Here is a 72,089-nt window from a genome sequence, read left to right as displayed (position 1 = left end):
TTTCTATGTGTATGTGTGTGTCTATGTGTGTATTACGTATGTATATATATATATATATGTCCATAACTATATATACGCAGTATGTATCTATATATAAATATATATTTATATATGTGTGTGTGCGTACAGTGTATATATGTGTGTACGTGGGTGTGTGTGTATGTATGTATATATATATATATATATATATACACATACATATACACGCATATATACACACACACACACACACACACACACACACACACACACACACACATATATATATACATACACACACTGAACATTTTTTTCTTGTTTATTATATCGTTTACAGTGTACTATGTTTACATATTCTGTTGTGCTGCTGCAAGTAAGACTTTAATTGTTCTATCTGGGACAAGAAAACACTCTTGATGTTGTGCCATTTCATTCTGGAGAGGTGCTTGTTTAAATTAGCGATGCCTATCTCAGCTCGGGGCACTCGCAAAACTCAATCCACTCATTGGAGACACAGCGAAGTTCAGATGCTGGTTTGCGAGGAAAAAACCCCACAAAGTGCTGGAGTAACTCAGCAGGTCAGGCAGCATCTCGGGACGACGTGGGTCAGATCAGTGACATTTCGGGTCGGGGCCCTTCACCCGACCCCGGTTGTTCTTCTGTAAATGTCAGTGTCCGGCTTCTCCACTTGCAAATTCCAATTTGTAAACTTGCCAGGTTGCATAATTGATACCTGCCCTTGTGAAGTGGAGTCCTTTGATTCGATAAACAGATTTGCAAGGATTGCCTTGTAACGGGGACTAACAGAAGCCTGTGTAGTCGCTGGCATGCAGTGTTGGGAGCAAGGCGTACTTGCGAGACTGTGTCAGGAATCATTAATTAATCTTAAGGAGTCATCTAGCAATCTCAAGGAAACGTTAAGTGAGAAGGAGAGGTCATTACTCAGCTGCTAGATGTGCCCTGTGAAAAGAAGGAACAAAGGCATTTGCTGGAACAGCATTTTGCATGCAGACAGGACCGTCTGAAACGTAAGTATTGGATGCTGACCCGATGACTCTTTTGTGGAGATGAAGTAACAGCTAGAAATAGCAAAGGCTTGACGGGAAGCTGATGGTCTAAAAGCAGCATTTGGGGTGGCACAACGTACGGTGGCACATTGGCGCAGCGGTAGAGTTGCTGCCACACAGCACCAGAGACCCGGGTTCGATCCCGACTGCGGGTGCTGTCTGTACGGAGTTTGTACGTTCTCCCCGTGATTGCGTGGGTTTTCTTCGGGTGCTCCGGTTTCCTCCCACATTGCAAAGACGTGCAGGTCTGTTGGTTAATTGGCTTCTGTGAAATTGTCCGTAGTGTGTAGGATGGAAATAGTGCACAGGATAGACACAAAATGCTGGAGTAACTCAGCGGGTCAGGCAGCATCTCTGGAGAGAAGGAATGGGTGACGTTTTGGGTCGAGACGTCGAGACCCGAAACGTCACCCATTTCTTCTCTCCAGAGATGCTGCCTGACCCGCTGAGTTACTCCAGCATTTTGTGTCTACCTTCGATTTAAACCAGCATCTGAAGTCGTTTTTCCTACGTTAGTGTACGGGGGGGATCGCTGGTCGGCACGGACTTGGTGGTTCAAAGTCCCTGTTTCCGCGCTGTATATCTGAACTAAACTAAACAATAACTCTTGGGCAAAACTAAACATTGATTGCACCCAGCAATCAGTCATAGAGTGGTAGAACGTGGAAACGGAATGGAAATCGAATCGTAGCGTGTGGGAAGAGTTGGTGTGGTGCCTGGCCATGCTAGTCATACACTACTGCACCTGCGACTGTGAAACCTCTTTACAAATGTTCTTTACCACATTACCCAGTGATCTGCACGTGGACTGTTCTAGGTCCCAGCAGGAGAGCTGCAGGATAGCACGGTGGCGCAGCACCAGAGTTGCTTCCTCACTGCACCAGAGACACGGGTTCGATCATGACTACGGGTACTGTCCGTGTGGAGTTTGCACGTTCTCCCCTGTGACCGAGTGGATTTTCTCCGGGTGCTCCGGCTTCCTCCCACATTCCTGAGACGTGCAGGTTTGTAGGTTAATTGGCTTTGTAAATTACCCTGAGTGAGTTGGGTAGAACTAGTTTGCAGGGAAACGCTGGTCGATGTGGACTTGGTGGGCCGAAGTGTCTGTTTCTCTAAACTAAACTCAGAGATTTTCAAAGGTTGGGTGTGGACAGGTGGTCGGAGATGATTTCAATCATCGGAGGGATAGGTGTTTGGAAGTATCAAAGAAGAACAAATTGGGGGAATCATTATCGAGAAGACACAATGATGCGGTGTGGGTGGGAAGCAGAGTTGTGTTTTGGGTGTTGGGAATGGCCTGTGGGTATTGTGGAGATGGTGGGAGTGGAGTGTAGGATGAATAGATTGTGGTTGAAGATGTGTGAATCAGTGGGTCAGAGAATGGCATTGGGAAGGGGGGGGGGATAAATGGTCATAAGATCATGTAATAGGAGTAGAATTAGGCCATTCGGCCCATCAAGTCTACTCCACCATTCATTCATGGCTGATCTATCTCTCCCTCCTAACTCCATTTTCCTGCCTTCTCCCCATAACCTCCGACACCCGTACCCATCAAGAATCTATCTATCTCAGCCTTAAATGTATCTACTGACTTGGCCTCCACAGCCTTCTGTGGCAAAGAATTCCACAGATTCACCACCCTCTGACTAGAGAAATTCCTCCTCATCTCCTTCCTAAAATAACATCCTTTAATTCTGAGGCTATGACCTCTGGTCCTAGACTCTCCCACTAGTGGAAACATCCTCTCCACATCCACTCTAGCCAAGCCTTTCACTCTTCTGTACCTTTCAATGAGGTCCCCCCCTTAACCTTCTAAACTCCAGCGAGTACAGGCCCAGTGCCGTCAAATGCTCATCATAGGCTAACCTACTAGTTCCTGGTATCATTCTTGTAAACCACCTCTGGACCCTCTCCAGAGCCAGCACATCCTTCCTCAGATAGGGTGCCCAAAATTGCTCACAATATTCCAAATGCAGCCTGGTGAGTTCCTTTTAGACCACAGAAACATAGAAAATAGGTGCAGGAGGAGGCCATTTGGCCCTTCGAGCCAGCACCGCCATTCATTGTGATCATGCCTGATCATCCACAATCAGTAACCCAAGCCTGCCTTCTCCCCATATCCCTTGATTCTGTTAGCCCCTAACTCTCTTTTAAATTCATCCAGTGAATTGGCCTCCACTGCCTTCTGTGTCAGAGAATACCACAAATTCACAACTCTCTGGGTGAAAAACTTTTTTCTCATCTCAGTTTTAAACGGCCTCCCCTTTATTCTTAGACTGTGTGGCCCCTGGTTCTGGACTCCCCCAACATCGGGAACATTTTTCCTGCATCTAGCTTGTCCAGTCCTTTTATAATTTTATACGTTTCTATAAGATCCCGTCTCAAGAGCCAGAGCATTACCTTCCTGTTTTTGTATATAAGCCCTCTCGAAATAAATGGTGGGGTGTAGATAGCTTGTAGTTGAGAGGTTCCGTGGTCCAATGCAGTGTGTGGTTTCCACACTTGAAACTTTTTTCCTTCCAACACAAATTAATTTGACTTTGCGGGCACACCAGCCAATACAATGCAAAATAATTTATTGTACGTGAATCATTTCTAAAAGCAAAGCCAGATTATTACTCACTTATAAAGAGAATAATGACCAGTCTCTGCTCTTAGAAATGATTCACTTTCAATAAATTATTTTGTTTCTCCTCTACTTACCCTTATTTCACTCTGTCTTCTCTCTACCTGTGTGGGAAGGAACTGCAGATGTTGGTTTGCACCGAAGGTAGATACAAAGCGCTGGAGTAACTCAGCGGGTCGGGCAGCATCTCTGGAGAGAAGGAGTAGGTGACGTTTCGGCTCAAGACCCTTCTACAGAACGAGAGAGCTGCAAAGCTGTACAGGTTTGTGGGTTAACTGGCTTGGTAAAATTGTAAATTGTCCCTAGTGTGTGTAGGATAGTGTTAATGAGTGGGGATCGCTGGTCGGCGCGGACCCGGTGGGCCTGTTTCCTCACTGTATCTCTAAACTAAATTAAACTAAGCGATGGATTTTCAGCCATTGTAATGAACCAGGGGACACAGTCCAAGAATAAAGGGGAGGCCATTTGAAACTGAGGTGAGAAGAAACTTTTTCACCCAGAGAGTTGTGAATTTGTGGAATTCTCTGCCACAGAGGGCAGTGGACGCCAATTCACTAGATTAATTTAAAAGAGAGTTAGATGGAGCTCTGGGAGCTAGTGGAATCAAGGGATATGGGGAGAAGGCAGGCACAGGTCACTGATTGTAGATGATCAGCCATGATCACAATCATTGGCGGTGATGGCTCGAAGGGCCAAATGGCCTCCTCCTGCACCTATTTTCTATGTTTCTATGAGTTATTCTTTTTTTTTCTGATTCACTGACACACAATGCGCCAGTGATATTTACACATTGTCCATTGCAGCCTTCCAGTACCACTGGAATCTGCTCACAACACTGGTGGTCAGCCAACCTTGGGCAGAAGTCACAACGTTTGTTACAGGGCAGCACAACATTTGCCACAGTTTGAACACAGCAGGACAACTGATGTCAATTCAGAAATGTGACGCAGAACACAAGACAAAAAGTTGCATGATGGACAAACACAAAGTAATGGTTCAGTCTACAGTAACATTCGTCGTAAACACTCTTTTCTTTATCCAACTGTTTGTTGCACTCTTCCCAACTCCTTTGCATATTAAACTTCGTCAGTGCCCCCATCTGGAATTGTTCTCAATGCCAAATATTTAGCTCTAATTTAGTAGGTTGTCAACAACTCTGAATATAGAAACCCATTTGCTGATTTAGTTGAGGGTTGAGTCATATTTTGTACTTGAAAGCACGATAAAGAGAGAGAAGAGCAAAATATATATTTTTAGATTTTTTTAGATTTAGAGATACAGCGCGGAAACAGGCCCTTCGGCCCACCGAGTCCGCGCCGCCCAGCGACCCCCGCACATTAACACTATCCTACACCCACTAGGGACATTTTTTACATTTGCCCAGCCAATTAACCTACATACCTGTACGTCTTTGGAGTGTGGGAGGAAACCGAAGATCTCGAAGAAAACCCACACAGGTCACGGGGAGAACGTACAAACTCCGTACAGTACAGCACCCGTAGTCAGGATCGAACCTGAGTCTCCGGTGCTGCATTCGCTGTAAGGCAGCATCTCTACCGCTGCGCCACCGTGTCGCCAACGGTATTCTCAGCCCAAACAAGGAATGTAATAGAATATTGAACATAGGACAATACAGCAAAGGTACAGGCCCTTCAGCCCACAATGTCCTTGCCGAAGCATAATACTAAAATAAACTAGGGCGGCACGGTGGCGCAGCGGTAGAGCTACTGCCTTACACCACCAGAGACATGGGTTCAATCCTGACCACGGGTGTTTGTCAGTACGGAGTTTGTACGTTCTGCCCGTGACTTGTGTGGGTTTTCTACGAGATCTTCGGTTTCCTCCCATACTCCAAAGACATACAGGTTAGTAGGTTAATTGGCTTGGTATCAATGTAAAATTATCCTTAGTGTGTGTAGGATAGTGTTAATGTGCGGGGATCGCTGGTCGGTCGTTGTGAATTCGGTGCGCCAAAGGGCCTGTTTCCGCGCTGTATCTCTAAACTAAACTAAACGAAACTAATCTCCTCTGCCTGCACATGATCCATATCCCGCCATATCCATATACCTACCTAAAAGCCCCGTATAAGATATAATATTGTTTTTAGCATGAATTTCGCTAAATGTGCATGTTCTCAGGGGATGCTGCCTGACCCGCTGAGTTTTTCCAAGACTTTGTGCCTTTCTCAAACCAAACTGTGATCCAGAACCAGGGGTCACAGTTTAAGAATAAGGGGTAGGCCATTTAGGACTGAGTTGAGGAAAAACGTTTTCACCCATAGAGTTGTGAATCTGTGGAAATCAATGCCACAGAAGGCAGTGGAGGCCAATTCACTGGATGTTTTCAAGAGTGCATTAGATTTAGTTCTTAGGGCTAACGGAATCAAGGGATATGGGGAGAAAGCAGGAACGGGGTGCTGATTTTGGATGATCAGCCATGATCATATTGAATGGCAGTGTTAGCTCAAAGGGCCGAATGGCCTACTCCTGCACCTATTTTCAATGTTTCTATGTTTCTAAGCTGGTTAATTTCTCTGCTTCACGCAGTCCAATTAAAACCAGATAAGCTTACTGATCCATCAGAGAACTTCTGAAGAAGGGTCTCGACCCGAAACATCACCCATTCCTTCTCTCCAGAGATGCTGCCTGAGTCACTCCAACATTTTGTGTCTATCTTCGATTTAAACCGGCATCTGCAGCTCTTTCCTACACTATCGGAGGACGAACTCCACAAGGACACTGTGGAACAGCTTTACAGTCAGATAGGGAGAGGGTATTACAGCAGGGCAGGTACTGTACATGGAGTTGGGTCACGTACCACTATGGGAGGTAAACACCAAGAACTCTTTGCACTGAATTACTGGATTCGATCATGTAGTTTGTGTGTGTTTCGACGCATAGGAGCAATACATTCTACAATGCGTTTTCACATGTGTAAATTGTTAGGATTTTAACTTCCACATGTGTGAAATGTCGGTCCCATGAGTTATGAAATTATAAAAACACAGCCAATGAATGGTGTGGTTCTCATCGAAACATCAAAGACTTTTACTTGGGCCGAAACTCCATTCAGAGCACACAGTGGGATAAATATTGCAGTGTTGGAATTAAGCGAGTTAACAAGCTTGACAAGTTTAGGGGTTTCCAGAGACTGATGTGTGCAAATCCAAGCCTTCGTCTTCTCAAGAACTTCCAATGGTGTCAACGTCCTGCCAATAATACAAGACTTGTTTTGACAGACTTGTGAAAGGCATTTTCTAACAGTACGGCACCTTCCTCCAATATTCGTTCCTCTCCTCATTCTGACGACTTTGACCGTGTCGCTGGAGATCTTTGGAAAATGGGTGGCTGTATCGCACCTGTTCCTGACCAAAGAGCTGCAGATTGGCAAGTGGACGTTATGGGCAAGCTGGAGGTCAGGTGTTGCTTTGCAAACCCTTCCCCCTGTTGAACACTGACATGGATGAGCACAGGGACTGGACCTGGCCATTGACCTTGTGCATAAGGTCTTAGGGTCTTAGGGTTTCCAACTGTCCCGTATTAGCCGGCACATCCCTGTATTTTGGGCTAAATTGGTTTGTCCCGTACGGGACCGCCCTTGTCGCATATTAGTAGGGTTGCCAACTTCCTCACTCCCAAATAAGGGACAAAAGGATGACGTCACCGCCCCACGCCCCGCGCCCCACGTGACCTCACCCAGCCAGTGGCCACGTGCTCCCGCTCCACCAATGGCTGCCGCCATTGGTGGAGCGGGAGCACGTGGCCGCTGGCTGGGTGAGGTCACGTGGGGCGCGGGGCGGTGATGTCACCCTTTTGTCCCTTATTTGGGAGTGAGGAAGTTGGCAACCCTACTAAAAACATTCCAATAATAATCAACCAGATAAATGGAGTGGGAAATTAAAGATAATCTGTAAACACTTGATATTAAAAAAAAATCCCAGACCAAGTAATGGGGCCTGAAGGTCGACAAGCGTTCAAAGAAACTAGAAAAAAAAATCAAAGTAATCACTTTTAATTGAATCTGACATAGCAGCTCCTTCCATGGGAATCCCATCGGAATTACTACTCCTTCAATAGTTTAGGAATCGCCACAAACTTGTACTCTTGCGTTGGAGACCAGTTTCAGAGTACAGTCTGGCAAAGCATCACCTCAAATGTCAGCAAGTTCGGGAAGTCTACATGTGTGCATAATAATCCTGAACTTCCTGGCACCCATGCTGATTAAGTCATGCGAAGAACTGCCTGCAATCCTCCCCAAAATCTGGCTCCTCTCCAGGGACCGGCCCCACAGCAGAACGACGGGCGTGGACAAGTCGATGCACTGGGCTGAGGAAGATCGCGCATTGTGGAGGGAGATCGGAGAGGTCACAGGGGTTATTATTTGTGACCATCTGCAACTGTTTGGCTCACAATCTTGAATGCCCACTGATGACCAACCAGAGGACCTCCTTTGTAGGGGTTGCCAACTATATCACTCCCAAATACGGGAGAAGGTGACGTCACCGCGCCCGCGCCCCACGTGACCTCACCCAGCCAGCGGCCACATGCTCCCGTTCCACCAATGGCGGCGCCCGGGCCAGTAGGCGGGTTGCCGCTCAACCTCCGTTAGTCGGCGTACAGGCCTCCGAACCCAGACCGTCCGGAACTAAAAAGGCGGAAACCCCAGGACCTAAACTGTCGGGACCTACAGCATCAGGGCCTACAGTGTCGGGGCCTACAGTGTCGGGGCCTACAGTGTCGGGGCCTACAGTGTCGGGGCCTACAGTGTCGGAATCTGCAGCATTGGGGCCTACAGTGTCCGGGCCTACAGTGCCGGGCCTACAATGTCTGGGCTACAGTGTCCGGGCCTACAGTGTCCGGGCCTACAGTGTCCGGGCCTACAATGTCCGGGCTACAGTGTCCGGGCCTACAGTTCCGGGCCTACAGTGTCCGGGCTACAGTGTCCGGGCCTACAGCATCCGGGCCTACAGCGGCCCCCTGGGCCTAATACAGGACAAGGGCTGTCCCGTACGGGACAAACCATTTTAGCCCAAAATACGGGATGATCCGGCTAATACAGGACAGTTGGCAGCCCTACCTGCTTGGCTCAATGCGTCCTCTGACAAGATTAAGAAATCTGGTTTGACAAGTGTAATCCCTGAGGCCAGGCTCATGAATGAGAGTGAAAGCCTTACCTAAACTGTGATGGAAACTGTTGGATTGCACTGCATCAGGCCCAGAAACTTAGAAACATAGAAAATAGGTGCAGGAGTAGACCATTCGGCCCTTCGAGCCAGCACTGCCATTCAATATGATCATGGCTGATCATCCAAAATCAGTACCCCTTCCCTGCTTTCTCCCCCCATATCCTTTGACTCCGTTAGCCATTAGAGCTGTAACTCTAAGACTGACTTTTCGGGAGCTCCAGCCACAGCAGCTTCATCCGCGCCGAATCGCAAGGCTTGAATCGGCCCGTTCGTGGGACCTTTCATTGCCCGGCGCGGCTCGGCCGCGGGATCTTCCATCGCCCGGCGGGGGCTTCAATATCGGGAGCCTCGACCGCCTCGACGCAGCAGTTTGACTGCCTGACCGTGGGAGAAGAACCAAGGAAGAGATAAGACTTTTTTGACCTTCCATCACAGTGAGGAGGTTCCTGGAGGAGAGTGATTGTGATGATCCGTACGTTTATGTTAAACTTATGTAATTGTGTGTTTTGTTTGCTTTTTATTGTTGTGACTATGTGGTAAAGACATTTTGTTCACATTTTTTTTGAATGACAAATAAAATCAATTCAATTCAATTCAATAACTCTCTCTTGAAAACATCCAGTCAATTGGCCTCCACTGCCTTCTGTGGCAGAGAATTCCACAGATTCACAACTCTCTGGGTGTAAACGTTTTTCCTCATCTCAGTCCTAAATGGCCTACCCCTTATTCTTACCCTGTGACCCCTGTTTCTGGACTCTCCCAACATCAGGAACATTTTTCCTGCATCTAGCCTGTCCAATCCCTTAAAGATTTTATATGTTTCCACACGATCCCCTCTCATCCTTCTAAATTCCGGTGAATATAAGTCCAGTCGATCCATTCATTCATCATATGTCAGAGAACAGTGGACAGGGATAATCTAATATCCGTGACCTATGGGCTCCATGCCAGTCGCTCCCAGGTCTTGCCACCTGTCCTCCAAATCTCAGGCCCAGACACACCAGGTTCTGCAGTAGACTCCGTGAGTCGAACTAACAATGTCCTTGGATAACAGCGAAGGTCTCCAACTTGATCTTCCAGCAGAGGGTGGTCTGAATCTTCAGCAGGCCGGTCAGTTGTCCAAAACACTTCCACTTCCCCGGCCACTCCCTCTTCTCCCCTCTCCCATCGGGCAAAAGATGCAGAAGTGTGAAAACGCACACCTCCAGATTCAGGCATGTTTTCTTCCCAACTGTTATCAGGCAACTGAATCATCCTACCACAACCAGAGAGCAGTCCTGAACTACTATCTACCTCTTTGGTGACCCTCCGGCTATCCTTGATCGGACTATGTTGGCTTTACCTTGCACTAAACGTTATTCCCTTATCATGTATCTGCACATTGTAAATGGCTCGATTGTAATCATTTGCAGTCTTTCTGCTGACTGCATAGCTGGCAACAAAGGCTTTTTACTGTACAAGTGACAATAAACTAAAGAGACATTCCAGAGATCATGGAGGTTGGATAATCCCCTCCACAGTTCTCAAAGCCCGATGTGGTGGTGTCATAAGTGATAGGAGCAGAATTAGGCCATTCGTTTGGGAACAGCTCTGCCCAGGACAGGATGGCCCTGCAGAGAGTAGTGCGTTCGGCAGAACACACCATGGGAACTACACTCGTCCCCCTGCAGGACCTATACATCAGGAGGTGCAGATCCAGAGCAAGCAAGATCATGAGGGACCCCTGCCACCCCAGTAACGGACTGTTCCAGATGCTACGGTCAGGCAAACGCCTCCGCTGTCACGCTGTGAAAACGGAGAGGATGAGACGGAGCTTCTTCCCACAGGCCATCAGGACTGTCAACTTTGATAACCCCAGAGACTAAATTTTTGTCGACACTTTTTGTGTTATGTTTAGTAACTTATTAACTTTATTTATATGCTGTAACTGTAATTATTTTTGTGCACAACCCGCAGGCATTGCCACTTTCATTTCACTGCACATCGAGTATGTGTATGTGACAAATAAATTTGACTTGACTTGACTTGACTTGACTCATGTCTACTCCGCCATCTGTCTCACCCTCCAAACCCCATTCTCCTGCCTTCTTCCCATAACCCCTGACACCCGTACTAATCAAGAATCTATCTACCTCTGCCTTAAATATATCCACTGACTTGGCCTCCACAGCCTTCTGTGGCAAAGAATTCAACAGATTCACCACCTTCTGACTAAAGAAATCAAGAAATCCCTCCTCATCTCCTTCCTAAAGGAACGTGCTTTAATTCTGAGGCTATGACCTCTAGTCCTAGACTCCCACTAGCGGAAACTTCCTCTCCACATCCACTCTATCCAAGCCTTTCACTATTTGGTAAGTTTCAATGAGGTCCCCCCTCATTCTTTACAACTTGTATTTTTTCACATTTTCATCTCTTTTCTCTACAGCTCACACAATTTTGGTTTTGAAGTTCATCCAGAAATTTAATTAGAACTTCGATCATGGTGTCCCAGCGGCACGGTGGCGCAGCGGTAGAGTTGCTGCCTTACAGCGAATGCAGCGCCGGAGACTCAGGTTCGATCCTGAATACGGGCGCCGTCTGTACGGAGTTTGTACGTTCTCCCCGTGACCTGCGTGGGTTTTCTCCAAGATCTTCGGTTTCCTCCCACACTCCAAAGACGTACGGGTATGTAGGTTAATTGGCTGGGCAAATGTTTTTTAAAAATTGTCCCTAGTGTGTGTGTAGTAGGATAGTGTTAGTGTGCGGGGATCGCTGGGCGGCGTGGACCCGGTGGGCCGAAGGACCTGTTTCCGCGCTGTATCTCTAAATCTAAATCTAAATCTAAATCTAAAAAGTCCCACCATCAGAATCGTGGATTGGTATTAAAACCGGAACGTTGCAGATTTTAAAGTGAAGTGGAATGACTCACAGTAATAAGGGAATGGATTCTGCGTATTGCTGTAGTCATGGAGTTGTCGGGCATAGAAACAGGACATTTGGCCCACCGTGCCAATGCCAACCAACATGGATACCAATACTAATCCTATATACATGTCAAGATTTCAAGATCAATTTATTGTCACATGTACCAATTAAGGTACAGTGAAATTTGAGTTACCTTACAGCCATACTAATTAAAAAGCAACAAGACGCACAGGCACATAAAACGAAATGTAACACAAACATCCACCACAGCGGATTCCACATTCCTCACTGTGATGGAAGGTAATAAAGTTCAATCAGCTTCCTCTTTGTCTTTGTTCAGCCGCGGTCGGGGCTGTTGAACCGTCCACAGTCGCCGCTGCCGACAATCCGATGTCCAAGGCCTCGCGTCAGGATGATCGAAACTCCCGCTTCGGGACGATTGAAACTTGATATTGTTAAATAGAAAAGAAGTTCTGATGGGTTGAATGGCGTATTCCTGTTCCTGGATTTCTAACGACGTCTATGTTCTAATAACATCAAGTCAATAGATATTTTTAAGGCGGAGATAGATAGATTCCTGATTAGTACGGGTGTCAGGGGTTATGAGGAGAAGGCAGGAGAATGGGGATAAAGAGGGAAAGATAGATCAGCCATGATTGAATGGCAGAGTAGACCTGATGGGCCGAATGGCTTAATTCTGCTCCTATCACTTATGGACATATGAGCATCCATTCCTTGACTCAGTGACTCAATGGTGTCTATGCCTGGGAGGAACTTCCTACTTATGTATTACCTGTGATTGCAATTGAAGTTTGGCTTCGAGTCCACGCCAATTATGCCGTTCTTTGTTCCATGTTTTTCTTGGACGTCAAGAGTTACCTCTCCAAATGTTTCCTAGAAATCACTCACCCGGCTCCAGGAGCTCTGGGCAAGCCTACCCCATGACAGTTGAGGCTTTGTAAACACGAGCTGCAAATCCCAAAGTTCTGTCAGTGGGAACTTCTGGAAAGCCTTTCCAAATTTCCCTCCCTCTCTCAATGGGGTAATTGTTGAAAACAGTAGCACAATACATTAGTAGGGAACTCAGATAGATAGAGAAGGAACCCATGACTAATAGCTGTTGGAAACGTTTAAATCTCTGGCCTGGTGTGTCCTGTGAACTGCCAGCCTGCTCTACAAAGGGGAGAGTTTTGCCGAAGCAATAAATGTATTCTCTCCTTATGTAATATGATATTACCATCCCTCTCCACACAAACATTTGGTCGCTGCAATATTATTAAATATTGATGCATTTTAAGCGTTGATGTGTCAGTAAGCGAGATGTACCATCAGACTGATCCTGTGTGAAATCCTGAGACAGGGTGTGAATAATTCAACCCTATTCACAACCGCAAGATGAACCCTAACCTGGAATGAAATCCCTTTATGGAGATTGAAGTGAATAGGAGAGATAAGGGATAAATCAAGATGTGGTGATTTGATAAGACCACACTTGAGTTCTAAACTCACAAGGTAGCAGGTCGCCTTACAGTGCTTGCAGCGCTGGAGACCCCAGTTCGATCCCGACTACGGGTGCTGTCTGTTCAGAGTTTGTACGTTCTCCCCGTGACCTGCGTGGGTTTTCTCCGACATCTTCGGTTTCCTCCCACACTCCAAAAACGTACAGGTATGTAGGTTAATTGACCAGCCACTCCTTTCCATTGGATATGAACACCAGACCACCTCATGAATGTTGTGTGCATATATCACTCCTTACACAAATTTGGAAGGCTACTAATTGGGATTATTTTAAAGTTGTGTACATCATTAAAGTTTGTGTTGTACCTTTTTGTCTCAGGATTTTAGGGTGGCACGGTGGCGCAGTGGTAGAGTTGCTGCCTTACAACTCCAGAGACCTAGGTTCGATCCTGACTACGGGTGTTTGTCTGTACGGAATCTGTGCGTTCTCCCCGTGACCTGCGTGGGTTTTCTCCGGGATCTCCGGTTTCCTCCCACCCTCCAAAGACTTACAAATATGTAGGCAAATTGACTTGGTATCATTGTAAATTGTCCCTTGTGTGTGTGTAGGTTAGTGTTAATGTGCGGGGATCACTCGTCGGCGCGGACCCAGTGGGCCAAAGGGCCTGTTTCCGCGCTCTATCAGCTCAACTAATTTCCAGAAATTCTATAGAGCCACTGCAAACCTTTTGTAATCATTGCAAAAATATGCAAAATATGTTGCATAATTTGTTGCTCTATAAAAATGAGCATCCAATCAGTTGTACAAACGTCACCCATTCCTTCTCTCCAGAGACGCTGCCTGACCCGCTGAGTTACTCCAGCATTTTGTGTCTACCTTCAGTTTAAAGCAGCATCAGCAGTTCTTTCCTACACATCAGTTTTAATGGTGTTGGTTGAGGTAGCAACATAGACCAGTATATAGGGAGGAGTAACTCAGTGGGCCAGGCAGCATCTCAGGAGAGAAGGAATGGGTGACGTTTCGGGTCGAGACCCTTCTTCAGTCTGAAGAAGGGTCTCGACCCGAAACGTCACCCACCTATTCAGCGTTTTGTGAAATAAATACCTTCGATTTGTACCAGCATCTGCAGTTATTTTCTTAAAGTATATAGGGAGGATATTCCAAAGGTAGAAACTCGCCCCCTTATTGAATGTGTTCAAATTACAAAGAAACACCCCAGCATTCAAGTCAGATGAGCTGAAATGCTACAAAAGCAGCAGAGATTCTCCACTATCCCTTAGGTCTTTGGTGCTGCAGAACCAATGGATTTTCTGGCCCACTGGACCTTACTCCTATTAATACCCCAACACCTAAGTATTTCACCATTTCTTTATGCATCACCCACCAGGGTGACACGGTGGGGCAGCGGTTGTTGCCTCACAGCGCCAGAGACCCGGGATCGAATCTGACTACGGGCGCCGTCTGTACGGAGTTTGTACGTTCTCCCCGTGACCTGCCTGGGTTTTCTCCGGGATCTCCGGTTTCCTCCCACAATCCAAAGACGTGCAGGTTTGTGGGTTAATTGGGGTTGGTATCAGTGTAAATTGTCCCTATAGTGTGTTTGGGATAGTGTTAGCGTGCGGCGATCGCTGGTCGGCGCGGACTCGGTGGGCCGAAGGGCCTGTTCCCGCGCTGTATCTCTGAACTAAACTAAACTAAACCCACCTGTACCATCAATCTCACAGTGAACCATGGTGAATTAAAGGGGTTGCCAGCAACTAGACATCTGTACGGCGCCGTCTGTACGGAGTTTGTACGTTCTCCCCGTGACCTGCGTGGGTTTTCTCCGAGATCTTCGGTTTCCTCCCACACTCCAAAGACGTACAGGTATGTAGGTTAATTGACTGGGTAAATGTAAGAATTGTCCCTAGTGTGTGTAGGACAGTGTTAGCATGCGGGGATTGCTGGGCGGCACGGACTAGGTGGGCCGAACGGCCTGTTTTCGCGCTGTATCTAAAATCAAAAATCAAAAAAATCAAACTGAATCTGGTGAGTTTAATGAGAGCTCTGGAAACAGGGCCCCGGTGAGTTTAAAATGGGTGACCAGTGAGTCAGATACTGAAACTCGGGGATATCTGAGGTATCATGACATGGGCGTTAGGAGTGGCGAACAATACAAAGATGCAGATGTCTAGTTGTATCTGTTCTTGCAGTCATGGTGTGTTAGCTTTGCCACAGAATCCCCGACTGTCTAGTGGGTCCAGTGTTTGGATGTGCCTATTTATTCATTTCCCTATGTTCTCTAAATCTCTGTAAAGCGTCTTTGAGTGTATGAAAAGCGCTATATAAATAAAATGCATTATTATTATTATTATTATAAGCTGTGACCACACCATTTGAAGGAATGCTGATCAGAGACCCGGATAGAGAGGATGTTTCCATACAGAGGATGGGAGAGTCGAGGGCCAGAGGGCATAGCCTCTGTATGAAAGGACGCTACTATAGAAAGGAGATAATGAAGAATTCCTTTAGTCAGAGTGTGGTGAATCTGTGCAATTCTTTGCCACAGGCGGCAGTGGAGACAAAGTTAGTGGGTATTTTTAAGGCGGAGATTGACAGATTCTTGATTAGTATGGGATATGGGGAGAAGGCAGGAGACTGGGCCTGAGAGGGAAAGATAAATCAGCCATGATTGAATGGCGGAGTGGACTCGATGGACTGAATGGCCTAACTCTGATCCTGCTCCTATGACTTATGAACATGAACCCCTCATTCGGTTTCACTAATATGAAGTTCTAGGATTTCCCCTTGCCTTGAATTTCAGTTCAAGGTGAAAGAAAATCTTTGACTCCCACTACTAGAATATGGTTGGAATAAATTATGGGCCGAAGGGCCTGTTTCTGTGCTATCTATATATATACACTGATCAGCCAAAACATTATGACCACTGACAGGCGAAGTGAATAACATTGATTATCTTGTTACAATGGCACCTGTCAAGGGGTGGGATATATTAGGTAGCAAGTGAACAGTCAGTTCTTCAAGTTGATGTGTCGGATGCAGGAGAAATGGGCAGGAGTAAAGACCTGAGCGACTTTGATAAGGGCCAAATTGTTATGGCCAGACGACTGGGTCAGAGCATCTCTGAAACGGCAAGGCTTGTGGGGTGCTCCCGGTCAGCAGTGGTGAGTACCTACCGATAGTGGTCCGAGGAGGGACAAACCACAAACCGGCGACAGACAGGGTGTTGGGCGCCCAAGGCTCATCGATGCGCGAGGGCAACGAAGGCTATCCCGTCTGGTCCGAACCGACAGAAGGTCGACTGTGGCACAAGTCACAGAAAATGTTAATGGTGGTCACGGGAGGAATCAGTGCATCGTACCCTGCTGCGAATGGGGCTGCACACGGAGGACCAACAGCATATTAGGCAGGTGGTCATAATGTTTTGGTTCATCAGGGCATAATGTTTTGGCTGATCGGTGTATATATATCTATGGCTCTACTACTGCTCCAACCGAAAGAAACCGGCAGATTTAAGCAACACTGCCAATGTGTGTCATGGTATCCCAAAGGCAGTACAAGACTAGGAAGGAAATAAGACTGATTTGTTACACTAGTCGGCTGAAGTTCTCATAACTAACAACTACCATGAAAAGTATAAGGACTGAAAAGTATAAAGTGAATCAGTTTGAATAAGGGTCCTGACCCGATTTGTCCTCAACCCATTCCCTCCACAGAGGATAAGCTAAAAATACTGTAGTAACTCAGCGGGACAGGCAGTATCTTAGGATAGATCTCCACAGAAGCTGCCTGACCCACCGAGTTCCCCCAGCATTTTGTGTAATGCTCAGGATTCCTCCATTGGCAGTCTCTTGTGTCTCCAGAGTCTCACGGCGTTGGATATTTGTGGGGCATCGCTCAGAGCACCTTTAACCGGGACGAAAAGATATAGTTTTGCGACGTTTAACAATAAAATATATTGGTATTTGTCCCAAAACTCGCTGGAATTTAGAAGATTGAGGGGGGATCTTATAGAAACTCACAAAATTCTTAAGGGGTTGGACAGGCTAGATGCAGGAAGATTGTTCCCGATGTTGGGGAAGTCCAGAACAAGGGGTCACAGTTTAAGGATAAGGGGGAAGTCTTTTAGGACCGAGATGAGAACGTTTTTTTTCACACAGAGAGTAGTGAATCTGTGGAATTCTCTGCCGCAGAGGGTAGTTGAGGCCAGTTCATTGGCTATATTTAAGAGGGAGTTAGATGTGGCCCTTGTGGCTAAAGGGATCAGGGGGTATGGAGAGAAGGCAGGTACGGGATACTGAGTTGGATGATCAGCCATGATCATATTGAATGGCGGTGCAGGCTCGAAGGGCCGAATGGCCTACTCCTGCACATATTTTCTATGTTTCTATGTTTCTAATACTTAGTGATATCACCTCTGTATTCAGACCGTAATAAATCTGTTTGAAATACTTGCACTGAGTGTTCATGTCTGGCCTGGTTAACAATTTCCATTTGGCCGTTCCTGCTGAACTATAAACGGTATGTTTGAGACTTGTTATGAGTTAGGCTGCACGAGGTACGATGTTTCTGGAGAAATGGGCACATCGTCTGCGGACGGGATATTTTCAGCAGGGGTCTAACGTTGCAGGAGTGTAATTCCGTGTACGTGACTGCCATCTTTTGGTGAACGGACTGAAACACAGTAGATTCGGCAAAATTGAGGAGAAAGTGGAGAGAATAAAAAATAAATCAGGTTCATGTAGCACCAGACTTCCATCTCCCAGGTCAAGATTTATCTACCGCAACCTATCTCGACCAGAGATCGGCCCTGAACTACTATCTACCTCATTGGGGACCTTCAGACTATCTTTGATCGGACTTTATTGGCTTTACCTTGCACAAAACATTACTCCCATATTATGTATCTGGACACTGTGGACGGCCCGATTGTGACCATGTATTGTCTTTCCACTGGCTAGTTAGCACGCAACAAAGGCTTTTCACTGTACCTCGGTACACGTGACAATAAACTAAACTGAACTAAACTGAACTGAACCTGCTACATGCTTCCCTTCATCAGATGCTCCAACCACAACCGGCACTCCCAGTTTGTCCGGTCCTTAACAGCAAGGTGCCGGGCAAGGTAGTGCAGCGGTAGAGTTGCTGCCTTTCAGCGTCAGAGACCCAGGTTCGATCCAGACTACGGGTGCCGTCTGTACGGAGTTTGTACGTTCTCCCCTTGACCTGCTTGGGTTTTCTCCGGGATCTTCGGTTTTCTCCCACACTCCAAAGAAGTACAGGTTTGTAGGTTGATTGACTTGGTGTTAATGTAAATTGTCCCGAGTATGTGTAGGATTGTGTTAACGTGCGGGGTTCTCTGGTCTGTGCGGCCCCGGTGGGCTGAAGGGCCTGTTTCCGTGCTGTTTCTCTAGCGCCAGGGACCCGGGATCGATCCTGACCTTGGGCGTCTCCTGCGTGAGGTCGCCATGTTCTTCACGCGGGTTTCCTCTCACGTCCCAAATCTGTGCACGTTATTGGTTCATTGGCCACGGGGTATTGTCCCCAGAGTCTAGGTGATCAGTAGAATCTGAGCAAAGGCGATGAGAACGTGGAGAGAATTGAAAAATTGGATCAATGTAGGATTGGTGTAAATACGAAACGATACCATACCATACCATACCATACTATGCAATACGGTACAATACAATACGATGCGATGCGATACGATACGATACAATACGATACTATGCAATATGATACAATGCAATACAATGCGATACGAAACGATATGCTACAATACGATATAATACGATACAATACGCTACGCTACGATATGATACAATACGTTACGATACGCTATGATACACTACGATACGATACGCTACGATACGATACGCTACGATACGATATGATACGACACGCTACAATACGATATGATACGACACGCTACGATACGATATGATGCGATACGCTCTGATACGATACGCTACGATACGATACAGTACGGTATGATACGGTACGATACGATACGCTACGATACGCTACAATACGATACGCTACGATAACATACGATACGATACGATACGATACGCTACGATACGCTACAATACGATATGATACAATACGATATGATACGATACGATACGATACGCTACGCTTCGAAACAAAACGATACGATACGATACGATACGATACGCTACAATACGATACGATACGCTACGCTACGCTACGATATGCTACAATATGCTATGATACGATACGCTACGATACGCTACGATACGATATGATACGATACGATACGATACGATACCATACGATACGCTACGTTACGATATGCTACAATATGCTATGATACGATACGCTACGATACGCTACAATACGATACGCTACGATACGATACGATACGCTATGATACACTACACTACGCTACGATACGATGCGCTACGATACGATTCACTACAATACGATTCGATACGATGCGATAGAACTTTATTTATCCCAGGAGTGAAATGGATCAGCCAACAGTCATAAAACACAAAATACATGAAACATGAACTTAAAGTGAGGAGTGGAAAGGATTGGGGATGTGCAAAGATTGGGGGGGGAGGAGTCAGTCTACCCCATGGCAGAAGGGGGAGGAGTTGTACAGTTTGATAGCCACAGGGAAGAAGGATCTCCTGTGGCATTCTGTGCTGCAACTTGGTGGGACCAGTCTGTTGCTGAAGGTGCTCCTCATGTTGACCAGCGTGTCATGGAAATACAAGGTTGATGGTCATCGTGGCCTGGGGGGAGGAGGGTGAATGAACTGTTTCCGTGCTGTGTCTCTCATTAACGAGTGTTTTGTTGCTGGCTTACTGCTGCATCCTCTGTTTAAAGTTCTTCCTGACAGTGGAAGTTGTTTTCTAAATATTGATTTCAATAGAGCACTTGGCCCCAATCAATATCAGTGATGTCAAAGTGCAAATGGTGGAATGCTTCAAGCTCCTAGGCGTAAGTATCGCTAACAACTGTCCTGGACCGAACATGTTGAACCTGTGTCCAAAAAAGCACACCAATGCCCCAACTTCCTCAGAAGACTAAGGATGTTCGGCTTGTCTCCAACTACTCTTACCAACCTCTCCAGATGCTCACTATTGGGTTGCGTCGCAGCTTGGTCTGCCCAAGACCACAAGAAATTGCAGAGAGTTGTGGATGTGGCCCAGCCCATCACACAAATTGGCTGTGGCATCGGGATGGTGGGCCAGTTTAAAAATTGCAGCAAGAGGCAGCCTGAGCACTTACAGTAACCCTGGCGGCTGTGGAAAGAACGAGCGGCAGCTTTGAGGAGCGAGTGAGCAAGGATCATGACAATGCGATCTCCCCTGACTCTCAGTCTGAAGAAGGGTCCCGACCCGAAACGTCACCCATTCCGTCTCAATGGACAATAGACAATAGGTGCAGGAGGAGGCCATTCGGCCCTTCGAGCCAGCACCGCCATTCAATGCGATCATGGCTGATCACTCTCAATCAGTACCCCGTTCCTGCCTTCTCCCCATACCCCCTCACTCCGCTATCCTTAAGAGCTCTATCCAGCTCTCTCTTGAAAGCATCCAACGAACTGGCCTCCACTGCCTTCTGAGGCAGAGAATTCCACACCTTCACCACCCTCTGACTGAAAAAGTTCTTCCTCATCTCCATTCTAAATGGCCTACCCCTTATTCTTAAACTGTGGCCCCTTGTTCTGGACTCCCCCAACATTGGGAACATGTTATCTGCCTCTAATGTGTCCAATCCCCTAATTATCTTATATGTTTCAATAAGATCCCCCCTCATCCTTCTAAATTCCAGTGTATACAAGCCCAATCGCTCCAGCCTTTCAACATACGACAGTCCCGCCATTCCGGGAATTAACCTAGTGAACCTACGCTGCACGCCCTCCATAGCAAGAATATCCTTCCTCAAATTTGGAGACTAAAACTGCACACAGTACTCCAGGTGCGGTCTCACCAGGGCCCGGTACAACTGTAGAAGGACCTACGATACGCTACGATACGATACGGTACGATACGATACGCTACGATACGCTACGATACGATATGATACGATACGATACGCTACGCTTCGAAACAAAACGATACGATACGATACGATACGATACAATACGATATGATACGCTACGCTACGATATGCTACAATATGCTATGATACGATACGCTACGATACGCTACGATACGATACGCTACGATATGATACGATACGATACGCTACGATACACTACGCTACGATACGATGCGATACGATACGATGCACTACGATACGATTCGATACGATGCGATAGAACTTTATTTATCCTAGGAGTGAAATGGATCAGCCAACAGTCATAAAACACAAAATACATGAAACATGAACATAAAGTGAGGAGTGGAAAGGATTGGGGATGTGCAAAGATTGGGGGGGGGGTGGGGGGAGTCAGTCTACCCCATGGCAGAAGGGGGAGGAGTTGTACAGTTTGATAGCCACAGGGAAGAAGGATCTCCTGTGGCGTTCTGTGCTGCAACTTGGTGGGACCAGTCTGTTGCTGAAGGTGCTCCTCATGTTGACCAGCGTGTCATGGAAATACAAGGTTGATGGTCATCGTGGCCTGGGGGGAGGAGGGTGAATGAACTGTTTCCGTGCTGTGTCTCTCATTAACGAGTGTTTTGTTGCTGGCTTACTGCTGCATCCTCTGTTTAAAGTTCTTCCTGACAGTGGAAGTTGTTTTCTAAATATTGATTTCAATAGAGCACTTGGCCCCAATCAATATCAGTGATGTCAAAGTGCAAATGGTGGAATGCTTCAAGCTCCTAGGCGTAAGTATCGCTAACAACTGTCCTGGACCGAACATGTTGAACCTGTGTCCAAAAAAGCACACCAATGCCCCAACTTCCTCAGAAGACTAAGGATGTCCGGCTTGTCTCCAACTACTCTTACCAACCTCTCCAGATGCTCACTATTGGGTTGCTTCGCAGCTTGGTCTGCCCAAGACCACAAGAAATTGCAGAGAGTTGTGGATGTGGCCCAGCCCATCACACAAATTGGCTGTGGCATCGGGATGGTGGGCCAGTTTAAAAATTGCAGCAAGAGGCAGCCTGAGCACTTACAGTAACCCTGGTGGCTGTGGAAAGAACGAGCGGCAGCTTTGAGCAGCGAGTGAGCAAGGATCATGAAAATGCAATCTCCCCTGACTCTCAGTCTGAAGAAGGGTCCCGACCCGAAACGTCACCCATTCCGTCTCAATGGACAATAGACAATAGGTGCAGGAGGAGGCCATTCGGCCCTTCGAGTCAGCACCGCCATTCAATGTGATCATGGCTGATCATTCTCAATCAGTACCCCGTTCCTGCCTTCTCCCCATACCCCCTGACTCCGCTATCCTTAAGAGCTCTATCCAGCTCTCTCTTGAAAGCATCCAACGAACTGGCCTCCACTGTTTTCTGAGGCAGAGAATTCCACACCTTCACCACCCTCTGACTGAAAAAGTTCTTCCTCATCTCCATTCTAAATGGCCTACCCCTTATTCTTAAACTGTGGCCCCTTGTTCTGGACTCCCCCAACATTGGGAACATGTTATCTGCCTCTAATGTGTCCAATCCCCTAATTATCTTATATGTTTCAATAAGATCCCCCCTCATCCTTCTAAATTCCAGTGTATACAAGCCCAATCGCTCCAGCCTTTCAACATACGACAGTCCCGCCATTCCGGGAATTAACCTAGTGAACCTACGCTGCACGCCCTCCATAGCAAGAATATCCTTCCTCAAATTTGGAGACTAAAACTGCACACAATACTCCAGGTGCGGTCTCACCAGGGCCCGGTACAACAGTAGAAGGACCTACGATACGCTACGATATGATACGGTACGATACGATACGCTACGATACGCTACGATACGATATGATACGATACGATACGCTACGCTTCGAAACAAAACGATACGATACGATACGATACGATACGATACAATACGATACGATACGCTACGCTACGATATGCTACAATATGCTATGATACGATACGCTACGATACGCTACGATACAATACGCTACGATATGATACGATACGATACGCTACGATACACTACGCTACGATACGATGCGATACGATACGATGCACTACGATACGATTCGATACGATGCGATAGAACTTTATTTATCCTAGGAGTGAAATGGATCAGCCAACAGTCATAAAACACAAAATACATGAAACATGAACATAAAGTGAGGAGTGGAAAGGATTGGGGATGTGCAAAGATTGGGGGGGGGTGGGGGGAGTCAGTCTACCCCATGGCAGAAGGGGGAGGAGTTGTACAGTTTGATAGCCACAGGGAAGAAGGATCTCCTGTGGCGTTCTGTGCTGCAACTTGGTGGGACCAGTCTGTTGCTGAAGGTGCTCCTCATGTTGACCAGCGTGTCATGGAAATACAAGGTTGATGGTCATCGTGGCCTGGGGGGAGGAGGGTGAATGAACTGTTTCCGTGCTGTGTCTCTCATTAACGAGTGTTTTGTTGCTGGCTTACTGCTGCATCCTCTGTTTAAAGTTCTTCCTGACAGTGGAAGTTGTTTTCTAAATATTGATTTCAATAGAGCACTTGGCCCCAATCAATATCAGTGATGTCAAAGTGCAAATGGTGGAGTGCTTCAAGCTCCTAGGCGTAAGTATCGCTAACAACTGTCCTGGACCGAACATGTTGAACCTGTGTCCAAAAAAGCACACCAATGCCCCAACTTCCTCAGAAGACTAAGGATGTTCGGCTTGTCTCCAACTACTCTTACCAACCTCTCCAGATGCTCACTATTGAGGCAGAGAATTCCACAGATTCACAACTCTCTGACTGAAAAAGTTTTTCCTCATCCCTGTTCTAAATGGCCTACCCCTTATTCTTAAACTGTGGCCCCTTGCTCTGGACTCCCCCAACATTGGGAACATGTTTCCTGCCTCTAACGTGTCCAACCCCTTAATAATCTTATACGCATCTCTCCACAGATGCTGCCTGTCCCGCTGAGTGACTCCAGCATTTTGTGCCTATCTCTGATCTTTGGTCACGCGCTTTGGTCCAGACACCGTGATGGTACAGGAATGGTTCCGTACAAGTGCCAAGCTGCCACATGCAGCAAATTTGAAACTGTGAACACTCAAATTCAAGAAAATATTCAACGAGCTCTGTTTGGGTTTATAAGGTGCCTGACATTACTAGTAATTCCCATATAAAGAGTGTTGTGACCTTAACAGGACTCCGAGAAATATCGTAAACTCACCAGTAAATGTTGTGGCCCGTTGCCTTGTTTTTCCAGCTGCTCGCTCAACTGGGGTTCTGTCCAAAAGCAGCTGATGCCTCCAATAGCCCAGGACACATCAGACATGTTCATAAGAAATGAAGTTAAGAAACTTGGAGGGTGAAATGTGCCTTTGGCAGTCTGGGCTAAAACCGCACATAATTGCTGACTGCCATTTGAGTGAGTAGGGGAATTTGGGGAATAATTCACCGCATGAATTGGACAGATGAATTGGACACAAAACCTAGAGATGAGATGAGCCACGAATGGGTTGGGTGCTGAATCCTGAAAAAGGGTCTCGACCCGAAATGTCACCCATTCCTTCTCTCCAGAGATGCTGCCTGACCCGCTGAGTTACTCCAGAATTTTGTGTCTATCATCGGTTTAAACCAGCATCTGCAGTTCCTTCCTGCACACGATGTCAAAGAACTTTAAGGCGTAGCTTTAAAGCGTATAATTTAAAGGCGATATACAAAGCAATTATTTTACATGGTGCCTAGAACACTCTGCCAGGAGAGGGGGTGGGGGCAGATAAGATAGCAACAATTAAGAGGCACGAGAACAGGCAGGGAATAGAGAGGTACAAAATATTTGCAGCCAGATGGGATTAGTAATCAGGAATCATCCTACCACAACTCGAGGAGAGCCCTGAACTACTATCTTCCTCACTACTGACCCTTGGACTATCCTTGATCAGACTTTACTGGCTTTGCCTTGCACTAAAAGTTATTCCCTTATCGTGTATCTATACACTGTAAATGGCTTGATTGTAATCAAGTATTGTCAATCCGCTGACTGGTCAGCACGCAACAAAAGCTTTTCACTGTACCTCAGTACACGTGACAATAAGCTAAACTGAACTAGTTTAGATTTGCATTCAGCGCAAGTCTTGGACCTAAGGGTTTGTTCCGTGCTGCACTTTTCTGCATGCTACATTCTTTCCAATAGGTTTCTTTGGTCAAGGTCCAAATTCAGAGTTTTTCAAGGATAGCTGAAGAATTATTATCCATTTTCTAATAAGCCGGGCTGACAGAAATTCAATATTGAAGTTCTTGACTGTACCAGGATTTGTGTTCTGAGAGAAATCTTGTCGTTTTCAGTCTCTGACAAATCAGGTTCACTTTCACTGCCACAGGATAAGAAATTTACCCTTACAAATTAGAATTCTCCTAAGATACCTTAAGAGTACATTTGGATTTAAGGTGATTGTCCTTCTGAATGCTGTTGCTGAGATCAATATTCCTCCATCTGTAATGATGTACATTAATTTTAGTTGAGATGATGGTGCTGTTCTATGTTCTATTAACCAGGGGTCAAAATACGGTATTGACCTTTCAGGACAGTCTTGGCAAGAAATCTCTTCAGTCAGAGCAGAGTCAATTTTTGGAATCTATTGCTCAAGGGACAGTCAAGGATTACATACAAGACATAGATATTTTAATGTTAAGGAAATAAAGGAATTCAGTGTATTGCAGGAAAATAGTCAGCCATAATCTTATTGAACGGCAGAGCAGGCATGAGTCCAAGTATCTTTATCCAGGAACACGGAACACAACAGCATAGGAACAGGCCCTTTGGCCCACAATGTCCATACTATACATGATGTCGGATTAAACTAATCTCCTCTGCCTGCACATGATCCATATCCCTCCATTTCCCGCATATGCATGCACCTATATATGTGTGTGTGTATATATATATATATAAGTGTAGGAAGGAACTGCAGATGCTGGTTTACATCGAAGATAGGCACAAAATGCTGGAGTAACTCAGTGGGACAGGCAGCATCTCTGGATAGAAGGAATGGGTGACGTTTCAGGTGGAGAGCCTTCTTCAGATATATATATGTGTATATATATATATATATATATATATATATATATATATATATATATATATATATATATGTGCATATATATATAAATATATAGATATATATATATATTTATACACACACACACACACACATATATATATATAGATATATATATATACACACACACACACGCAAACACACACGCAAACACACACATATATATATATATAATATATACACACACACACACACACATATATATACAATTACAATGGTAAGGCAACAAGGTTAGTAAACATGGAGCGGGAAAATAAATTTAAATATTGAAGGAGATATCTGATAAATTTCAGAGAGAGGCTCTATGAGGAGTGTACCATCACTGACTATTGAAGAAAGCTTAAAATTCTTGCACAGAAAATCGAGAACTAGAGAATATAGGGTGGTGGGTGTATTGAACGAGCTGTCAGAGGAGCTAGTTGAGGCAGGTACTGTTGCAACGTTTAAGAAACACTTAGACAGGTACGTGGAGAGGACAGGTTTGGAGGGATATGGACCAGTTGGACTAGTGCAGATGGGACATGTTGGTCGGTGAGGACAAGTTGGGCCGAAGAGCCTGTTTCCACGTTGCATGACTCCATGTCTCTATAACTCTATGACAGGTACTTGAATATGAAAGGCGTTGAGGAATACTGACCTGTTCCTGGAACTATTTCTCATGTTCTCATTATCAACCACTTTTGTCAACAATTACCACTCCTTTTTAAAATCTATTCTCTCCTGCTTTCCACCCCAACAAGGACTTTCAGTCTTATTTATAACAAGCATGTAATTATAAAAACATAGAAATGTTTCTTTTTAACTTATTCACAATATGCTGGAGTAACTCAGCGGGTCAGGCAGCATCTCGGGAGAGAAGGAATGGGTGACGTTTCGGGTCGAGACCCTTCTTCAGACTAACTTGCTAGTTTAAATTGTACAGTTTCTAACTATAATTAGAAATGTTAATCTTTGTTTGCATTTGTGTTTAACGTTTCTCATTCCTAATGAAAGTTCTAACCGAGTTAACGCCAACCATCGATGGCCCATTTGTAACAGTTCTGTGTTATTCCACTTTCTCATCCACGCGCTACACATTGTCTTTACAGAGGCCAGTTAACCTCCCGATCCGCACATCTTTGGGATGTGGGAGGAAACCGAAACACCCAGAAGTAGCCCACACAGTCACAGAGAGAGCGTGAAAAACTCCACAACCCGCAGGCATTGCCACTTTCATTTCACTGCACATCGAGTATGTGTATGTGACAAATAAATTTGACTTGACACCACCCGAGGTCAGGATCGAACCCGGGTCTCTGACGCCGTGAGGTAGCAGCTGTATCAGCTGCGCCACTGTTCCGCCCTGTGTTCGGTTTAGTTTATTGTCACATGTACCGAGGTACAGTGAAAAGCTATTGTTGCACGCTAACCAGTCAGCAGAAAGACAAAACATGATTACAACCGAGCCATTTGCAGTGTACAGATACATGATAAGGGAATATCGTTTCGTGCAAAGTCCAATCAAGGATAGTCTGAGAGTCACCAATGAGGTAGATAGTAGTTCAGCACTGCTCTCTGGTTGTGGTAGGATGGTTCAGTTGCCTGATAAAGGCTGGGAAGAAACTGTCCCTGAATCTGTGCGTTTTCACACTTCTGTTCCTTTTGCCTGATGGGAGAGGGGGGAAGAAGGTGTGGCCAGGGTGCGACTCGTCCTTGATTATGCTGCTAGCCCCTGTTTCGCTGCTGTAAGTCATCGTTCTATTCACTGCATCTTTCTGGAGAAATGATCCAGCTTTTATTGGTAGAACTGTCCATAGTGTTGGGTTCATCTGCTCCTTAAACAGACCCCGTTTTCTTGACGTAACTTCAAGTCCTCTCCATAGACTATTGACTTTGAATCATATTCACCATTTCCAACTCAACGGCTGATGAAATGCAGTCAATTAATTCTCAGTATCTGAAATAGTTGAAGGCAACCTCCAGCCTGGTTGTCTGCAGTAATTAATTGTGGCATCATTCAGCTACACGTCCAGTATTCTCTGAGCAGCAGCATTAATAGGTATCGCAAGAACCACATCTTAAGTTCAAGTAAACTCCAAATTGCAAATTCTGCAACATTAATTCAAAGGCATTCTACGCGAGTCAGATGCGATATTATTGCACTCGCCAAATACATTTAATTTAAAATCTGCAAAAGAAGCAATTAGCACAAAGTGCATTCGATTCTGGTGCTTTGACTCAGCTGAAGTGAGGGCTCCACATCAGCAGTGTAGTTCTGCTGTCTTGTCTCAGTGACAGGATGAGGTTACCTTATACTGCGGTACCTAGCAAAGGTTTTGTGTGGGGAACTGCCCTGAAGGGGGCTTGGTGGGGGAGGGGGTGGAACAAAGGAGGACCCGGCGTGGGGGGAGACCGCCGTCAAGGGAGGGGGGAGGGGACCAAAAAGAAGGACCTGGCATGGGATACTCTGTACCCTTTATATGGCGACTCGTTGCATACCTTGTGTATGCAAAACAAAGAATCTCACGGCAACCTGTCACATGTGACAATAAACTGTCATTCGTTCATTCACATTATACAAGCGTAAAATAAATAAAATAGATAAATAAATTAAATAAATAAAATAAGTATATACAGGTACGAAGCCTTCTGATTTATCTTGAAGCTTGTTTACTTAGAGAATTTCTGATGCCGCCTAATAGCATTTTTAGTTTAGTTTAGTTTAGAGATACAGCGCAGAAACAAGTCCTTTTGGCCATCGGGTCCACGCCGACCAGCGATCCCCGCACATTAATACTATCCTACTCACACTAGGGCCGAGTTTGTTTTTTATATTTACCATGCCAATTTACCAACAAACCTGTACGTCTTTGGAGTGTGGGAGGAAACCGAAGATCTTGGAGAAAACCCACACAGGTCACGGGGAGAACGTACAAAACTGCATACAGACAGCGCCCGTAGTCGGGAACGAACCCGGGTCTCTGGCGCTGCAAGCGCTGTAAGGCATCAACTCTACCGCTGCGCCACCGTGCCGACCGGGTTTGAGGTTGTCTGGCAATTTATTGCAATAATAGAAGTTAAATCTGTCACATTCTCATTGGTTCAACATGAAATCCAATCATCCTTTCCTACAGGACCATGTGTAAATGATATCAAGACCACAGGAGCTGGAGTCTTTGAGTTAATAATGTCACATTTAATAACATTTCATACCATGGGCTATTGGGTAAAACTGAACTAGATGCATAGAGAGTGGGATGCATTAACAGAGTGACAAAAGTCAATGGTTCAATTTCTTTTTAGATTTAGAGATACAGCGCAGAAACAGGCCCTTCGACCCACCGGGTCCGCGCCGCCCAGCGATCCCCGCACACCAACACTGGTCCTACACCCACTAGGGACAATTTTTTTTTTTTTACATTTACCCAGTCAATTAACCGACAAACCTGTACGTCTTTGGAGTGTGGGAGGAAACCGAAGATCTCGGAGAAAACCCACGCAGGTCACGAGGAGAACGTACAAACTCCGTACAGACGGCGCCCGTAGACAGGATCGAACCTGAGTCTCCGGCGCTGCATTCGCTGTAAGGCAGCAACTCTACCGCTGCGCCACCGTGCCGTCCTCAATGGTTCAATAGTGTTTTATTTGTCACATATGCAACTACACAGTGAAATTTCCTTTTGCATATATTACACCTTTGTGTCCTTTTGTGTAAACCATTGTCTGCAGTTTCTTGTTTCTCTGTTAAGGAATTGGGTTCCTGGCGCCGCCATTTTTGGCGCCATTATTCGAAGTCCAAAGTCCGGTCGGCCCGCGCGCTTGCTGTACTGGAGCAGTTCCCATGAACCGACGTCCCTCTCCTCTCCTCTCCTCTCCTCGCCCGGCCACCCTTGTGTCCCAGGGGCTCCTCCTGCACCCGACCTTGAGGGCCCTGGAGGCATTACCCCGGTTCACCCTCCTACCGGCCCGTGCTCCTCGAGCCTGACGTATACAGCTCTCTCCCGGTTACGCCGTCTGATGAGCCGGCCTTCAGGCGGGTTCCCAGTCCCATCACGAGCCTTCATAATCATAAGACATATGGGTGTCATATGTACTGAAACACAACAATGAAATTCTTACCTGCTGCAGCACAATAGAATGTAAACACAGTACTCAATATATAATTTACAAACTATTCTTAAAAAGTTCAAGGAATAAAAACCCCAATATGAAGCAAAGCGAAAGCCCGTCTCTAATGTAACCGAGCAGTTTGTAGTTTGAAGTTTAGATGGTGTCTATAATATTCAAGAACCTGGTGGTTGTTGGGAAGAAGCTTGTAGGTCGCAGTTTTCAGACTACAATACCTTCTTCCCGATGACAGGAGAGAAATGAGAACGTGGCCAAGGTGTCATTGAGTCATAGGGTCATAGAGTGACACAGTGTGGAAACAGGACCTTCGGCCCAACTCGCCCACACCGGCCAACAATGTCCCAGCTACCCTAGTCCCACTTGCCTGCGCTTGGTCCATAACCCTCCAAACCTGTCCTATCCATGTATCTGGGCCAACTGTTTCTTAACAGTGTTGTGGGTCCTTACTGATGCTGCCTGCCTTTATGAGGCAGCGCCTCCGATAAATCCCTTCGATGCTGGGGAGGTCAGTACCCATGGTGGACTGTGCAATCTCCTTCGTTCCTGGGCATTCGAGTTTCCGAACTAGACCATGATGCAACCAGTCAATATGCTCTCCACCGTACACCTGTGGTTGAGGCAAGTATTGGTCGACATACCGCATCTCCTCACCCTTCTAAGGAAGCAGAGGTGTTTTACAGTCACTGAGTCTTCCAGCACAGACACAGCCCTGTTGGCCCATGGATCTCTCACTGACCATCAAGCACCTGTTTAGACTGAACCCACATCGTGCTTCCCACAATCCCACCAATGCCCCACTCTGCCACCTACTGCACAGCAGGGGCAATTAACAAACCCACTGCAAATCCATCAGATGAGGGAAGAAACAGAGCACTGAGGGGAAGCGTCACAGAGAGAGCATGCAAACTTCACAGAGAGAGAGAGAGAGAGAGCGTCCGAGGTCAGGATTAATCCTGAATCAATGGAGTTCTGCAACAGCAACTCTATTGGCTGCACCACTGCGCACTTTCACAAACAGAACGCAGAGAAGATTAAGAGGAAGATGGTTAATGCAATAATGTGATTTCATTTCTATATAACATAGTGCTGCACTTGATCATTTAAGTTGCCCTTAATTATTCCAGTCATGGTTTTACTGACAGTGCACAGAGTCAGGTGTAAATCACGGGCCAGACTGCGAATCCAGCACATCAGCTTCCACCCCTGTCAGCATTCAGAGACCTGAAAACGTCCAATACTATAAACTGATGGCTTTCCACAGATATCCAGTGTAATGAACGCTTTGCAATGAATCAACTGGAGCAAACTGATTTTACATTGCAGATGGACTCAAAAAACTGGAGTAACTCAACGGGTCAGACAGCATCTCTGGAGAAAAGGAAATGGATGTTTCGGGCCGAGACCCTTCTTGCGACTTTTCTTATATTGCATTTTTAATATTATAGACAAGATTCCAGTAACAGAATTACTGGCATTGTGGAATACAAAATAAACTCAGATTTGATTCCTTTCATTAAGTGTCGCTTTTTTTTTCATTGTGCTCATTCTGATGAATTCCCCTAATTGATGTTTTTTGGGGATTAAAGGTCCATTTTACAAAACGGATCATGTTGAACAAGAAGCAGGTGCAGAAGATTTTAAACTGGATTAAAGTGGGTCTAATTGGCCACATGTATTGGTCATTCTTTAACCTCTCATGAACCTTAATACCTACCGTTATTTGCAATATTCTTCAGCCAGCTTAATTTAAAGCTGGGGCAGTTTTATCGCTGGCAGCCATCTCTACATTCAGCAAATGCCCATGGCAAACTAACTTAGATTATTATTTTTTCATTTCTGTAGGCAGTAAGTAGGCTTAAACACAATGAAAAGGCGCAAAACCAGCTAAATAAGCAGAGTCCAGGATCACGAGATTAAAGCAAAATCATTCAGACTTTAGTTTAGAGATACAGCATGAAAACAGGCCCTTCGGCCCACTAAGTCCACGCTGACCAACGATCACAAGCACCATCCTCCAGACTAATTGTCATTGTAATTGTAATTAATTTATTAGCCAATTATGTAAAAACGTAAAAGGAATTTGATTTGCCATACAGTCATACCATAAAAAGCAACAAGACACACAACTACATAAAAAGTAACATAAACATGCACCACAACACACTGTGATGGAAGGCAACAATGTATTATCTTCTTCTCTCCTTTTCTCCCGCGGTCAGAGGCGGTCGGACCATCCGCAGTCGGGCAGACCAAAGCTCCCGCAGCCGGCGATCGAAGCTCCCGCGATCAGGGCGATCGAAGCTCCCGCGATCGGGACTGTCGAAGCTCCTGCGGTTGGAGCTCCCGAAGTCGATCCCTGACAGGGACAGCAAGCTCCACGATGTTAGGATAAGACAGACTGTTGGCGAGGCTGCCATCGTACGGTACAATTTCCAAGCTTGTACTTCTTTGGAGTGTGGGAGGAACCAGAGCACCCGGAGAAAACCCACAAGGTCACAGGGAGAACGTACAAACTCCGTATAGACAGCACCCGTAGTCAGGATCGAACCCGGATCACTGGCGCTGTCAAAAACAGCATTCTGCACCAATGACAAGGAAACTCTTGGTAAAAGTGGGTCACGGATACTTTTTCACATCATTCATAGCATTACAGGAAGGATGTAATAGCACTGGAGAAGATTTAGAGAAGATTTACAGGATGAAGAAATGTCATAATGAGGAAAGATTGACTGGACCCGTTAATGGAATTCTTTTAAGAGATTTAATAGGGTGGTACAAAATTAGGTGAAACTGAGACACTGCAATTAGAAAGGATTTACTGTACTTCCCTCATCTGAAATATCATTAACGGATTGATATCGAAATAAGGATTAGAGGGGAATTTAAAAGTGGTGGGAGTCTGGATTTCACTGGATTTTAAAAGATCGCGGGGGTCCACACTTGATCAATAGTCAATAGTCAATAGTCGTTTATTTGTCACATACACATAAATGTGTAGTGAAATTAAAAATTACCCGCAGTTCAACAATAAGACCAATAAGAATAATCAATAAAAATGCAATAACACACACAATCATAAACTAACACCAAACAAAAGAAACATCCATCACAGTGAGTCTCATCCAGTCACCTCCTCACTGTGATGGAAGGCCAGAATGTATTTTTCTATTCCCTGCCGTCTTCCCCCACGGTCAGGCTGTTGGAGTTGCCACGTCGGGGCGGTCGGGGCTCCCGACATTGAAGCCCCCACCGGGCGGAGAAAATCTCGCGGCCTATTTCAGGCCGCGCCGGACGGTGAAAGGTCCGCGGCGATCAACCTACAGTGCTACTGGCCAAGAGCTGGACAGTGGGCTCAGCTGGGATGGTCACAAGAGAATGAACGGCAACCATGGTGCTTTAACGTCAATGATGCTCGTGACTGCACTGGGTCCATGCAACTGAAACCGAATGTGTAATTAAAAATGTAAAAGAGAGTGAAGATTGTGGGGTGTGAAAATGACATAAGGTTATAAGTGATCGGAGCAGAATTAGGTCATTCGGCCCATCAAGTCTGCTCCGCCATTCAATCATGGCTGACCTATCTCTCCCTCCGAACCTCATTCTCCTGCCTTCTCCCCGTAAACCTCTGACCCCTGTACTAATCAAGAATCTGTCAATCTCTGCCTTAAAAATATCCACAGCCTGCTGTGGCAAATAATTTGCCACCCATTTCCCACACACTCACAATTAGTTTAGTTTAGTTTAGTTTATTATTATTGTCACGTGTACTGAGGTACGGTGAAAAGCTTTAATTGTGTGCTATCCAGTCAGCTGAAAGACAATACATGATTACAACTGAGCCATTTATAGTGTACAGATACAGGATATGGGAATAACGTTTAGTGCAAGGTAAAGACAACAAAGTCCGATCAAGGATAGTCCGATTGTCACCAAACAGGTAGGTAGTAGTTCAGCACTCTTCGCTGGTCATGGATGGTTCAGTTGCCTGATAGCAGCTGGGAAGAAACTGTCCCTGAATCTGGAGATTTGTGGGAATCCGATGGGGGAGGGGAGAAGAGGGAATGGCCATGGTGCTACTCATCCTTGGTGATGCTGCTGGCCTTGCCGAGGCAGCGCGAGGTATAAATGGAGGCAATCGAAGGGAGGTTGGTTTGTGTGATGGTCTGGGCTGCGTCCACAATTCGCAGCAATTTCTTGCTATCTTGGATGGAGCTGTTCCCAAACCATGCTGTTGACTTCAGGAAAGAGACAACAAGCAGAGCATTCGGGTTGAATAAAAGGTCATCGTTGCTCTTTTCAATCAAGGCAGTTTGTAATTGCCAGGATCACTCAAGTCTACATCAGAAATGAGCAATGGCGTTTGTGCTTACCCAGAAGGCCACGCGGTGCAGAAAGGGCCCTGGACACAGCCAGGTGCCACTGAGACAGTTCATGCACTCAGTGAGTTATTTCAGGCTGGGGATGGGATGGTAATTCCAACTAACTTAAAATCTGACTTATGTAAAGGTTCACGGAACGTAACCCTTGCGTAGGTCAAAGAGTGCCTGCAATAAATAAAAGAATGACAGTGTTCTGCTGCCGATATGGACAACACCTCAGATAGACACAAAATGCTGGAGTAACTCAGTGGGACAGGCAGCATCTCTGGAGAGAAGGAATGGGTGACGTTTCTGGTCGAGACCCTTCGTCAGACTAGTCAGGGGATAGGGAAACGAGAGATGAAGACCGCGATACAGAGAGATATAGAACAAATGAATGAAAGATATGCAAAAAAAGTAACGATGTTAAAGGAAACAATAGACAATAGACAATAGGTGTAGGAGGAGGCCATTCGGCCCTTCGAGCCAGCACCGCCATTCAATGCGATCATGAATGGCGGTTCCTGCCTTCTCCCCATACCCCCTGACTCCGCTATCCTTAAGAGCTCTATCTAGCTCTCTCTTGAATGTATTCAGAGAATTGGCCTCCACTGCCCTCTGAGGCAGAGAATTCCACGGATTCACAACTCTCTGACTAAAAATGTTTTTCCTCATCTCTGTTCTAAATGGCCTACCCCTTATTCTTAAACTGTGGCCCCTTGTTCTGGACTCCCCCAACATTGGGAACATGTTTCCTGCCTCTAACGTGTCCAACCCCTTAATAATCTTATACATTTCGATAAGATCTCCTCTCATCCTTCTAAATTCCAGTGTATACAAGCCTAGTCGATCCAGCCTTTCAACATACGACAGTTCCGCCATTGTTCGCTGCTTGCTGGGTGAGAACGGGAACCAGGTGAGACTTGGGTGGGGGAGGGATGGAGAGAGAGGGAGTGCAGGGGTTACATGAAGTTAGAGAAATCGATACTGATACCATTGGGTTGTAAGCTGCCCAAGCGAAATATGAGATGCTGTTCACTCCAAATCCATGGTGGTATTGAATAACAACTGCGTGAGTTATGTTAAAACATCCAAAACACTGCAGGACTTTAAATTACGAGGATTCTCACTACCTTCCAGCCAAACCTCTGTTCTCCATCCACACCATCAAAAAGTACAATAATCTTGATATTTGTGTTAATTGTTTCACCAAAAGTGCTGATTAAATATCTATCTGACAGCTGGAGGTATTTTAGCTCTTTCTAAAAAATAATGACTGTACATAAAAGTAATTAACTTGATTCATACAATCCTTGGTTTTCCTAACACTAAATTGTCCAGTTTCAAATTATGTACCATCAGTTTCATTACAGAAAATGACATTATTTCGATTAATTATTGGACTGATTAATATATTAAAAAAGGCAATGCATAATTACATCAATATTGAAAAGAACAGAGAAATCCTTCTAATTTGGAGGTAAAATTCAGCAACAAAGTTTTGAATGTTTCGATTTTGGATTTAAATGGTATTACTGGCAATTACTTGCAGTAAGTGCTAATAATTCTTTTTTATCTTACTCAGAAATGAAGAATACTGATGGGGTCAATTTGAGACATTGAAAAAGTAGAATGATAAATCTTCCCCAAACTAATATCTTGTGGTGTCGTGCAGTATGCTTTGGTGACACAGAAATGTGGTGGACGGCACGGTGGCGCAGTGGTAGAGTTGCTGCCTTACAGCGAATGCAGCGCCAGAGACTGAGGTTCGATCCTGACTACGTGTGGCGTCTGTACGGAGTTTGTACGTTCTCCCCGTGACCTGCGTGGGTTTTCCCCGAGATCTTCGGTTTCCTCCCACACTCCAAAGACGTACAGGTATGTAAGTTAATTGACTGGGTAAATGTAAAAATTGTCCCTAGTGTGTGTAGGATAGTGTTAATGTGTGGGGATCGCTGGGCGGCGCGGACTCGGTGGGCCGAAGGGCCTGTTTCCGCGCTGTATCTCTAAAAATAAAAAAATTTAAAAATTGCTTGCAAGAGCCTGAAACATCACTAATGATCGTCACCGGACATCATCCTCAAACAAAACTTCACCCTAAATCAAGTAGAATATACAACATAGAACATAGGGCGAAAAGTGCTGGAGTACCTCAGCAGGTCATGCAGCATCTCTGGAGTAACACGGATAGACCAGTCTGAAGAAGGGTCCCGATCCGAAACATCACCTATCCATGATGCTGCCTGACCCGCTGAATTACTCCAGCACATTGTGTCCTTTTGTGTAAACCAACATCTGCAGCTCTTTATATCTACAGAGAACAATGCAGCACAGGAACATACCCGTCGGCCCACGATTGTAGTCATGTATTGTCTTTCCGCTGACTGGTTAGCATGCAACAAAAACTTTTCACTGTACCTCGGTACACGTGACAATAAACTAAACCAAACTAAACTAAACAATGTCCATGCCGAACACAATGCCATGATAAACCAACCTTATCTACCTGCACATGATCCACATCCCTCCATAAATTGCACAAGATTACTTATATACATTTGTTACTGATGCCAATTATAATGTACATCACATTAGCATCTATCTTCCTGCTTTTTGTCTTTGATATCTAACTTTGTATTAAATCTTTACAGATGAAAAATCTATTTTCAACATCTGCGATGCTGGAGTTACGCCTTTGCAGTCATCCACTCCTTGTGTACTGTGCATTTGCCAAGAAGGTCAGGAAAAGGATAATCAAAGGTCCTTGTCTAGAGTGAAGCTCTGTATCGGACCACTCTACGATCTAAGGGCTGTTTCCAGCATCACCTACTGAGACAAATATCATCAGTGCGACACAGCGGCACGGTGGCGCAGCGGTATAGTTGCTGCCTTACAGCACTTGCAGCACCAGGGACCCAGGTTCGATCCCGACCACGGGTGCTGTCTGTACGGAGTTTGTACGTTCTCCCCGTGACCTGCGCGGGTTTTCTACAAGATTTTCAGTTCCTCCCACACTCCAAAGACGTACAGGTATGTTGGTAAAGTGGCTTGGTAAATGTTTAAAAAAATTGTCCCTAGTGCATGTAGGAACGTGTTAATATGCGGGGATCGCTGGTCAGCGCGGACCCGATGGGCCGAAGGGCCTGTTTCCGCGCTGTATCACTAAGCTAAACTAAACAGTGGGGAGAGCACTCAGAGCAGGATCCTGCCAACATTGAACATTGAGGCTTTTTTTTTGAAGGTATCACAAAATGCTGGAGTAACTTAGCGGGTCAGGCAGCATCCCAGGAGAGAATTTTTTAATTCCCTCCCCTCAACTTCCGACACTCCAGAGAAAACAATCCAAGACTATTCAACCTCTCCCTGCAGCTGAGGCCCTCTAACCTAGGCACATGCTGGTAAACTGAAACTCTCTAATCCAGGGAGCATTCTGGCCAGCAGAGGACTCTAATCAGATGGAAAACAGAAAGCCTTAAATGACAAAAACATAAGGAGATTATTTGAAAAAATTAATTCTAAGGGGAGTGGAGAAAAAAGGGAGGAATTGGACCAGCGGAAGGATTATCTGTTTGCGCCTTTACATCAACAACTTACATTGATAAAACACCTTTGTACATTAAAAACAAAATTGAACTGTGTCAAAGTCCGAGATAAATTGATCGGATCACATAAATACAGGTTAATATTGATTGTTGATGAATATTGATTTTGTGGCAGTCAATATCACCTTCCTAATGAATCTAATTAATATTTGGAAACATTTCAATAATCATTAAGAAGTTTCAAAGGGATATCAGACTTTATATTGCACACTTGTTATGAACAGCAAACTGCTCGGCTGAACTTAAAGTGCATTTCAATCAAAATTAATATCATGTAAAAAAAACAATAAATGCTTTATTTCCATTTGGATATTTCACTTGATCATTAAACTGAGTGATGACAGTTAAGGCTGATTTGTGTTATTTTCACCTTTCATCGTTAATGCTGTTCTTAGTGAGCTTGTGGTTCTAACATGCATGTTAATTAACCATTGATGGCCTTGAATGGAATTGGAGATATTTTGCACAGCTGTCTAGGAAAACCTTGCCTCGCACGGTTTAGTTTTTAGCTTAGTTTAGTCATAGAGTCAAAGAGTGATACAGCGTGGAAACAGGCCCCTCGACCCAACTTGCCCACACCTGCCAACATGTCCCATCTACTCTAGTCCCACCTGCCTGCGCTTGGTCCATATCCCTCCAAACCTGCCCTATCCATGTACCTGTCTAACTGTTTCTTAAACGTTGGGATAGTCCCAGCCTCAACTACCTCCTCTGGCAGCTTGTTCCATACACCCACCACCCTTTGTGTGAAAAAGTTATCCCTCAGATTCCTATTAAACTTTTCCCCTTCACCTTGAACCTATGTCGTCTGGTCCTCGATTCCCCCTACTCTGGGCAAGAGATTCTGTGCATCTACCAGATCTATTCCTCTCATGATTTTATACACAAGTTTAGTTTGGAGATACAGCGCGGAAACAGGCCCTTCGGCCCACCAAGTCCATGCTGACCAGCGATCCCCGCTCATTAACACTATCCTACAGACACTAGGGTCCCTGTATGCAGGGTGGTGAAGAATACATTGGACACACTAGCCTTCATCGGTCAGAGTATTGAGTACAAGACATTGTGATGTTATTTTACAGCTATACAAGACTGTGGAAGGAATTTCTGGTTGTCGTGCTACAGATGTTATCAGAAGTGGAAGATGTGATTTATAAGGAGAGGATGGAGAGGTTGGGTTATATTTTCTGGAACATAGAATGATGAAGACTAATCTTATAGAGGCTTATGGAGGCTTGTAGGATAGTGCCAGTGTACGAGGTGATCGCTGGTCGATGTGGACTCAGTGAGCTGAAGGGCCTGTTTCCACGCTGTATCTCTAAAAGTCTAAAAAAGATCTAAAGAAATCTTGAGGGACATAGATAAGGTAAACAGCCATGGTCTTTTCCCCAGGGATAAGAGAATAGAAGAGTAGATGGCATAGGTTTAAGATGAGAGGGGAAAGATTTAAAAAATGACAGCTTTTTCACACAGAGGGTGGTGCATTCATGAAATGAACTGCCAGAAGAAATAGTAGAAACAGGTACAAACTCAACATTTAAAAGATGGGTTTGGACAGATACATGGATGGGAAAGGTTTGAAAGGATATAGACAATAGACAATAGAAAATAGGTGCAGGAGAAGGCCATTCGGCCCTTCGAGCCAGCACCACCATTCAATGTGATCATGGCTGATCATTCTCAATCAATACCCCGTTCCTGCCTTCTCCCCATACCCCCTGACTCTGCTATCCTTAAGAGCTCTATCTAGCTCTCTCTTGAATGTATTCAGAGAATTGGCCTCCACTGCCCTCTGAGGCAGAGAATTCCACGGATTCACAACTCTCTGACTAAAAAAGTTTTTCCTCATCTCTGTTCTAAATGGCCTACCCCTTATTCTTAAACTGTGGCCCCTGGTTCTGGACTCCCCCAACATTGGGAACATGTTTCCTGCCTCTAACGTGTCCAACCCCTTAATAATCTTATACGTTTCGATAAGATCCCCTCTCATCCTTCTGATATGGACCAAGCACAGTCTGAAGAAGGGTCTCGACCCGAATATGTCACCCATTCCTTCTCTCCCGATATGCTGTTTGTCCCGCTGAGTTACTCCAGCTTTTTGTGTCAATCTGCAGTCAAGTGGGACTTAGTTGGCATGGGTGAGTTGGGCCAAAGGGTTGTTTTAATGCTGTGAACTGTAGCTGTTAGACTTTAATTATCAGGGCAAGCAGATGTGCAGGATTCCTTGAACAACATGGGATTTTAACAGATTTCCCACTTGGAAGGCAGCCCTAAGAAGATCAGGGATGACTGAGAGGGGGTGTGGCGTAGGTCAGGGAGAGTCAGAGAGCTGCAAGTAAGGAGGGGAGGGATACTTTTGAAAGTGGGTGAGGAAAGGGGGGCACGGTGATGCAGCGGTAGAGTTGCTGCCTTACAACGAATGCAGCGCCAAAGACTCAGGTTCGATCCTGACTACGGGCGCTGTCTGTACGGAGTTTGTACGTTCTCCCCGTGACCTGCGTGGGTTTTCTCCGAGATCTTCGGTTTCCTCCCACACTCCAAAGACGTACAGGTTTGTAGGTTAATTGGCTGGGCAAATGTAAAAAAAATTGTCTCTAGTGGGCGTAGGACAGTGTTAATGTGCGGGGATCGCTGGGCGGCGCGGACCCGGTGGGCCGAAGGACCAGTTTCTGCGCTTTATCTCTAAATCTAAATATTTTTAAAAATCTAAAGCCTGGATGAAATTGTAGGCAATCTCAGTCCTTTCCAATAAAGTCCTCTCCGATATCGCCACCACTTCACAGGGAGTGGGAGTGAACTTGACACAAACCAAACAGAGAGATCCTCCAAACGTATTTTCAGTTTAATTAGTCGTTTATTGAATTAGTGGCACAAACAGCTCTATATCTCCTCAAGAATTCAACTCTCGTCACAGGTCTGGTAAGAACTATATCTTCTCCCTCCCTGTGTCCAACTCCTCCTGTCTCTGCATCTCCAGATACAGCACCTAGTCCTGGCTCCCCCCAGTATCTTATGCCCAGATATGTATTCATCTCACGACAGCCCCCAAGTGTCCAAAATAACACAGCAAGACATCTAGACAAAATAATATAATATGCTTAAAAACAGCCAGCACAAACACAAATGGCTCCCACAGTAGGGATAGAACGACCAAGGGAGGTCATGTGGGGTATTGGAGTGATTGTGTGGGACTGAAGATCAGAGGAAATAGAAGTTTCAGTCTGGAGGGTGAGAAGAAGATAATGATTGTAGTCAGTGATATTTAGAGAGTAACTGCGTAACTAGAGGACACAGGTTTAAGGTGAGGGGAAGAAATTTAAAGAAGTAAAGGAGTATGTATTTTCCAGAGGGTGGTGAATATCTGGAATGAGCTGCCAGAGGAGATAGTGGAAGCAGATATGATTACAATGTTGAAAAGGCATTTACACAGGTATTTATCAAAAATAGACACAAAAAGCTGGAATAACTCAGCAGCTCCGATAGCATCAATGGAGAAAACGAATGTGACATAGAAACATAGAAACATAGAAAATAGGTGCAGGAGTAGGCCATTCGGCCCTTCGAGCCTGCACCGCCATTCAATATGATCATGGCTGATCATCCAATTCAGTATCCCGTACCTGCCTTCTCTCCATACCCCCTGATCCCTTTAGCCACAAGGGCCACATCTAACTCCCTCTTAAATATAGCCAATGAACTGGCCTCAACTACCTTCTGTGGCAGAGAATTCCACGGATTCACCACTCTCTGTGTGAAAGTGACGTTTCGGGTCAAGACCCTTCTTCAGAACCGAAACGTCATCTATTCCGTTTTTTTCCCCCGAGATGCTGCCTGATCCGCTGAGTTACTCCAGCTTTTTTGTGTCTGTCTTCGGTTTAAACCAGTTCCTTCCCACACGCACTGTACAAGTATGTCACTAGCAAAGGAATAGGGGGGGCCTAATGGAGGCAAGTGATTAGCCTGGGTAGTCATCGCAATCGGCACGAACAAGAAGGATTGTAAGGCCCCGTTTCTTTGGTCTTAGTTTAGTTTTAGAGATACAGTGCGAAAACAGACCATTCGGCCCATCGAGTCCGCGCCGACCACTGATCCCTGTACACTAACACTATCCTGCACACCAGAGGCAATTTGCAATTTTACCCAGCCAATTAACCCCACAAACCCTCATCTCTTTGGAGCACGTTTCTGTGCGCAATATTTCCATGTTTCTGCCTAAGCAAGTAATTTTCAATCACATTTCTTTTGTTTGTCAAGGAATAACGAGGAAATACATCCTTGGTTCCAAAGAAAGACATAAAAAGCTGGAGTAACTCAGCGGGACGGGTAGCATCTCTGGAGAGTAGGAATGGCTGACGCTTCTGGTCAAAAACCCTTCTTCAGACCCTAAATATCACCCATTCCTTCTCTCCAGAGATGCTGCCTGTCCCGCTGAGTTACTCCAGCATTTTGTGTCTACCTTCTGGATTAAACCAGCATCTGCAGTTCCTTCCTGCACATATCCTTGGTTCTGTTTCCCCAGAGCAGTGCAGGAATATTAGCCACCGGTTTTAGCAATTGCATCCCACACATTCAAAGATATTGTCTTTAACAGAACTGAATGTACAGAGTGGAGTACGTCTGGCTGTGAGCAATTTCCTTAGCAATGCTTTTCCCCTGATGTTAATAGGTGTCTAGCAGTACGATTGCTTTGCAGTTAAACAAGTAAGAACTTCACTGTTCCCGTTTTGGGTACACTTGACAATTAAACACTCTTGACTTTTGACTCTTGATTTGTAAACCAAATTCCATTGCAGTTGCAACAACTAATGTTGAGTTAATACTGGCCGCACTTACCGCCACCGCTAGCCCAACGCGGTACAACTTGTGCTGCAGCCACTAGATTACATTAAATTGTGTTGTAGGGCTCCCTGGTTGATCTGACAGAAGATTGCAGGGGATGATGTGTTAACATACTAATGTGCTACTGCATGCCACAAGTATTCCATTACTCACAAGGAAGGAGCCAGCTGGATATTTGCTTAGCTTGAGATCGGGGCCTCGGCTGTTTCAGAAGGACAGGGTCAAGCAGAATGCAGCACTCCTGGTTGCTCCAACTTCCTGTCAATATTTCCAATCCTCAGTTGACTTTTCAGTTTCCAATCCCCAAACCTGCTGACTCACAGCTGACTCGACACGCGGCGAATTAACCTGTTCAGAAGAATGGTGGGTCGCTTGTCAAGTCTTAACACAATTTTAATCTTTCACTTAAAGCAGCTGTCAACATGTGTAATTGTTTTTTTTGTATCTCAGGAAACGTCCATGTGAAATGTCACAAACACATTACGAGGACCAGGACTCCAGGTTCTAAGCTATAGGGAGAGGTTGAGTAAGCTGGGACTCTATTCCTTGGAGCACAGAGGGATGAGGGGCGATCTTATGGAGGTGTACAAAAATAATGAGCGGGATAGATAGGGTAGACACACCTTCAAATATCTGTGTATGGAAATCTAATGAAGGGAGATAATAGGAATAAAGAGGTCCTTCTACAGATGTATCGGGCCCTGGTGAGACCACATCTGGAGTATTGTGTGTAGTTTTGGTCTACCAATTTGGGGAAGAACGTCCTTGCTATTGAGGCAGTGTAGCGTAGGTTCACGAGGTTAATCCCCGGGATGGTGGGACTGTCATACGAGGAAAGATTGGAAAGACTGGGCTTTTATTCACTGGAGTTTAGAAGGATGAGAGGGGATCTTATAGAGACGTAAAAAATTATGAAAGGACTGGACAAGCTAGATGCAGGAAAAATGGTCCCAATGTTGGGGGAGTCCAGAACCAGGGGTCACAGTCTAAGAATAAAGGGGAGACAATTTAAAACTGAGGTGAGAAAAAACTTTTATCAACTCAAAGAGTTGTGAATTTGTGGAATTCTCTGCCACAGAAGGCAGTGGAGACCAATTCACTGGATGAATCTAAAAGAGAGTTAGATAGAGCTCTAGGGGCTAGTGGAATCAAGGGATATGGGGAGAAGGCAGGCACAGGTTACTGATTGTGGATGATCAGCAATGATCACAATGAATGGTGGTGCTGGCTCGAAGGGCCAAATGTCCTCCTCCTATTTTCTATGTTTCTATGTTTCTACAAAAAATGGAACTTTAATGAAGACCCAGGTAGAGGGTCATTCTCGGTACCTGCACCTTGATTAAAGTTGCATTTTTATTATCTCTCTTCAATGTTCCTGTTGCTTTACTGCACACCCGACTTAAGAAGGATGGTCTGAAGAAGGGTCCCGACCCAAGACGTCGCTTATACATGTTCTCCAGACACTTCCTAGCCCGCTGAGATACCTAGGCACTTTGTGTTCTTTGTGTTTGTGCAAGATTCCAGCATCTGCGGTTCCTTAACAACAAACTCAACTTGACACGAATCGAACATTTTGTCCTGAACCAGAACGTGACATCACTTTCGTTGCCAACTTTCATCCTGCCCTTTGCTCCGTGTAGATGTGTTATTCCACGTAATATTATCCACGATTCATAAGTAACGAGAAAAATGATTAATAGAACATTAATAACATCTCCTGACCGACTAAGGTTTTAGAAGATACGCTGTAAAATATTAAGAAAAACAACTTTTACAAATAATTTGTGCCCGTTCTATTTATCCATCATTGTGAGCAAGGTACTGAAAAGTCAGTAAATCAAAGCAAAATCTTTCAATTTGACAATTTGGCCTTATGACAATTAAACTGTGGGTCGCTGTTGGGCAGCACGGTGGCGCAGCGGTAGAGTTGCTGCCTTACAGCGCTTGCAGCAAGGGGGACCCGGGTTCGATCCTGACTACGGCTGCTGTCTGTACGGAGTTTGTACGTTCTCCCCTGACTCTGAGTGCAGGGCCGTCTTTACAGCATTATGGGCCCCGGGCAAAGCAGTGTACTGGGGCCCCTACGACAACTACTCACAGGAATAAAAATGGAAATGGTCGATAAAATTAAACACCCCCCTTTCCCCAGCACCCCCATTTCCCCCACTCTCTCTTCCCCCCCACCACCAACCCCCACCCTTGCTGTCCCCCTCCCCAGTCCCACTCTGCCTCCTCCCACCCCCACTCTCTCCTCCTCCCACCCTCCCCGTCGTCCCCACCGTTACTCTCGCCCACCCCCCTTTCCCTACCAGCCCCCCCCCTGTCGTGCCAGCGAAAAGCACTTACCCAAAAGCACTTATCGATGGACTTAGGGTGCTACATTGTTGCGAAAAGCATTTACAGATCGCTGTGAGAAGCACTTAGGGATGCAAAAGCAAAGCACTTAGGGAGCTAATTGTTGCGAAACAGATCGCTGTGAGAAGCACTTAGGGATGGAAAATGTTGCGAAAAAAACACTGGGACCGAAAATGTTGCGAAAAAAGCACTTATTGAACCTACATTTTTAAAGTAGTATTTATTTATTGCAAGTCACTTAACATACACAGATCAGCATGGGGCCCCTATGCTCGTGGGGCCCCGGGCAAGTGCCCATCAGGCCCATGCGTTAAGACGGCCCTGTCTGAGTGAAATCTTCGGTTTCCTCCCACACTCCAAAGACGTGCAGGAATGTAGGTAAATTGACTTGGTATAAGTTTTTTTTTAATTGTCCCTAGTGTGTGTGTAGGATTGTGCGGGGATCGCTGGTCGGTGCGGACTCGGTGAGCCGAAGGGCCTGTTTCCATGTTGTATCTCTAAACTAAACTCTAGAGTCCAGACTCTGTAATGTCAGGATGTGACAATATTCTGCAATGTTCACTTCAACCACTGCGGGGAGCTGTTGAATTGCAATGGCAAAATAATGTGCAACACTCAGACAGTGGGAAAGACAGGAGCAAACTGGAATAGATTTATTGCTTCATAGCACCCTTGAAATCCGAAGAGGATTGTGCCTATTCTGATCAAAAGGAGCTACCTAGACAATAGACAATAGACAATAGGTGCAGGAGGAGGCCATTCGGCCCTTCGAGCCAGCACCACCATTCAATGTGATCATGGCTGATCATTCTCAATCAGTACCCTGTTCCTGCTTTCTCCCCATACCCCCTGACTCCGCTATCCTTAAGAGCTCTACCTAGGCTAATCTAACCTCCAATCTTTCAGTCCCTCATAAAAACCAACCTCCCTTCCATTCTGGGTTCTGCCACAGTCAGAGTGAGGCCAGAGGCAAATTGTAGGAACTCCGTTGAACCTGGACGTTAGAGTTTCCAGGCTCCTATACTATTTTTTTTCCAATGGTCGGAGTGAAATGATAGTGTGGTCAGGGTAGTGTGAGTCTCTGGTGATGCTGGCTGCCTTTTTGATGCAGCGACTCCTGGAGATCCCTTGGACGGTGGGGAGGTCAGTACTAGTGACTGACTGGGCAGTGCTCAGCACTTTTTACAACCTCCTTCATTCCTGGGCGTTGGAGTTGCTGAACCCGGCTGGGATGCAACTAGTCAATGTGCCCTCTACTGTACACCTGTAGAAGTGCAAGAGAATATCTGTTGATGTACTGAATCCTCCTTTGGTCCTATTGTCCGCAGTGTGTCTGTTCGCCATGTGACATTTATGGTTCGCTGTTGAGGCGGTGCTCCCATCCCATTGGCAGGATACCCGGCGAGCTGGGATGTCCCAGGTCAGGTCTGGACGGGATGGGTTGGGACAGGGTGGGATGGAACGGGACAGACTGGGATGCTCAGGCCGGGTCTTGTTGGGTTACTGCGGGCGAGATAGGATAGGATGGGATGCGACAGGATGGGACAGGACAGGATGGGATTTTTTTTTTTAGAGATACAGCGCAAAAACAGGCCCTTCAGCCCACCGGGTCCGCGTCGCCCAGCGATCCCCGCACATTAACACTATCCTACACCCACTAGGGACAATTTTTTTTAACATTTGCCCAGCCAATTAACCTACATACCTGTACGTCTTTGGAGTGTGGGAGGAAACCGAAGGTCTCGGAGAAAACCCACGCAGGTCACGGGGAGAACGTACAAACTCCGTACAGACGGCGCCCGTAGTCAGGATCGAACCTGAGTCTCCGGCGCTGCATTCGCTGTAAGGCAGCAACTCTACCGCTGCACCACCGTGCCGCCCTGATGGGATGAGCTAGGATGGGATGGGACAGGATGAAACAGGACAGGATGGGACAGGACGGGATGGGACGGGATGAGACAGGACGGGATGTGGCAGGACAAGGTGGGACAGGAATGGCTGGGATGCTCTAGGTCGGGTCTGCTTGGGTTCCTGCAGGTGAAATGGGACAAGACGGGGTGAGACAGGATGGGATGGGATGGGTTGGGATGGAACAGGATGGGACAGAATGGGATGGGATGGGATGGGACAGGACGGGACGGGATGGGATGGGATGGGATGGGATAGGATAGGATGGGATGTGATGGGTTGGGATGGGACTATTCGGGACGGGATGGGATGAGATGGGATGGGATGGGATGGGTTGGGACAGGATGGGATGGGACTATTCGGGACAGGATGGGATGGGATGGGATAGTTTGGGTTAGGATGGGATGGGATGGGACTATTCGGAACAGGATGGGATGGGATGGGATGGGACTATTCGGGACAGGATGGGATGGGATGGGATGGGACCGGGCTCGCACCTCCCCCTACTCCTCCTCCTCCTCCGGATGGGCAGGAGGCGGGACGCTCACCTCTCTCTCCCCCCCCCCCCCTCCCTCCCTCCCTCCCTCCCTCCCTCCCCCCGGTCCTGGTGCCAGGCGCATGCCCACCGCTCCCCGTCTCCGCAGCCCCGGCATCGCAGCGGAGCGGCCCCGGCACCGGCACCGGCACCTGGGGCTCGGCTCGGCCGATGGAGCTGGCAGCGTAGAGAGGGCAGCGGCGCTCAGTGGAGAGGGGGAGAGGGAGGGGGAGAGAGGAGAGAGGGAAAGAGAGGGAGGGAGAGAGAGAGAGAGAGAGAGAGAGAGAGAGAGAGAGAGAGAGAGAGTGGGAGGGAGGGAGAGGGAGAGAGAGGGAGAGAGGGAGGGAGAGAGGGGGGAGAGAGGGAGGGAGGGAGAGAGGGAGGGAGGGAGAGAGGGAGAGAGAGAGAGAGAGAGAGAGAGAGAGAGAGAGAGAGAGAGAGAGGGACCGTGGGAACCGAGAGACCGTGGGAAAGGAGGGAGCGTGGGAACCGAGAGCCCGTGGCCGTGGGTGCGGGCAGCCAGGCCGGTCCCAGCGATGAGACGCGCCCGGAGGATGGTCCATGTGGTCGCCTTGTGCCGCCTGGTCAGAGCTGTACAGGTTGGTTGGTTGGTTGGTTGGTTGGTTGGTTGGTTGGTTGGTTGGTTGGTTGGTTGGTTGGTTGGTTGGTTGGTTGGTACCCGCGGCTGCCAGCGGGCTCTTGCCTCTGGGGATGGAGGGACGGAGAATTACCCAACGCCGGCATCAAAAGGAGGGAGAACCCGGGGTTCAGGGACTTGCTGCCACCCCCCCCCCCCCCCCCCCCTCCCCATTCCACTAAAGCATCGCTAAAATTGTCAATGGGAAATTATCACCAGTTAACATAGACAATAGGTGCAGGAGGAGGCCATTCAGCCCTTCAAGCCTGTACGCACCGCCATTCAATATGATCATGGCTGATCATCCAGCTCAGTATCCCCTACCTGCCTTCTCTCCATACCCCCCTGATCCCTTTAGCCACAAGGGCCACATCTAACTCCCTCTTAAATATAGCCAATGAACTGGCCTCAACTACCTTCTGTGGCAGAGAATTTCACAGACTCACCACTCTCTGTGTGAGGAAATGTTTTCTCATCTCGGTCCTAAAAGACTTCCCCCTTATCCTTAAGCTGTGACCCCTTGTTCTGGACTTCCCCGACATCGGGAACAATCTTCCCGCATCTAGCCTCTCCAACCCCTTAAGAATTTTATATGTTTCTATAAGATCCCCCCTCAGTCTTCTAAATTCCAGCGAGTATAAGCCGAGTCTATCCAGTCTTTCTTCATATGAAAGTCCTGCCATCCCAGGGATCAATCTGGTGAACCTTCTCTGTACTCCCTCTAAGGCTAGAATGTCTTTCCTCAGATTAGGAGACCAAACAGGACAAGAGCTTTTGCAAAATGACTTGGTCTTTTTTTCTTCCTCTTCATGGTCTAAAAGGATTTTTTTTAAAGGGGCTTAGGAAGGGAATATCAGAAAATAACTGCAGATGCTGGTACAAATCGAAGGTATTTATTCACAAAATGCTGGAGTAACTCAGCGGGTCAGGCAGCATCTCGGGAGAGAAGGAATGGGCGACGTTTCGGGTCGAGACCCTTCTTCAGACTGAACTGTCAGAGCTCATGGAAGGGCTAGATGCAGACATCCATATCTCAGTGATGCTCAGAGATCTCCCAAGATCATAAGGATCAGAAGTGATAGCAGCAGAAATAGGCCATTCGGCCCATCAGGTCTACTCTGCCATTCAATCATGGCTGATCTATCTCTCCCTCCCAACCCCATTCTCCTGAATTCTCCCCATGCCCTCTGACACCCGTACAAATCACGAATCTATCTATCTATTTATCTATCTCTACCTTAAATATATTCACTGACTTGGCCTCCACAGCCTTCTGTGGCAAAGAACTCCACAGATTCACAACCCTAAGGTTTGGTCGGCTGGAGATTTCAGAGGCTGAGAGCCCTTGAGATCATGGGCAGATTTGTAAACAAGGCTTGGGTGTTTTTAAAGAAGATGGACATAAAATAGTGGAGTAACTCAGCAGGACAGGCAGCATCTCTGGAGTGAAGGAACGGGTGACGTTTCAGGTCGAGATCCTTCTTCGCCCGTTCCTTCTCTCCTTTCTAAAGGTACGTCCTTTTATTCTGAGGCTGTGCCCTCTGGTCCTAGACTCTCCCACTAGTGGAAACATTCGCTCCATGTCCACTCTATCCAGGCCTTTCACTGTTTGGGAAAAACTCGGTAAACATATCAGATGAAATTCTGGGAATATCAGTGCATCACTGAAGGGGCAGCACGGTGGCGCAGCGGTAGAGTTGCTGCCTTGCAGCGAATGTAGCGCCGGGGACCCGGATACAATCCCAACTATGGGTGCTGTCTGTACGGAGTGTGTACATTCTCCCCGTCACCTGCATGGGTTTTCATTGTGATCTTCCCTTTCCTCCCACACTCCAAAGACGTACAGGTATGTAGGTTAATTGGCTTGGTAAATGTAAAAATTGTCCCTAGTGTGTGTAGAATGGTGTTAATATGCGGGGATTGCAGGTCGGCACGGACCCGGTGGGCCGAAGGGCCTGTTTCCGCACGGTATCTGACATACACACAGATTTGTGTGAAAGTTGGGCCAGTGGCTCTAAATGTCAATGTTTACTTGCCTTACAATAGACTATAGGTGCAGGAGGAGGCCATTCGGCCCTTCGAGCCTTACGGCTTATCACTGATCCCAGTATCTCTTGCCTGCACCTGTTATTTCTCCGCTTCGCCTGACCTGTTTCCTCTGGAGTTCTGTATTTTGTTTCCATTGAGTTGGGTTCAGTTTATTGTCACGTGCACCTAGGTACAGTGAAAAGCTCCTGTTGCGTGCTAGCCAGCCAGCGGAAAGACAATGCGCGATTACAATTGATCCTTCCGCGGTGTGCAGATACTTGATCAAGGGAATAACGTGAATAACGCTGAGTGCAAGATGAAGTCCAGTAGAGTCCGATCAAAGATAGTCCGAGGGTCTTTGTACTGACTCTGTGATTAGAACCTCAGGCTTGAGTAAGAAAGGGTTCCAGGCTGAACAGCCAGTGGCATGTCAGGTGCCTCATTGATGGGCAGTGATGTATTCCTCAGTTTCAAAGGATTTGACCATTATCCGACCCTAGCAGATTAGTTTAATTTATGTTTAGAGATACAGCGCGGAAACAGGCCCTTCGGACCACCGAGTCTGGCGACAACCAGCAATCCCCCCACACTAACTCTACCCTACACACATTAGGCACAATTTACAATTATACCGAAGCCAATTAACCTACAAACCTGTACGTCCTTGGAGTGTGGGTGAATACCATAGATCCCGGAAAAAAAACACACGCAGGTCACAGTGAGAACGTACAACTCTTTGCAGACAGCACCCGTAGTCAGGATCGAACCCGGGTCTCTGGTGCTGGAAGGCAGCAACTCTACCGCTGCGCCACCGAGCCGTCATGTTGCTACTGCAGAAAATATCCAGAACCAGGGGCCACGGTTTAAGAATAAGGGGTAGGCCCTTTAGAACGGAGATGAGGAAAAACTTTTTCACTCAGAGAGTTGTAAATCTGTGGAATTCTCTGCCTCAGAAGGCAGTGGAGGCCAATTCTCTGAATGCTTTCAAGAGACAGTTAGATAGAGCTCTTAATGATAGCGGAGTCAGGGGGTATGGGGAGAAGGCAGGAACAGGGTACTGATTGTGCACGATCAGCCATGATCACATTGAATGGCGGTGCTGGCTCGAAGGGCCGAATGGCCTACTCCTGCACCTATTGTCTATTGTAATTTGCAGGCATCCTCCTGTGTAGTTTCATTCTGTAATTCTAAGTTTAAATCAATTTATGCAACAGTTTCAAGTCGAAAAATGATGCAGTCGACACTGTAGAAGTTGTTGTAATGTAGTCCATATCGTTGAAACTTCCTGCTTCAACAATATGGAGAGGATGTTTCCACTGGTGGGAGCCTCTAGGACCAGAAGCCACAGCCTCAGAATAAAAGGACGTACATTCAAGAAGGAGATGAGGAGAAATTTCTTTCGTCAGAGGGTGGTGAACCTGTGGAATTCATTACCACAGACAGCTGTGGACGCCAAGTCAATGGATATATTTAAGGTGGAGATTGACAGATCCTTGATTAGTACGGGTGTCAGGGGAGAATGGGGAGAAGGCAGGAGAACGGGGTTAGGAGGGAGAGATAGATCAGCCATGATTGAACAGCAGAGTAGACCTGATGGGCCGAATGGCCTAATTCTGCTCCTACAAACATGAACTTGTGAACAAACTCAATGAGAACAATGGATGATACTTTAATGTTTGTTTAAACATGCAAATTGTCCAGAATACTTGCCAGAAATGGAATGGTCTATTTGATAGGACTTTGGAAATTAATTCAATGGTAATTTTCAAAAGGGAAGTTGATAAATACTTTAAAGGGAACCATTTGCAGAGCTTAGGAGAATGAAATTAATTGAATAGCTCTATTCTGAATTCCCCTGGTCTTTAAATGGTGCCCTGTGGAGAGAGCTGGCGAGCCTCGGTGTAAAACAGCAATCCCTCCCCCAAACCTCACAGCCTGGATCATCTGCTCCATTTTCTGAAGCAGAGCTTGAAGCCACAACCAAGTCTCCATTTGAGATGTAATCCTCCTCGTGCCCATTTAAACCACAAGATGCCTAGATTGTTGTTAAGTAGGTACAGGGTGAGTTCGGAGTTCAGTTCTGTGGTGAGGGAGGTTTTGTAGATTGAAAAAAATCTGTACATCTCAGGCTGGAGCTTGGTGAGCTGTGGAATGGAATATTTGTTGTTTTTTCTTGCCCCCTCTCCAAAACAAAAATTGTGTAATTAACGTGCATCGACCCCGAGGTTTCACCTGTCCAGGCTGCCCAAAGTGCCGAGGCCAAATCCCCGATCAACACCAGGTTAACCACCCGACCAGCAATCCCACTCTGTGTTTCATTCTCTCACTGTGTATTGATTCCAGTCTTCGCGTCGACGTTTCAGTTCAGAGATGCAGCACGGTGGCGCAGCGGTAGAGTTGCTGCCTCAGAGGCCCAGAGACCCGGGTTCGATCCTGACCACGGGGTGGCTGCCTATAGGGAATTTGTACGTTCTCCCCGTGTCCTGCGTGGGTTTTCTCCGGGTGCTCCGGTTCCTCCCCACGTTCCAAAGTCATACAGGTTTGTGGGTTAATTGGTTCTGGTAAAGATTGTAAATTGCCCCGAGTGTGTGTAAGATGGTACTAGTGTGCGGGGTGATCGCTGGTCGGTGGGGAGTCACAGGTGGTGAAGGGCCTGTTCCTGCACTGTATCTCTAACCTAAAAACTAAAGCTGCCTGGGATACTTTTTTTTTCCCAATACCATCTTGAACGTGACCACATTGTCATTATCCCCCCTTTGATGATTAATGCAACTTTTGGCAGAGGAGCTATGCTGTGGGTTGTAATGCATCATTATCTGGATGTAAACTATTTTGTGGTTTTTTTGTTCGCAGAAGCGTTTGCCTGGAGTCAAAGTGAAGTATCTGTTCTTAATGTGGTTAGGAATCCTACTGGGCAGCTGGGTGCTTTATATACATTATTCCTCCTACTCCGAACTTTGTCGAGGTCACATCTGCCAAATGATTATTGTAAGTACGACCGGTTTGCACAACTTAGCCTTTTGCCATTGAAATTAATAGGTAGGTAAAAAACTGCAGATGCTGGTTTAAATCGAAGGTAGACACAAAATGCTGGAGTAACTCAGCAGGTCACGCAGCATCTCGGGAGAGAAGGAATGGGTGACGTTTCGGGTCGAGACCCTTCTTCAGTCTTCACCCATTCCTTCTCTCCCGAGATGCTGCCTGATCCACTGGGTTATTCCAGCATTTTATGTCTACCTTCGCATTGAAATTAAAACTGTTCCTCTATTTAAATAACTTTTACATAACTATTTAAAAGTTATTTACATAACTTTTAAATAACTATTAGACACATTAAAAAATAATTAATTGACTGCTGTCACCTATTGAAAGGCCAAAGGAGTGTTTCAGAGGTGGGAGCTAATGATGAAACCTCTGAAACCTAGTCACCACTCCCTGTTGTACTTGTTGAGAGCTACCCAAGCAGAATGAGCGATATGTTCATAGTTTAGTTTAGTTTAGAGATACAGCGCGGAAATATTCTGTACCACTGTGTAACCACCGAGTCCACACTGACCAACAATCCTCGCACATTAACACCGCCCTACACACACTAGGGACAATTTTACATTTTTCAAACCAAGCTACAAACCTGTACGTCTTTGGAGCGTGGGAGGAAACCGAAGATCTCGGAGAAAACCCACACAGATCACGGGGAAAATGTACAAACTCTGTACAGACAGCACCCGAGGTCAGGATCGGACGTGGGTGTGTGGCGCTGGCTGTGAGGATTTGATTATTTTCGAAGGATTTGTTTGGCGAGGACAAACGAAAGCAGTCAGAATTTGCTTTTTGGACTTCTGGCGGAAAGCAGAGACTCTCTTTGTTGAAAGAGTCCTCTAATTGGGGAGGATTTGTTCGTGTTTTCTGAAAGTCATAGGAGCGGCAGTGGCTGGCGGAAGGCCAAGTTGCACTTGAACTGGTGGGAGCTGAGTCTGGAGCGGTGTTTGTGGTCTGTAGCATCGGAAAGCTCCCTCCCACACCGACTTTGCCCGGTCCAGGTGTGCCGGGTAAGTACGGCAACAGTGCATTGGATTTTCGTTGAAGCCGGGAGGGCGACCGAGACCTGGGGAAGAAGCCTCCGGAAGCTCCATTTTCTACGACGGGAGGATTGGCACGGACTTTTCCCTATCTTATCAGGAGGAGACTACTTCTGTTGCTTTGCCAGGAAAGCCTTCACGACTTTAAACTGCTGCAAATGCGTGGAGGTGCAGCAATAGCAGAAAGACTGCTTTGACTTATAAAAAACGGAGACGTTTTGTTTTGCTCCACGCCCTAAAGATGGCGGCCCCCAAGAATTATGCAGCTGCCGTACAGTCGGCAGTCTCCGTGACTAAGGGCCATGAGTTGTTGGGGCGTATACACGGGGTGAAAGTGACCTTGCAGGGCAACATTACCTTCAAGGCTGTGCTAACCGTGCTGGGGGAGACTGTTGGCAAGAAGGCCATAATCGCAGGCGCGGTGGTCAGTGGGAAGGCTGTTGTCATCCTAAAGACTGAGCAGTCGGTGGCTACCGCATTGGAAAGGGGGATCACGGTGGCTGGGATTTACATGGCGGTGGACCCATGGGGACGGCCCGTGCTGCCGGTCATGCTGTCCAACGTTCCCCCTTATGTTCCGGACGCGCTCCTGCTCCCACATGTAACTAAGCTGGGGGAGGTGCGGTCTGGGCCCACCAAACTGTTGCATAGGTTGGATGATCCCGAAATGCAGCATGTATTAACGTTCAATCGCCGTGTGTACATACAGCTGGCACAGGGGATTGATATGGAGGGGAGTTTTGAGGTTGAATGGGAAGGATTCTGCTATCGCGTGTTTTGGAACACGGGCCAAGCACGCTGCCATGCATGCAAAGAGGTGGGGCATTTCCGCAGGAATTGTCCCAAGCACCAGGCTGCCAGCTCCACCAAGGTGGCCCAGAAAGGCAGTGCTGGCCCATCTGGGGCTGCTGGTTCTACCACGGTGGCCCGTGATGACTTTGTTCCCTTGCCCCCAACCTCCATTCCCCCACCACCCCCATGTCCCGTACCTGTGGCGGAGGATGCCGGTGCAGGGTGGGGGGTGGATGAGGGGCACTGGGAGAGACAGAAGAGTAAAAAAGCTAAATGGAAGAAGAAGAACGTTCAAGCGGGACGCCAGGCAGAAGGTCACCTTAATGAGGGTCCCCCGGCAGTAGATATTATCGAGCTCGCCTCTGAGCCTGAGGGTCTGAAGGCTGGAGAGGATGAGCAGGTAGATGGCGGGGCGGAGGAACAGGCTTCAGCAATGGAGCTGACTGTACCACCGCACGCTAGTGGTTATAAGAGGAGGAGGCACGGGTCCTCTGACACGGAGAACGGCCCTGAAGGTCAGGGGCGACCTGAAGGGAGGTGTTTCTCCCCTGTTGAGGCAGAGTACCCAGTACACGCTTCCTGTGGGCAGGAGGATGCCTCTGTAGTGCAGGGACCACCTGAGAGTGGTGACACACTACCCCGAGGGGGCTGTTCCCCCAGGGATTGCGTCCGCTGGCTTAGAGGGTGACCAGGGGAAGATTGATGGGGGGGACTTGAGTGTGGGGGTGGGTCCCCAGCCCATGCTCCCCATTGAGGCTACGAGTCCTATTGAGGGGTGTGCTGCCCCATCGGCTGAGGGAGCAGGGGAGACTCCGGGAACATCGCCTCCTGAGGGCCAGAGCGAGGTGGTTCCCCTGGTGGTGGGGGACGGGGACTCTCTGGGTGACGGTGCTGGGCCGGGTGCCCTGGGTGCGAAGGAGGACATGGTCGTTTCGGATCGTGTCCTTCGGTCGGACTCCAGACGTACCCTCTCACTGCCCGCCCCGGAGACTTCCTCCAACATCACTGCCCCCAATCCGGTTACAGAGGGCGGTGGGGGTGTGCAGGAGCCTGGCCATTTACCAGGCAGCTTGCCACAGTTAGAGGTACCGGTACCTGCCCCCGTCACTGATCCTGGGGGTGGGATGGTGACGGAGGAGGGACCGGGTGATGTGGCCGACCCGCCCACCTCACAGGGAGGGGTGTGCGAGGCGGCTGGGAGTCAGAACAATCCAGACTCGGGCTCAGACATTGAGTGGGAGGAGGAGGGGGACGTGGAGTCCAGCGACAGTGAGTTGATGGACTGTCCCACCCGCAGCCCCGTGTCTCGGCTTGTTGATATCTGGGAACTCCGGAAGTTTCTGAAGGACAGCAGAGGGAAGAGGAATAAGGCAGATCTGGCTGTTGACTGCTGGTCGGACCTGACGGTACCCTTGCAGTCCATTTATGCCATCCTTCAGGAGGAGGGGAACGTGGCAGGTGTATTGAAAAATGAGCGGCGCCAGCTCCAAGAGCTTTTTAAGTCCCTAAAGAAAGGGCAGAGGGCTCGGGGAGGCTCCATTCCGTCAAGGGGGGCTGGTAAAAGTTCTTGTGCGCTTTCAAAATGAAGCTCACTATAGCCAGCCTGAATATTAATGGGGCCAGGGAGTCTCTCCGTAGGTTTCACCATCTCTCGGTGCTGAGGGACGGGAGGTACGCGGTGAGCTTCCTGCAGGAAACACACACTGTGACTAGTGACGAGCCCACCTGGCTCCTGGACTGGGAAGGGGGGGTCTACATGAGCCATCTCACCTCCATTTCGAGTGGAGTGGCCTTCCTGTTGGCCCCATCTTTCCAGCCGGAGATTGTCAAGGTGCAGGACATTGTACCAGGCCGGTTGTTGTATCTGGCCGTGCGCCTGGATGGCGTGCCATTACATTTTATTAATGTGTACGCCCCCAAGAGCGGTGCTATGCAGACGCGGTTAACACAAGAAGTGACCGCGCTGTTGAACACCATCGATCGGGGGGAGTGTGTTTTCCTGGGGGGTGATTTTAATTGTACCCTTGAGGCGAGAGATCGCTCTGGCATTCAGCGCGATCCGGCAGCGGTCAAGACATTAAGGGAGTTGGTGGATTCTTTTGAGCTAGTAGATGCTTGGAGGAATTTCCATCCCAACTCCGGTGCCTTCTCATACAGGTTTAAGGGGGGTGGTTCCCGTATTGACCGTGTATATGTGTCTAAGGCTTATGTGTCCTGTGTCTTGGCAGCCTCCATGCGGTTGGAGCCGTGCTCGGACCACTGCCTGGTGCGAGTGGACTTTATCCCGACGCGCACACGGGCAGGGTCCGCGTACTGGCACTTCAACAACCGGCTGCTGGAGGAGCGCCGGTTCCGGGACTCATTCAAGCAGTTCTGGGCGGAGTGGAGGGAAAGGCAGGGGCGTTTCCCTTCCCTAAGGCAGTGGTGGGATGTAGGGAAGGCTTACGTCCGTCTGTTTTTGCCAGGACTACACGAGGGGGTCGACCAAGGGGCGGGACTCCGAGATCGGACGGCTTGAGAGAGAGTTGCTCGACTCGGAGTCTCGCCTGGGTCAGACGGAGGGGGACTCGTGTGAGTGGGAGGAGTACCAGGAGAAGAAAGGGGCACTGAGGGACTTGCAGCTGAGGAGGTCCCGGGGCGCGTATGTGAGGTCGCGAGTCCAGATGTTGCACGATCTGGACCGCGCCTCCCCCTTTTTCTTCTCCCTGGAAAAGTGCCGAGGTGCCCGCAGGCAGTTTGTCGAGTTGCTTGTGGACGATGGCTCCTCCGTCACGGATCCGGAGAGGATCGGTGCCTCAGTTTGGTCGTTCTATGACACTCTGTTCTCCGAGGGAACATCTAGTGGGGAGGCACAAGGGGTGCTGTGGGAGGGCTTACCCGTAGTGTGCAGGGAGGTGGCTGAGCGCCTCGATGATCCCCTAACTCTGGAGGAGTTGACTGGTGCCCTGCACCAGCTCAGTAGGGGCAAGTCTCCGGGGCTGGATGGGCTGACTGTGGAGTTTCTTCGAGCCTTCTGGGGTGTCCTGGGGGGCGACTATGTGAAGGTGTTGGGGGAGAGCCTGGCGACCGGGGAGATGCCCTTCTCGTGGCGCAGGGCAGTCGTCGTCCTGCTGCCCAAGAAGGGCGATCTCCGCCTCTTGAAGAACTGGCGCCCGGTCTCTCTTCTCAGTACGGGTTACAAAGTCTTTGCACGGGCATTGGCCAATCGCCTGGGGCCCATGCTGTCCCATGTGATCCACCCTGACCAGTCCTACACAGTCCCGGGCCGGTCCATCCAGGACAATATCCATCTGGTCTGGGACCTGATCCATCTGTGCCAGAGGGCTGGTCAGTCCGTTGCCTTTCTCTCCCTTGACCAGGAGAAAGCGTTTGACCGGGTGGGACACGACTACCTTCTCGGGACTCTGCGGGCGTTTGGATTCGGACCCCATTTTGTGGCCCGGGTCCGGCTCCTATACGCTGCCGCAGAGTGCCTGGTCAAGGTCAATGGCTCTTTGTTGGCTCCCATTCACTTTGGGAGGGGGGTTCGTCAGGGATGCCCCATGTCCGGCCAGCTTTATTCCCTCTGTGTGGAGCCATTCCTGTGCCTCCTACGGAGGCGGCTGGCAGGTTTGGATTTGCCGGGGCCGGGGGTGGAGGTGGTTCTCTCGGCCTACGCCGACGATGTGTTACTAATGTTCACCGACCCGGTTGACCTGCGGAGGATGCGTGAGTGCCAGCGGGTGTTCTCAGCCGCATCCTCCGCCAGGATCAACTGGGGGAAGTGTGCTGGGCTCTTGGTGGGTCAGTGGCAGGTAGACTCCCTGCCGGAGGAGATGGCAGTTTTTACGTGGAGCACCACGCACCTCCTCTATCTGGGGATCTACCTGAGTCCCACTGAGGGGGCTTGGCAGGCCAATTGGCAGGAGCTGGAGGCGAAGGTGGTCGCCCGTGTGGGGCGCTGGTCAGGCCTCCTTGGTGTGTTATCATATCGGGGTAGGACTTTGGTCATAAACCAGCTGGTGGCCTCTCTGCTGTGGTACCGACTGGCCACTCTGGTCCCGTCCTCTCGTTTCATCGCCATGATACAGAGGAGGTTAGTTAACTTCTTCTGGGGTGAGAGGAACCACTGGGTCTCTGCTGGGGTTCTGAGTCTCCCGTTGGAGGAGGGCGGTCAGGCGCTGGTCTGCGTCCGCACTCAGGTGGCAGCCCTCCGACTCAGGACCTTGCGGAGGTACGTGTACTCCGAGTGCCCTCCCAGATGGCACTCGCTGGCCACGTACTTTATCTGCCAGGAGCGCTGCCTCCAGGTGGGATCACGGCTCCCGGTAGCGGGCATGAGTCAGCGCGCTAGGCGGGAGTTGCCTGGTTTTTACCGTGATCTCCTGAGAGCCAGGAATTTGGTCACCTTCAGCCAGGGCGCTGCTCCTCAGGGGGAGGGGGGTGCTGTGGTTGTGAGGGGGGCCGGTCCTCACCCTGTCACGGTGGGTGTCGAGGAGAGGCGTGTGCGTGGAGCGATTCCGACTGGGCTTACCCCCGCTCCGTCGGAATTGCTCATTGGGCCCACGGCACGGGTCCCTTCCCGAGAGCCGGCCCCACGCAATATGAGCCGCCTTTCCCAGATGCCCAGCGTGCCGTTCCGTGACGCGGAGAGGCGCGTTTTGTACAGGCTGCTCCTGCACACTCTCCACTTCCTCGCTCTCGTCTTCCGTCCGGACACGCCCTGGCGGTCCGTGTTACCACCTGACGGCGGGAGCGGTCCCCAGTGGAGGTCTCTATAAGGGGGTCCTCCCGCTTTACATCGGGGACCTGGGGTGGAGAGTGTTGCATAAGGCTATAGCCTGTAACAGGTACTTGAGCCGGTTCACGGTCTCGTCTGCCGCCTGTCGCTTCTGCGGCGAGGAGGAGACCGTGTACCATTTGTATACAGAGTGCGTGAGGTTACAGCCCCTGTTCCAGTATCTGAAGGGGCTGCTCCTCAAGTTCTGGCTCCATTTTAGCCCTACGCTTTTAATTTTTGGGCACCCGGTACAGAGGGGGGAGGGTCAGGAGGGAGGAGAGGGTCTCCCTGTCGGTCTGCTCCTGGGCCTGGCCAAGATGGCCATCCGCGGGTCCAGGCAGCGGGCAGTCGACGGCCTCACAGAAGTCGGCTGCCTACCCCTGTTCCGGGCTTACGTCCGTGCCCGCGTGTCCCTGGAGAGGGAACACGCGGTGCCCACAGGGACTCTGGAGGCCTTCCGGGAACTCTGGTCGCCGCGGGGGGTTGAATGTATTGTTGACAGAGATGGCGGGATTTTAATGTGATAATTGTTTAATTTGTAAACTGCCGATACAGGCGGCTTTTGTTTGATCACATTTTGCTTAGTGTGTTTGTATGTTTTTCTTTGGAATAAAACTTTTATATATTAAAAAAAAAAAAAAAAAAAAAAAAAAAATGGTCAGGATCGAAACCGGGTCTCTGGTGCTGTAAGGCAGCAACTCTACCGCTGCGCCACCGTGCCACACATGATAAGGCTGAAGAATTAGTTCAATGGTTGATGGTGAGTTATGTAAGAAATCATTGAATTTTAAAACGATTAATAAATGAGAGAAACATCAGGGCATCTGGGTGGCACGGTGGCGCAGCAGTAGAGTTGCTGCCTTACAGCACCAGAGGCCCAGGTTCGATCCCGACTAGGGGTGGTGTCTGTACGGAGTTTGTATGCTCTCCATGTGACCGCGTGGGTTTTCCCCGGATGCTCCAGTTTCCTGCCGCACTCCAAAGGCCTACAGGATTATAGGTTAATTGGCTTCAGTAAAATTGTAAATTGTCCTTTGTGTGTGTGGGATAGTGCTAGTGTACGTGTGGTCACTGGTTATCATGGACTCGGATGGCTGAAGGGCCTGTTTCCACGCTATATATCTTGTCTAAAGTCTAAAATCATCCTTCAGAAGCAAAACTGTTGTAAAGATGTCTAGGGTAGACACAAAATGCTGGAGCAACTCAGCGGGACATGCAGCATCTCTGGAGAGAAGGAAGGAATCTCTCCAGTGATGCTGCCTGTCCCGCTGAGTTACTCCAGCATTTTGTGTCTATCTTCGATTTAAACCAGCATCTGCTGTTCTTTCCTACACGTAAAGATGTCCAGCATTTGCTGCTCATAATGTTATCCAGTATCGCTTTCATACAGTATGTTATCTCAATGTCATAGAATGCCAGATTTAGTCATTTAGCAACATCACGTGTGGAATTCTGTAATTTAGTAACATCACGTGTGGAATCAGAGGTGGAGAACTTGGGCATCCATGGTAAAGATGAGGGAGTGGGGGCCTGGAAACCGGAAGTTATCGAGGAGATGGAGGTCATGTGAGGTGTCTTGGACGTAGGTGGGGAGGGATTTGACCAGGGGGGATAGGATGAGGTTGAGGTAGATGGAAATAAGTTCGGTGGGACATGAACAGGCAGAAACAATGAGTCTGCCGGGACAGTTCTGTTTATGGATTTTAGGTAGGAGGTAAAATCGGGCCGTTCGGGGCTGGGGAACGATATGTTTGGAGGCATTAGAGGGTAGAGCGCCGGAAATGGTGAGGTCCGTGATGGTGCTGATGATTAAGGTCTGGTGCTCGTCGGTGGGGTCATGGTCCAAGGATAGTCCACGGGTAGTCCACGGGAGAAGAATGAGGAGGAGATAATGACTTTTCTTTGCCTTCCATCACAGTGAGGGTGTGCCTGGAGCAATCACTGTGATGGCTGTTTGTGTTCAAATTGTATCTGTGTGTCCTGTGCTTTTTGTTGTCTACTGCCGGACCCTGACGTGAGACGACGCTGGCGCTGTTTGTTCGCCACTTCTCCGTCAGGATAGTTTGTCTGTTTTTATGTTATGACTGTTTTTGTAAAGCGCTTTGAGCACCTGGTAAAGCGCTATATAAAATAAATGCTTATTATTATTATTATTATTATTATAAGTAGGAACTACTTGCCTCTTATCATTCATTCATTCTCTTAGTTTAGCTGAGGTCCTGTTTTTTGCATTGAGAGGCCTAAGAAGGAAACTCATGTCGAGAATAAGTTACATGAAATGAAAAGATCCGCCATTCAATGTGATCATGGCTGATCATTCTCAATCAGTACCCCGTTCCTGCCCTCTCCCCATACTCCCTGACTCCGCTATCATTAAGAGCTCTATCTCGCTCTCTCTGGAAAGCATTCAGTGAATTGGCCTCCACTGCCTTCTGAGACAGAGAATTCCACAGATTTACAACTCTCTGAGTGAAAAAGCTTTTCCTCATCTCCGTTCGAAATGGGCCACCCCTTATTCTTAAACTGTGGCCCCTGGTTCTGGACTCCCCCAACATTGGGAACATGTTTCCCTGCCTCTAACGTGTCCAATCCCTTAATAATCTTATATGTTTCAGATCCCCTCTCATCCTAAATTCCAGAATATACAAGCCTAGTTGCTCCAGTCTTTCTACACACGATAGTCCCGCCATTCTGGGAATTAACCTAGTGAACCTAAGCTGCACGCCCTCAATAGCAAAAATCACTAGGGTTTAGTCCCAGACCCACATAATTGTTCACAAAACTATGAATGTAAAGTTTCATATATCACGAATTTGGGCTCTTCTTTCTGCAGCAGTAATAGCTCGGGCCTAAAACATGGTGATTGCTCTTCTGATGCTATTAAAGGTTCCCTTTATCATTCATTCTCTTAGTCTCCCAGAGCTCCTGTTTACATAAGCACTCTGATCTAGAATGTGATCTTTTTCAGTGCGATCGTTATAAGAAAGGAATTATTTCTGGATCGGCCTGCAAGGACCTGTGCGAAGAAAGCAAACTGCAGTTTCAACAATGCCTGTCGTCAAGCCCAGTCAATCAGGTACGCGGAACACCTCCGCTCAGTCCGCCTAAACCTACCTGATCTCCCTGTTGCTCAACACCGTAACACCCCCTCCCATTCCCACGCTCACTTTTCTGTCCTCGGCCTCCTCCATTGTCAGAGTGAGGTCCAGTGCAAATTGGAGGAACAGCACCCCATATTTCGCTTGGGCAGCGTACACCCCAGCGGTATGAACATTGACCTCTAACTTCAGGTAAACCCTTGCTTTCCCTCTCTCTCCATCCCTCCTCCTTCCCAGTTCTCAGAGCACATCCAAGGCACTCACCACTCTCTGAGTAAAATCAGTACGGGTGTCAGGGGTTATGGGGAGAAGGCAGGAGAATGGGGTTGAAGGGGAAAGATAGATCAGCCATGATTGAATAGCGGAGTAGATTTGAAGGGCCGAATGGCCTATTATGAATTTAACAACATATCTTTAGACCACTGATTGAATGGAAGTTTTTAGAAAATTTATTTTTAAGATAGAGCATATGATTATTTTAGGAGTGGATGTGTGCTAACTGTAATGTATTCTGCAAGCACTGGTGATGATGGACCTATGATTTTCAAAGCACTTGGTCAACTCCATTCTCACCACTTCAAGTGATGGTGGAAGATCAATGTAATGAATCTTCAGTTTCTTTCCTCACAAGACCTTGCCTGACTACCCAAGCTGGTGTTGAGAAACTCAATAATTCACCATGCACGTCATCAATATGTTCAGTAAATGGCTTTAGTTTAGTTTAGTTTAGAGATACAGCACGGAAACAGGCCACTTTGGCCCACTGGGTCGGCGCCGCCCAGCGATCCCCGCACATTAACACGACACCCACTAGGGACTTTTTTTTAAACATTTACCAAGCCAATCAACCTACAAACCTGTACATCTTTGGAGTGTGGGAGGAAACCGAAGATCTCGGAGAAAACCCATGCAGGTCACGGGGAGAACGTATAAACTCTGTACAGACGGCACCCACAGTCAGGATCGAACCCGGGTCCTGCATTCGCTGTAAGGCAGCAACTCTACCGCTGCACCACCGTGACCGCCCTAATTTATGGTAAATGAGAAATGCAAGTGGTGCAGTGAGAAAGAAGATGGGGGTGAAGGAGGAACGAGACCCCAGGTGGTCACGCCAAAGCCATGCTGTAATGTTATCGTGTTTTCACCTCCCTCAGGTTTATGGCGGCGTTTGGAGAGGTAAGGAAGTCATTATTAAGTGTGGGATAGAAGATGCCTTCAAAAGAAATCTAAGCCTGGAGACTCTACCTCGGAGGGACCTTGTGTTGTTTGACAAACCAACCAGAGGGACCTCGATAGACGAGTTCAAGGAGATGCTGCTAACATTCCTGAAGGTTGGTTTAATACAACTTCCCTTCACGTGTAGACACAAAATGCTGGAGTAACTCAACGGGTCAGGCAGCATCTCCAGAGAGAAGGAATGGGTGACGTTTCGGGCCGAGACCCTTTTGGGTCTCGGCCCGAAACGTCACCCATTCCTTCTCTCCGGAGATGCTGCCTGACCCGCTGAGTTACTCCAGCATTTTGCGTCTCAGATTCAGAAACTCTAATCTGACAGATTGAATCAGATTGCGGATCTGTCAGGACAGTTGACCTGGTCTCAGTCGCGTAAGAAAATAACTGCAGATGCTGGTACTAATCGAAGGTATTTATTCCCAAAATGCTGGAATAACTCAGCGGGTCGGGCAGCATCTCAGGAGAGAAGGAATGGGCAACGTTTCGGGTCGAGACCCTTCTTTAGAAACGTCACCCATTCCTTCTCCCCTGAGATGCTGCCTGACCTGCTGAGTTACTCCAGCATTTTGTGAATAAATACCTGGTCTCAGTAAATCAGAATTTAAACCCCAGAAATTCCCTCCACTGGATGACCTCCACAAGTTAGGAACACACACCTGTTAAGAGTCGTTGCCAGTTGCACTAAATACCTCAAAACTGAATATCACCCCTAATAAATGGAAAGATTCTTTAGACACTGTGCCCATCGAAGGAGAAGACCTACCCAATAAATAGGGGTGAAGTGGGAGCTTCTTCTAGGAAGGATATTCTTGCTATTGAGGGCGTGCAGCGTAGGTTTACTAGGTTAATTCCCGGAATGGCGGGACTGTCGTATGTTGAAAGACTGGAGCGACTAGGCTTGTATACACTGGAATTTAGAAGGATGAGAGGAGATCTTATCGAAACGTATAAGATTATTAAGGGGTTGGACACGTTAGAGGCAGGAAACATGTTCCCAATGTTGGGGGAGACCAGAACAAGGGGCCACAGTTTAAGAATAAGGGGTAGGCCATTTCGAACGGAGATGAGGAAAAACTTTTTCAGTCAGAGAGTTGTGAATCTGTGGAATTCTCTGCCTCAGAAGGCAGTGGAGGCCAATTCTCTGAATGCATTCAAGGGAGAGCTAGATAGCGTTCTTAAGGATAGCGGAGTCAGGGGGTATGGGGAGAAGGCAGGAACGGGGTATTGATTGAGAATGATCAGCCATGATCACATTGAATGGAGGTGCTGGCTCGAAGGGCCGAACGGCCTCCTCCTGCACCTATTGTCTATTGCCTATTCAGAAACAACCACTCGCCCGTCTGAAACCCACATTTACTTAATACCTAACCACAAATATTAGAAGCATGATATTAAAACAGTTTATTCCAGGACTCCTAAAGGTTACTACACCGTATATTCAAATCTGACCTCCAGGAACACTAATCATACCACGATTCATTGATTCATCATCAAACCAACCAGCTCTAAACCACAAATATTCATCCAGGACATTGGACAACAAACACTGCTTGACCAAGGCCAAAAACATTATTAAAGACCCCACCCATCTCCATCACGAACTGTTCACCCTGCTGCCCTCTGGTCAAAGGTACTGCAGCACACGGAGCAGAACAGCCAGGTTCTGCAATCGCTTCTTCCCCCAAGCCGTCAGACTCTTGACTTCCCAATAATCCGCCGCCATTATTTTTATGTGCGAGTTACTTATTTATTTATTTTAATCTATTTTTATTATTCGATGTTACATTGTGAGCCAGATGCAACTGGATTTCGTTCAAATATGCACTCGTCTGGTGTATAGTTTTGAATGACAATAAAGTTATATTCATTCATTCAAAAATAGCCGATGAACCTCTTCCCTTCCCCCTCCCCCCCTCCCCCCAAGGTTTAGGTTGATTATTGTCACGTGTGCCAAAATATTTTGTTTTTACATGCTATCCTGACCGATCAAATACAACCAAGTCAAACTCAAATACAATAGATGGAGCAAATGGGAATATGCGGAGTGCAGAAGATAGTTCTCAGCATTGCAGCTCATCAATTCCGTTAGACAAAATTCCTCATCTCCCATGAACCTTACTCTGATCATCTACCCACAGTTCTAGTGCCACATGGCTTAAATTGGTTTTCAGCTTTCCCCTTTCTTGTACTATATTCCCCCCCCCCCCCTCCCCCTCCCCCTCACTGAACTCCCACTGATATTTAATATAGATGATTCATGTCCCAGTCTTCTTATCGAGTCCACGTCACAAGATTTGAAATTGTTCCGCCAGAGCTGAACACACTTCTCGGCATCTGCACACAGTGGTGCTTCTTGTGTATGGTGATGGGAAGATTGGTGGAAACAGGGGCCGTGCCGTGAACGCTCTTTCCTTGACCCCCACGTCCCCGTATCACAGAGGCACAGAGTCTTTTGCCCCAGATTAGGGGAATTGAGGAGCAGGAGACATAGGTTTAAGGTGAAGGGGGAAAGATTTAATAGGAATCTGAGGCGTACCAAAGGGTGGTGGGGGTATGGGACGAGCTGCCAGAGGAGGTAGTTGAGGTAGGGACTATTGCAATGTTTAAGAAACAGTTAGGCAGGGACGTGGATAGAACAGGTTTGGAGGGATATGGGCCAAACACAGGGACTAGTGTAGATGGGACATGTTGGTCGGCATGGGCAAGTTGGGCCGAAGGGCATGGTTCCACACTGCATCACTCTATGGCTCTATTCCGTTTTCATGTTCTTCCTTTAAGACTGCATTTAGTACTCCTTCAATGCTTTCAATAACAATGCTTTCACTGTATTTCAGGCTAGTCTTGGCGATCAACAATCGCTGGGAAACCTTGTCGCCAGAATAATCAGCATGGCCGACATTAACCAGGACAAGAAGGTGTCCTTAGCAGAGGCCAAGTCCATCTGGGCTTTGCTTCAGCTCAACGAGTTTTTGTTGATCGTCTCTCTGCACGAGAAAGAGAATACAGCGCGGTTGCTGGGCTTCTGCGGAGACTTGTACGTCACGGAGAGGGTCCCGTACCGCTCCCTCTACAGCGTCAAGATGCCGCGTTTCCTCAGGGCAGTTTTGCCGTCGATGGTGGTCAGGGGTCTGAACCGGTGGTCCGCCCCGGCCTGGCCCAAGCGCGCTGAAATCACCATCGGGCTCCTGGAATTCGTGGAGGAGATTTTTCACGGCACTTACGGCAGTTTTTACATCTGCGACGCCGACCTGGGCAACATCGGCTACAACGAGAAGTACGACTTCAAAATGGTCAACCTCAGGAAGGTGGTGACGGAAATGACTCTGAGGGATTTCTATAAGGGGCGCCGCTGCGAGCACAATGCAGACTGCACGCACGGGAAGGACTGCGTGGCGACCTGCGACAAGTTGGCCAGGCAATGCAACACTGAACTGATACAGCCAAACCTGGCCAAAATCTGCGGCTTACTGCAGGAGTATCTGCTGCATGGGGCTCCCACGGATTTCAGAGATGAACTGCAGAAACACTTACAAACTTGCATGAAACTGAACGGCTTGGCCAGCCAGATGGAAGTTCACCACTCACTGCTGTTGAACAATATCAAAGCAATACTTTGGAAAAAGATCTCTCACACCAAATATTCTTAAAGGGCCAGGGACTCTTTAAACATTGTGCTTGGGGGTCTTTAACTAACATATCTTATAAATTAGTATCAATTGTGTCAACAATGTCGTAAAATTCTAGGCGAGTAGCTGTAGGTCCTAGTAAGAAAATTTAAAATAACCTTTACATTTGTCAAATCTTAAGGGATAAGATGTTATTAAAGATGAAATGTAGTAGATGCAGAACAAAAACATTTATTTGGATGTGAGTTTTTGCAGAGTGTTCCCTCTGGTTTCGTACTGAGTTATAGTCTCAATCATTGTGTAGAACTTTATCAACAGAATGAGATACCTTTCCTTCAGCCTCTCATTTTCTTTATCCTGTGGTGAATATCGTGAACTTTGGGTGTGTCAGACTGTAAGTTATTAATAAAATCATCAGTTGACTGAAAAATGATGAGAATTCAAACGTTCGTCTTCTGCACGTTGACTTTTATAAAAACCAAACGCCGTCCGGCCTCATCACGAGCCTTCCACAGATTCCATCCTCGCTCTGAGTGATGTTTCCTGCACACCACCCCTGCACTTGCCTTCACCCTGTGTCTGTCCAATCAAAGATAGTCCGAGGGTCCCCGATGAGGTAGATAGTAGTTCAGGACTGCTCTCTGGTGACTGTTGTCTCGGCCAAGTGACTGTGATGTTTTAATGCATTACACTAATTCATCCCTCCCTCCCCCCCACCCCCCCCCCCCTTAATCACTGTACCTTAGAAAGCAACCCTGCAAGTAAACACAGACAGGACACGGCCTCAGTTAATCATCTGCATCATAGCTAAGCCAGGTGTCACCAGAGTCCAGAACAGGAATTATAGCTGGATTTCCCTCTCATCGAGGACATCTGCCAAAACACCATCACTCACTGATCTCAACCTGGAAAGTGAACCAGGCCTTCCAAAGCCTCACGCAGAACTGGAGTGTACGCCTGCAGAGAAATGTGTTGAATAAAGTTTAAGAGCAAGGAAAATGGATCACGTGGGATGCTGAAGGTGCTGGATTGGAGTCATAGAGTGATACAGCACAGAAATAGGCCCTTCAGCCCAACTTGCCCACACCCGCCAACATGTCCCAGCATGCCAGATGCCGATTAAATCTTTTCCCCTTCACCTTAAACCTATGTCCTCTGGTCCTCAATTCACCTACTCTGGACAAGAGACTCTGTGCATCCACCCAATCTATTCCTCTCATGATTTTATACACCTCAATCAGATCCCCCCACATCCTCCTGTGCTCCAAGGAAGAGGTCCGCCATACTCAACCTCTCCCTATAGCTCAGATCCTCTAGTCCTGGCAACATCCATTACTCCATCGTCTCCTGTGGAACCCAAAGGAATTCCACCATTTCACAGCATACACTACACTGGGGTTTATGACACTTGGAGCAAGAACATCATGGGAGCTGGCTTCCAGCATATTTGTGGTTGCGAATTACGTAAAATCCCAGTCTCTCCCAAGTGGCAAGTGGTTGTCGAGCATGGCAGTGGAAAATCAGACGGTGCCTATGGATGTCAAGGAGAACGCACATCCCAGATCAATGAGATTCCTTCAACTGCTCCCCTTCTTGATTAAGTTCTGTTGCAGCTCGTAGAGCCACAACCTCAGAGTACCAGGACCCCAGGCTCAATCTTGACCACGTGAGCTGTGTGTGGAGTTTGCATATTCTCCACGACAGCGGTAGAGTTGCTGCCTTACTGTGCTTGATCCGGGCTCAATCCTGACTACAGTTGCCTCAATGTTGCCTGTACAGAGTTTGTACCTTCTCCCTGTGACGGCATGGAAAGTAGCAGAGGCTGAAGATCAACCATGAATTGGGGAGCACACATCTGGGGAAAATGCCTTCACCCTGCTTCTGCCCTTACCTCTCGGCGGTACTAGTGTTGAAACCATAAAATTCGGTCCAAGACCCTCACTTGAGTTCTGACGAGTACCAGCTTACCTCTGGTATGACGACATTTCTCCATTCCAAATAAGGAATTTCTTTAGTCGGAGGGTGGCGAATCTGTGGAATTCATTGCCATAGACAGATGTGGAGGCCAAGTCAGTGGATATTTTTAAGGCAGAGAATGACAGATTCTTGATTAGTGCGGGTGTCGGGGGTTTTGGGGAGAAGGCAGGAGAATGGGGGTGAGAGGATAAGACAGATCAGCCATAGTGGAGTAAACGTGATGGGCCGAATGGCCTAAATCTGCTCCTAGAACTATCCTTGCTATCTGGGCGTCTGGATATTTTTAGCATTCTGTTTTTGTTACTTCAGTATTAGCCATGCAGATGCTAACAATGTCAAAGATTTTTTTTTTTTTTTTTTAAATCACACTTGAGCTCATTGGAGCCATTTCAATATCCAGTGGAAATCTATCACCAAATAACCAGAACGGTGATGATTCCTTTAGCTAGAACTAATGGGGTTTGTTTTGGAAGTTTTTTTTGTTTTTTTCAGAGATACAGCGCGGAAACAGGCCCTTCGGCCCAGCGAGTCCGCGCCGCCCGTAGTCAGGATCGAACCTGAGTCTCCGGCACTGCATTCGCTGTAAGGCAGCAACTCTACCGCTGTGCCACCATGCCTACCTTTTCTCCATACTGCTTCTCCATACTCCATTCTCCATAAGTTCTCCATACTGCTGAAGGCACATTCCTATAGGAGTACGTGGTGCCTACCTTATATTTTTGAACTTGCCAAAAATAGGGGCATTTTCTGTCATCTACCTCAAATAGCTATTTCAAACCTTTCCCATGCGGAAGATAAGACACTAAAAGCTCGAGTAACTCAGCAGGTCTGGCAGCATCTCTAGAGAAAAGGAATAGGTGACATTTTGGGTCGAGACCCTTCTTCAGACTGACAGTCAGGGGAAAGGGGAGATATAGATGGTGATATAGAGAGAAATTGTAAGATTTGAGAAGTTTTCCCTCATTTGGAAAGCAACACAATACCAAAGAGCTGTAGTTTGGACATTTTAAACGAGAGACTGGGGCTGATAGCGGAGAAAGGCTGCGGTCAGATTAACAAAGGATGTCACAATCCGTGGGTCCTAAAATGGCCGCAGGACCTCGTGACCAGCCACAAAAGGTAAAAACCTTACATCCCAGTGGTGGCTGAGGAAAACGAGCAGGACAATGGCCAACTCCACTGTTGAGTGGGAGAGACTTAACAACAACACTCACAGAACTATTTCTGGGACTAAAGAACAGTTGAGTGTGTGTTGGGACAAATGGTGGGAACCGGATGAAGGGATTTATATGTGTATGTGGGGTTCGAGGTATCGTTGCCCCATGGGCAACAGCATATTTTTCCAGAGACAGTGGCAGGATGACGGTAAGGGGATGAGGTGGGATGTTAGCTCGCGGGCTTGTGGGGTCCCCCTTTCCCCGATCCCGGTAAACGCCACTGAACTCATCACACGGCCACGCATGACACACAGTTCCGCTGGCAGTAGCACAGGAGGGTGAGTGCCCAAAAACCACTAAGGGGCCCGGGAATGGCCTGGTACTGATACTGGCTGACCAGGTATTGTACCAGGGGGTGCACTACGCGGTAGCCTCGGTGATCTTAAACCTCACCGAGGTGCGGTTGCCGGAGTGGTGCCCCAGGGAAACTGAAAGACTAACCGGGTATATCAGGGAGAATGGAGAGACCTTTACGTGCGGGTGGGCGAGCAGGACCCAGCCGCAAGCTGCTAGGAGGACGTGCCCCCTCCGCACCAAGTAGACTGTGTTTTATATTGTCCCCTTTTAAAATT

General features: G+C 47.4%; 1 protein-coding gene across 1 annotated transcript; it reads left to right on the top strand.

The window, feature by feature from the left end:
- Positions 1 to 48,470: 48,470 nt before the first annotated feature.
- dipk1b (divergent protein kinase domain 1B) lies at positions 48,471 to 68,756 on the top strand. The gene is made up of 5 exons (XM_078425825.1): positions 48,471 to 48,670; positions 53,590 to 53,724; positions 63,335 to 63,442; positions 64,619 to 64,795; positions 67,532 to 68,756. Exons 1-5 carry the CDS (start codon positions 48,608 to 48,610, stop codon positions 68,342 to 68,344), a joined length of 1,296 nt encoding a protein of 431 aa, XP_078281951.1. The 5' UTR covers positions 48,471 to 48,607; the 3' UTR covers positions 68,345 to 68,756.
- The last annotated feature ends 3,333 nt before the right edge of the window (positions 68,757 to 72,089 follow it).

Source organism: Rhinoraja longicauda, chromosome 31 (assembly GCF_053455715.1).
Source record: "Rhinoraja longicauda isolate Sanriku21f chromosome 31, sRhiLon1.1, whole genome shotgun sequence".
Taxonomy (NCBI): Eukaryota; Metazoa; Chordata; class Chondrichthyes; order Rajiformes; family Arhynchobatidae; genus Rhinoraja; species Rhinoraja longicauda.
The sequence above is the reverse complement of the archived record's forward strand: the minus strand, read 5'-3'. Positions and strand labels throughout refer to the sequence as shown.

What these genes read in the sequence shown, in the direction of transcription:
- dipk1b (XM_078425825.1), top strand. Translation starts at nt 48,608, where the DNA reads ATGAGACGCGCCCGGAGGATGGTCCATGTGGTCGCCTTGTGCCGCCTG. An exon ending in GCCTGGTCAGAGCTGTACAG is followed by an intron (nt 48,671 to 53,589) that starts GTTGGTTGGTTG and finishes TTTTGTTCGCAG; the next exon opens with AAGCGTTTGCCTGGAGTCAA. An exon ending in TGCTGCTAACATTCCTGAAG is followed by an intron (nt 64,796 to 67,531) that starts GTTGGTTTAATA and finishes ACTGTATTTCAG; the next exon opens with GCTAGTCTTGGCGATCAACA.